The sequence below is a fragment of the Vipera berus genome (genome assembly GCF_964194415.1).
Source record: "Vipera berus genome assembly, chromosome: 2".
NCBI lineage: Eukaryota > Metazoa > Chordata > Lepidosauria > Squamata > Viperidae > Vipera > Vipera berus.
Window position 1 is genome coordinate 193326518 of NC_138203.1, and position 72089 is coordinate 193398606.

Consider the following 72089-nt stretch of genomic DNA (forward strand, 5'->3'; position numbering starts at 1 on the left):
CTTCATTCACGTCTCCTAGGCATTTAAGGATGAGCGAAATGATTTCCTGTGTCAAAATCAAAGGAATGTTGACCAAAGGAATGGCTTTTGTAGTTGTTGGTGGGGTGTCAAGCTCCTGAGGCCATATTGCATTGCAACATTTTTGATGATTTGCACTAAAAGGGGAAGGCAATAGATCAGTCTGAGGCAGATGTAAATCCAATCAATCAGGACATGAATTCTAGGGCCTGGGCTGGGCACTACTAGTGAAAATAGGTGAGCTTCTATGTTAATTATGACCACAACCTTTCCATTTGTTTCTAACATCTATTTCTTCTTAATTTCTTTCCATCTTCTGGAACAAAATTGAAGAATTTCCTCCTCTATACGAAAGTCCTTGAGATACTGTAGTGAAGCTAGCTATCCTTCCCAATGCCTTTAAATGCTCTTCATAAGTTTTTTCCTTCCAAGTCCCTTATCATCTGAGTTGTCCTGTTCCAGACATACTTTAATTTATTATTAATATTCCTAAAAAGTGACACCCAGTATGGGACATAAAATTCTAAGTGAAGTCTGACAAATGCAGAGAGAAGTGATGATTTATCTCAATTTTGATATTACATACCCGCTGTTGCAGTGCAGCACTACACAATTTTTTTTAGTTGCATCACCTGTTGCTTCATGTTTAGTTTGTGATCCATCAAGTTACCCTGATGTGCATATTACTCCTCCCATTCAATAGTCATGCCTTTGATTTTTTTCCACTAAAATGTAGGACTTTGCATTTATTCCTATTGACATTCATCTTGCTGGTTTTTTCACAGTGATCTAGCTTATAAAGAGCTTTCTGAAACTGTCCTTGTGAGTTTTTTTTTGCTGTCCCCTTATCATTGTGTCACCTGAAGATTTGATAATCATATTTTAACCCATCGCCCCAGTCTTTTATAAATAAGTTGTACAGTATGGAGCTAAGAATGGAGCACTCTAGTATCCTGTTCAATATTTTCCTCTGGCTTGATGTGTACCTGTTGGATGCATTTATTCTACCAGTTCTGTTCCCATCTACAGATAATATAGTCAGGCCCACATTTTGTCATCTTTTTAACTAAAATCTTCAAGGGAGATTTTGTTAAAACGCTTTGCTAAAATCAAGATACACATTGCCCACTACATTCCCATGGTTAAATAAACAGGTTTATTGGGCATGATTTATTTTTGATAAACCAATGCTGGCTCCTGTCAGGTACTGCATTATTTTCTAAATTTCCATAAGTGGGTTGCTCATTTTTTTAATATAGAATTTTGCCCAGTATCACACTCCAGCTGATTTTTACATAGTTGTATGGGTCCTCCCCTCTCCCCCTTTTGAAGATATGAACAACATTGTTCAGTCCTTGAACTATTACAATTAAAGATCATAGAAAGGCTCTGAGATGACATTTACATTTCTTGGTTGTAATTGGAGAGGTAGGGTGTTGTGTATTTACTAATTGTTATTACATTAAGTTAAACAATAGTTTACAGGGCTGAGGTAAAACCGCGGCAGCTTTTGACAGCTGTCAAAAGCTGCCGGACGAAACCGCGCAAGCGCCAACCACTGACAGTTCAACACGCGCTACAGATGACAGCTCCGAGCTGTCAAAACCGGACGAACCCGATTGGCGGCGACCACGGCGCGGGAGCAGACTCACCCCTGATTGGTCAATCCGCCGGCAGCTGTCAGTATAAATAGATGTCATGTTCCCTTGTTCTTTGCCTGGTTCAGAATAAAAAGTTAAACTGTTAACTTGCTGTCTCGCCTGCTTCTTAACTAAAGCACTGGCGACGAGGATGGGATGCTGCTTGCTTAGCTGAAGTCACTACCTAAGCATAGGGTGATCCTCTTGACCAGCTTGTTTCAGTGTGATTACAGGCCAATGACCATTTCTATAGATAGAGGGAAGATAGAACGGTTTTGAAGAGCAGGAGGAGGAGCTTACCAGCAAGACAACAAGATCAGATAAGAAGGAGCTGAGCCTTGGCCAAGGAAGTAAAGTAAACTGAAGAAATGTCTCAAATAAGCCCCTCAGATGAAGTTCATATATAGGGAGAAGCACATTCAGATTTGCAAGATTCTGTTACTATAGCAGTTACAATAAAAGTAGTACTGACCAACATGCCATTGGCTTTTTAGTCTAGTTTATCTTGTAAGGCTGACAGTTTCTTAAGGGCAAAAGTGCATCATATTATCCAGTCCATTCAGAAGGCAACCTTCACCCATCTTTTCTCTGTTTCCTGACTTGTGCTGGATCAAGTAATGCTATCTAATTTACTGTAACTGCTGAACTTCATTTAATCATAGGCAAATAACTCCATTCCAGATGACTTTGTGGGCAGTGGCCAGAACGTCTCCTCCCTTGTGGCCACTGATTAATAATGTTTTTCCTGCTGGCTCGTCATTCACTGAAGGAGAACAGCAGCAAACCCAGAAAAACAAAACAAAACCCTCACATGTAAGGAGTGGCACACTCACAAATTAGAAAGGACAGTGCCATTTGGTGGTATTGATTTAGATCACATGCAACAGAGGGAGGATAAGAATTGTCAATCCATACAGCAAATTTTATGCTGGTGTTGTTTTCTGTTGACTCAAGATAGGAAATAGTGTGTCTACTCAAAGATGGGAAAGGCCCTTAGTAAACTTTGTTCTGAAATTATTTTCAGGTTTAAAAGAAAGCCAAGTTGTAGTTGTATATGCATGTTTTGAAAGCTTGAGTCATACTGTCAAATATTTTACTTCTTCAAATAACACATGATTAAACTACATAAATCTTTATCAGAGGCTATAATGACAGATACCATGTTAGCTGACTTTCCAAGAGTGTTAGGGAAATTCATAGAGATAAGGTTAACAGAATGGCTATGAATCAGAATCAGTACACACTACTTGTAAGATTAGAGGCCCTAGGCTTTACATTCAGCTACTGGGGGGCTTACATAAAAGGGGACTTATTGTGTCCATATCCTGGTGCTAGATTCAGTATCAAGTGGGTCTTTGCCTGATCCAGGAAGAATTTTTGTTTTGTGGTTGGTTCTTAATTTTGAATCCCTTTTTCTGAATCTTCATAGCCTTGTATATAGATCTACGAGAGGCTGAGAAGAAAAGGTCAGCTTTATCTATGACATAAAGCAAAGTCCAGTACCTTCCCTTTGAAACCCTATGATAAATACTGTAATTGTTTAGGTGTAATATAAATAGGATTAAGTATCCTCCTTCCCTCCCTCTCCTTCCCTCTCTCTCTCTCCTCCCCCCAATATCTGCTTCTACAAGGATTATTTCAGATGGTTTGCTATTTTCATATCCTTTTCTTTCCATTTTGAAACTAATTATTAATAATTGTAATATTTGTAAATAATTATTTGCAATAAACAACCCTTGCTATGGAGAAAAAAAGCAGAAGGAATGATATTTAAAGTGATTTGGGATACTTTTTCCCCCCACTCTCCAGTTGGCTTATATTTGAAAAATTACCTCAGGCAGGAGTAATTTTCTGAATTTATATTAAGGCCTAGTCATTTGATAAAATATGAAAGATATGAAAGATTTGCCTAATATTTTTCATGTATATTTAGCACAGTAGGAAATTGCACTGAGGTATTTTAAAAACAGGTTATTTACCCATGTAATCAATGGCTTTTTATCTGAGAAGTGAATGCTTGGTGTTTCTACTTAGCCTGAAAAGAAAGAAGTAAGGATGGGAGGGAATGTACAGATTGTACCAGAGCTATTTTAAGGACAGCTTCTACAGACCCAAAACAAAGCAAAGATTATCTGTGTCCATAATAGCAACCTCTTTACTCCTGAACTTTTGTTCAGATGGCAAAAACAAAACAAAACATTTTTGCCTTCAAGTCAGAGAACAGATCATATGAGTATGTGCATTTTTAATGATAAAAATGATGGAAATAACTTCAGTGAGGATCTTTTGCATAACTTAGCTCTTGTTCTATTGAAATACCGTAATTTCTGGTCAGAGAACGGTGATATGCTGTCTTGCTTCTGGTTGCTGCCCTGTGAGTAGCAAAATTAATTATTTTAATTGTTGAGAGAAAATATTTTAAGAGTATTGAATAGCCAGTAAACAGTTAAGGGCAGATGTTGCCTGTCCATCTTCCGAAATGACAGGTATCTCCTGAGGTTCTTACCAAAGTTTGATCAAGGCTAGTCTGTTCACATAAACCACCTTTCCCCAAAGTAGAAATAATCTGCATTTTTAGGTTGGGGGACATTAGTGTCACGAGGTCAAGTGTTACCAGTGTGTTCTGGTGCCAGTTTAAATGGCAAGCAAGGAAAGGATCTTGGTTAGGTTCACAACGTTTAGAAAATAAATAGATTCTTCCTGGATGTTGAAGACTAACTGCTATTCTGCAACATGAAGTCAATTATTCCCTCCAAAAGTTCAACAGATGAATGATGAGCAAAGAAAAAAGTAGATATATTTACATATAGGTGGAAGTACCATGGAAGGAAAAAAACCCCAGTTTAACATTAAATTTGCATATTTGACATGCATAACTTTGTATGCCGGTGATTAATTTCCAGAAAAACTAGGTAGCAACTCACCACTGCTTAACTGACTAATGTTTTCACAGTAGATTAGGTGTAGTTAGTCTTTTAAACTTGTGGATCCTCAAACACAATTCTTTATAGGGGTTTATCCAGATCATCACTGGGCATCTGGAAAGTAAAAAAAAAATGCTTGATTTTTAAAAGGCAAACAGATTATCTTGATCTGAGCCATGCTCTTTAGTCTCACCAAGTGGTCTTTATCAACCTCATCTTATCTTGGGTTTCTTTTTTGGGGGGGAATAGGTGGGTGAACCCATTTCCAAATACAGAGATGCAACAATTATCATGTTCATTTACTAAATATAATCTCAGCATTCACCAAGTGAGTGGGAGTGGGAGACAGAGTTGTTGTAAACATCAGAGCCAAAAGTTTGATACTGCAGCATTACAGTTAACTGTTTATTGATTTATTTAAAGACCAAAGCATAATTTTAAAAAGTCAAATTCCTATGTGTTGATAACCATTATATTGCCGTTCCCTGATCCTGATCCTAGATTTGAAAATGTTAAATGGTTTTAATGTCTGCTGTACAGATTCAGAATATTGTTCCTAAGATATTTTTATTGGATCAGTTTGATATTATAAAAAGTTAGGCAAACTTCCCCAACCTAGGTTCTTTTCAGATATGTGGTTTTCAGTTTCCAGAATTCCCCAGCCAATGTGGTCATTTCTCAGAATTCTGGGAGTTGAAGTCAGGGCATCTGGAAGATGCTGTGTGCATGGGATTTTACAGGGGGCAAAAGATGAAATTGATGTCACAGTACAATCTCCCACATTGCACATTGTAATGCTTGTTTTATTATTCTGACATCAAGTTCTGCAGATGCCTTGGCTGTTTATCTATCATAAAATGACCTGAGGCTTTTAGTTAAGCAACGATATCTTAAGTTAATGTACAGTAAATAAAAGTATAAATTGCTTACTGCTTTTCTTAGAAGTCTGCATTCGACAGATAGTTCCTGCTACCGTCCTTCCTTGCCATTATAAGTTATAGGTACTTGCTCCAATTCAGAGATGAAAACCAAATTATTATATAACTCAGAGGTCCGAGTAAGTTATCAGTCATCTCAATACCATATCTAGACTCTCTAATGTTCAGATTTCTGAATCAGACTGTACAGTGAGTTTGAAGTTGACTGGAAGAACCCACATTTCATTCAGCCTATCAAGAAGAAATTGATCCTGAAGTCTCAAGGAATCACGTTTGTGCTGTACAAGGAGAGGCCCACAGTACCAGAACAGAAGAAAGAGTTGTTGTTAGTTGCGAAGTTGTGTCCGACCCATCGCGACCCTATGGACAACGTTCCTCCAGGTTTTCCTGTCCTCTACCATCTTCTGGAGTCCATTTAAGCTCACGCCTACTGCTTTCAGTAAGAAAGAGTTGAGGTTGCTACAAATGACAGAGTCGCTTGGATGATTTTTCTTACAGTGAGTGAGCGAGCCCACTTAAGGGTTTTAGCTGAAGCTTCATTTTAAAACCTGTCTCAGATCTACACTACATAAGAAAAGATCCACTGGCTTCAAATTGCATCAGAAAACTACACAACAAGCATCAGGAAGAAGATAGGAATTGAAATCCCTTTGAAAGGCAAAACAAATCCAAGAAAAAAGTGCTTTTGTTTAAAATTCATAGTCAGAAGTTACCATGCTGTGATACAGGCAGAACTGAAAGGGAAAGCAGATGTTGATTTCATAATAAATTACTTGCAGGATTGTAGTTTGTGTAAGGCTCAAGAACAAGATACCATTCTCATGAGCAGGGGGTTGACTTAGAATACCTCCAAGGTCCCTTTCAACTCTTTCTATTCTATTCTATTCTATTCTATTCTATTCTATTCTATTCTATTCTATTCTATTCTATTCTATTCTATTCTATTCTATTCTATTCTATTCTATTCTATTCTATTCTATTCTATTCTATTCTATTCTATTCCTATTCCTATTCCTATTCCTATTCCTATTCTATTCAGAATCTGCTTGTAAGGTGAGATGAAAATAAAGGAAATGCTTCATTGTAATGGTCTGGGTCATTTGCAACTCATTTTTTTTTAGGAGGGAGTCACGTTACACATGTTACTCTGCATTCCAAAGGTGATGACCACACATCTTGCCCAGTATAACACAGACCAAAAAGGAGTTAAAGTAATGAATGGGAGGATGTCGGTCACCAGATGTTATATGTTTTGATTCTGCCATAGCCTCTGACTTCATTAAAGAAAAAGAAATTCATTGAAATGGGTGAACATACTATAAATCGAATGTTTACTTGATGAATGGGCAAAACATCACCTCAGCTGGGTGAAGCTTTGTAAGATTCTATTATGTGGTAGGGAATGGAGAGGCGCTCAGTTTAATGATTAAAGATTCCTTCTTAATTCAGATTTGAAATAAGGTCTGCTGTTAGCAAATTATATCACAGAGAATGGATGGATCAGTATAAATAAAACCAGGGAAAACACATTGATAGGTGAATATATAAAATACAAATTTTGCAACTTGGTCATTGATGAATTAATGGACAAATTTACAGAATATGCAACATCAGTAAGCAAAAATTTGGAAGGAAACCTCAGGTATCATGTACATAGATCTGGGATGATTATATAGCAGGCAACATGTAAAGATTCCTGAAAGAGGATAAGATTGTGTGTGAAATCACAGTGATCTGTACCCCAGAACAGAATGGGATGGCAGAAAGGAACAATTGTTCCCTGAAGAAACATTGAAGTACATACTGCAAGATGCCACGTAAATATGGAGTGATGCAATTGACTACAGTGAACTATTTGCAGAACACGCTCTGCAGAAAATCCAAAAATGCTATTGCCCTATGAGCTTTGGCACAAAAGCAGTCCAGCCTATGGTACATAAAAGTATTTGCTTCTAAAGGGTACACATATGTGTCAAAAGTGAAAAACAAGGTGGCCTGCAGTTGTGAAGGATACTTATAATCTGCATGGGATATGGGATCCTAGATCCTGGGATATTAAAGTTTGCTATTTGTTTTATTTGATGAAAGTGGAAAAAAGAAGTTTCTTCAGGCAAACAATGAACAGAGAACCCAAGCTTTGAAAGAGGTCCTTATCACATACTAGGATCTTGATTGCCTGGTAGATCCAGATGGAAAAACAGGCATGGCAACCCAGATTTTTCAAGGTGTCCAATGAAGGCTGTCCTGCATTGCCAAGAAGGACATGGAAAAAATATTTACCACTAAAGGGGACAAATAGAGAAAGACTGCAGAAGTGGAGATTGAAGCAGATATGCAGCAAATATCACTGTGTGACACGCTGAAGAAGAGAGATTCAGTATCAGAAGAGATGCTGGCAGGTGAACGTTTATGATCTAAAATTCTTTTGAAGATTACACCCTGCTATAAATGTAAGACTCTGACAGCTATGATCACCATAGTCTTGCCCTTTTTCTGAATAATGATGCTTAAATGAAGCTTTTTTAGTACATTTTGTCATATCTCAGTAGAGTAACAGTTTTGTCATCTGTGTGTGTCTGTGTCTTCTTGCATTTTAAAGACAAAAGCATCAAGACAAATATTTTAATTATTGAGGACATTTCAATATATTTTTCAATTTGACTTTTGATCAGTTCCTAGCCTTAAAATATGAAGAACAGACAAGGATCCCCTTGAGCCAATTGACTGCCTTTTTAGCTGATAAAGATATCTTTAAATTTCCTGAGGGGACATTCTTCAACTATATGTGTTGTAGTTTGTTCTGGTGCACCACAGTCACATTGCTGACTCGGCCATTCTCCACTTAAAGAGCTTTGCCTTGGTTATGGCATGGCCTGTCGTGATTCTGTTTAGGTGGATCCATTTTTTTCAGGCAACTGCATTCCTGGAAATGGTTTTGTTGGATTTGTGTGATCTGTTTGATTATGGTTATTAAAAATCGCTCATCTGATTTTTAGGTGAAATGTGTATGTACAGTCACTGAAAATTTATGCTTAGTTGCTTTTCTTAGTAGAAGGCCTCCATCAGCGAGATCTTGCTCTTCTAAGTTCCTCCTTGTCTTGTAACATACTCAGTCCTCCTTATTCACTGTTAGGATTTTACTACGAATGCCAAGTTTGAGGGAGGCTCCTCTGGAGCTTTACCTTCCAGAAACCTGTTCTGATTACTTCACATGGCTGATGTTCTCTCTGTGGGGCCCATTACCCATGATATCCTCTTGATGAAGATTTTGTGTTTAGTAAATGGCATTTAAATTGTATCTTTCAGTTTCTGATGGATATATTAGAAAGGATTCAGGCAGAAAGAAATAGTCTTTGTGAGGCGATCTGAATGTGTGTATACTCAATGTACACCAGTAAGTTTCCCCCCCTCAGCTCTGCCCTTCCTGCCCTTAGATTGAGTTTCTCTTACATTTTACATTTCATTCAGAAATTTAAAAAATAAATAAATAAATCCCCAGTTGTTTCCTGCTATTAATTGCCCCAATTACTCAACACTAACTTCTCAGCATCTCTTGGAAAAGGAAGGAAAAGGTTACTGTTGCCTGACTGGGTAACTGAGAACTTCTGGAAAAAAACCCTGGATGTTACCCAAACAGGAAGCATTTCCTGTTCTCACACTACTGTCCAGGGTATTACCCATCTCTTCTGTGACAAGTTGTGCACTTTTCAGCAAATGACATGCCTCCTACATATTGCCATGAGAGCAATGTCAGTTGTGGGCTTTGACTAAAACCACTAAAACAGGTATAAATGCTCAAGGTTGACTCAGCCTTCCATCCTTCCGAGGTAGGTAAAATGAGGACCCAGATTGTTGGGGGCAATAAGCTGACTTTGTAATAATGCCGCTTGGGGGGGGGGAAAGCCCTAATAAGCAGGCATATACATAGAATGAAGGCTATTGCTAAGCACATTGATTTGTGCTTTAAATTGTAAGCTGCCCTGAGTCTTCGGAGAAGGGCGGGATATAAATGGGATTAAAATAAAATAAAATAAATGTTAAAATTTTTCCAGCAGCAATCTCTTTTAAATAGAGGTGGCTTTCTATACTTTTATGCTCTTTCACTGGTCCTTAGGATGACTAGATTGAGACAGCTAAACCCAGACAACTAGTAGATGGTTGTAAAGAGATTCAGGAAACCTGAAGTCTTTGTTGTCATTTAGGTGTTGTCTATTTTTTGTAGTATCGTTTCTTAAGCCCACCTTGTTACATGTTTTAACTTAAAACGTGTAAATCTGGCCTGCCTAAACACTTTTCTGCACCAAGTAATGATAATTCATTTAAAACTCCAAGACTTAAAATCTCTAGACAAAAATGTTAAATAAGTTGTGGCATGCCAATAGTTTATATGGAAACTAGAAGCAACTGTATTGTAGATAAGTGACTCCACTCATATTTGTTCTAGTTATCTAGAGAAGATTTTTACTTAGCATTGTTTCATAAATCTTTTTTTTTTTATTGAAAAGTTTTAAAATACAGTTTTCCTTTAAGAATCCCCCCTTCCCCCTCCCTCCTCCCCCATTGTTTCATAAATCTTAACAGTTTTGCAATGGTGCTTTGGTTGTGGATGATCAGGACAAGGATGTTTATAAGTTTTTTCTCTCCTGTTCTGAGAACACTTATAAGGCTGGTCATTTGAATCTAAAACACTTTTTTTTCTGACTCTAGAATAGATTACCTCAACTGTGAGGTAAGTGTCCACAGCATGATTTTCAAAAATATGTTTTGTGTTTCTCTGGCATTTTGAAGCATGAAACAAACAATAACACGGTACTGTAAGGCCAAAATCCTTACCATAGTTTAAAAGCAAAGGAATTTTCCTGCTCCCCCTAAAAAAAATAACAGAAAGAAAGGTTACTCCATCCATACCCATATTGAGATAATAATAATAATAATAATAATAATAATAATATAATAATAATAATAATAATAATAATAATAATAATAATAATAATAATAATAATAATAATGCTTAATACTGGATACTCAAGAACAAGCTCTACAAACTAATGCCATGAAAGCGAAGATACAAAAATCCACTGACAATCCAAATTGTCAACTTTGCAGTGACAAAGTTGAAACTGTTCCACATCTAATATGTAAGTGCAGCAAAATCGCGCAAACATTACAAAGCTAGATATGACCGAGTTGGTAAATTAATACACTGGGCATTGTGTAAAAAATACGACTTGCCTGTGTCTGAAAAGTTGTGGGAACATAGGGTGGAAAAAGTTGTTGAGAATGAGAGGGTGAAGATCTTGTGGGACTTGAATACAGACAGATTGCCATTTGGAACACAACACACCAGATATCGCAGATATTGTAGAGAACCGATTGATATCGCTGTACCAGGAGATGCCAGAGTCGAAGAAAAAGAATAAATAAATAAATAAACCTTTATTGTCAAAGTACAACGTGTAGAGATTAACTGAGCCTCCCCCCGTGCTCTCTCCCCCCAACACACAGTGACAACAAACCCTCCATCCTACCACACCATGTGAACCAACTACACCACACACCGGTCTCCCAAGTCAATTCTGCATAAGATTATGTCCCATTTAAAAGCCTAACAGCCCACGGATAAAAGCTATTTTTCAGCCTGTTGGTACGGCTGGCTATATTCCTGTATCTCCTACCGGATGGTAGTAGAGCAAAGAGATACCGTCCAGGGTGTGAGGCATCCCTGAGAATCTTCCTCACTCTTCCAAGGCAACGAGCCCTGGCGATGTCATCCAGTGGTGTCAGGGAACAGCCCACAATGTCTTGTGCTGTGCTCACTACCCTCTGTAATACTTTCCTGTCCGTGGCTGTCAGACCAGCATACCAAACCACAATACCATACGAGAGGACGCTCTCTATGGTAGACCGGTAAAAGAGGGTCATTAGCTGTTGTTCTACCCTGTTCTTCTGCAAGATCCTAAGAAAGTGAAGCCTCTGTTGGGCCTTTCTAGCCACCTGGGTTGTGTTAACTTAAAATTATGAAATATCACAACCTGGCCATCGAAACTGCGTGACTATGGATGAAACGTGTAACAGTGATACCCATTGTCATTGGGGCACTGGGAACTACCTCGAAAAACTGCAAAACACATCAAGAAACTGCAGCTTCCTGCAATAACTCCAGCAATGCTACAAAAAACTGTGCTACTTGGAACATCTTACATTTTAAGGAGGTACCTTGTTGATACCTAGGATGCTGGCAGCAACCCGTGTCAACCATCAGCGCCAGTCAAGTTGAATGTTCAGTTGACTGAGGTATAATAATAATAATAATAATAATAATAATAATAATAATAATAATAATAATAATAATAATAATAATAATAGATAATTGATAATTATTGATAATTATTGATAATAATAATAATAAGTTGGAAGGGAGCTTGGAGGTCATCTAGTCCAACTCCCTGCTTAGGCAGGAAACCCTATACCATTTCAGATAAATGGCTGTCCAGTCTCTTAAAAACTTCCAGCATTGGAGCATTCACAACTTCTGGAGGCAGGTTGTTCTACTGATTAATTGTTCTAACTGTCAGGAAATTTCTCCTTAGTTCTAGGTTGCTTCTCTCTTTGGTTAGTTTCCATCCGTTGCTTCTTGTCCTGCCCTCAGGTACTTTGGAGAATAGTTTGACTGCCTTTTCTTTGTGGCACCCCCTGAGATATTGGAACACTGCTATCGTGTCCCTCCTCGTCCTTCTCTTCATTAGACTAGACATACCCAATTCCAGAAACCATTCCTTATATGTTTTAGCCTCCGGTCCCCTGATCATCTTTGTTTCTTTTCTCTGTACTCTAGAGTCTCAACATCTTTTTTACATCCTGGTGACCAAAACTGGATGCAGTATTCCAAGTGTGGCCTTACCAAGGCATTGTAAAGTGGTATTAACACTTCATGTGATCTTGATTCTATCCCTTTCTTAATGCAGCCTAGCACTGTGTTGGCTTTTTTTGGGCAGTTGCAATACACTGCTGGCTCAGATATAGGACTTTTCCCCACTATTGTGCCAAATACTTTTCTGAATTGGTACTATTATAAAAGAATGCCTGCATAAAATTTATTAATAACTATCCTGCCTCTGTTGCATCTATCCTGAGTCCCTGCCAAATGCTCTCAGGATTTGTCACGGCTCCTGTCATTAAAGGCAAGGTGATCAACTTTCTCCTCTGGCTTTGCTGCTGTCTCTTTCAACCCCTCAGAGAAAACATTGATCACTGAGTCACCTAGGTAGGAATGATTGTCTTCTTTTTAGGACTCTTCCTGTTTTGTTCAGGATTTTCCTTTTACATCCCATTTGTGCATCTTCCAATTGTAAAACAGCCTGGAATTAAGAAACATAGATGCTACTACAAAATAAATGTAGAGGGAAGAAAGACATCTCCTGCCATGGTTGTACAATTGGAGTTTTTTTTTTTAAAGTCAAAAATTACCTTTATGCTTCTAATCTAATGCCTCTTCTCAATTCAGACCATCAGCAAGTGCCATCAATACCCTAGAATAACTACTAGTCAGTAGTTTTTTTTTTCTTGACCATGTTTCTATCAATCTGAAGTTATAATTCAACAGAAGAGAATATATGTAGCTCAATGTTGAACTGCGTAGTCCTTGGTGCTCTGAACTTGCTTGTTTGCTTGCAGATATTTCATTACCTGAATAGATAACAACATCAGTGCCATCTAAGTAATTAGGTAGCATCATCAGAAGCTGTAATCCTGCTTACTTATTTTACCGAGCTTGTCGATCAGATGGTTGGCAGTTTGGTGGGTCGAATCCCGAGTGCCGCATAACAGAGTGAGCGCCTGTTACTCATCCCAGCTTCTGCCAACCTAGCAGTTCGAAAGCACGTAAAAATGCAAGTAGAAAAATAGGGACCACTATGGTGGGAAGGTAACAGCATTCTGTGCGCCTTTGGCATCTAGTCATGCCGGCCACATGACCACGGAGACGTCCTCGGACAAGCGCTGGCTCTTCGGCTTTGAAACAGAGATGAGCACCAGCCCCTAGAGTCGGAAACAACTAGCACGCATGTGCGGGGGAACCTTTACCTTTAAATACAAAAACAGTTTTTAAATCTTTTTAAGTTAAATTAAAATTAAATTTATCAAAAACCAATTTTTGATCAAATCAATATAAAAAACAAAATCTTGCTGCAAAATGTGTCTTCCAGCTCATTCTACTGAATTTCCCTAATTTTTCTTTTGCCACCTGTAAGTATTTTACCATCCCCATTGGACAGAAACTGTCACACAAATGACTGCCTGCTTTACCTCACAGCACTGTTTCAAAAATGCTAAGTATAAATCTCACCCAGCAAAAGATTTCCCATTCCAGTCAACATCTATGGAGTTTTAGAAAAGATAAACATGTTCCTTTATTCTTTACTTCAAATATATTGTAGAAGAATTAGTTGATGAAATTTTCTTACATTCAAAATCAAAAATATTAATATTGGAGATTAAAAAGACTAGAGATTATAAAGACTAGAGTGAATTGCTAATCAGGAAAACCTGATGGGGAATGAAGGTATATTTTTCTATTCAAACTAGCTGATTGATGCAGTATGCTTTTGTAGCATGTGGATTAATATTTTTGGAGTCTTCTAAGACTATTCTTTGCTTGTGGCCTATTGTAGTGATGTTTCATAATTCACTGGAAGTGCTTCTGTGAGTCAGTATAGATGTTACTGAATGAAGTGGCTGAATATAAGTTTGCTTTTTACAATCAGGAAGCATGTAAGTAGATGGCTACTTAGTGGATATGTACAAATGGCTATACAATGAGTAGCGTTTGGTTTTATTCATAATAATGCTAGGTTTTTTGTATACCTACAAATTTCTTACAGTAACATACATTTTTTGTACTTTGCTATGAACATCTCAAGGGCCTTGTAAGCTTGTGGGTTTCATATTGTCTTTACATGGAAACTGGATGAGGACATGTGTTTCTTAATACATTTTTGGTTCAAGTAAAAAAAAATAAAAATAGAAACATAGCATTGGTTCCAGCAATTTACTACAGAATATCTAAACCAGATGCTGTTAAACCATAATTCCAAGTAATTTGCCAAAATTATGCATCTCCTTTAATGTTTTGAGTCAAAGTTGGGCTATGCATGGTTTGTATTACTTGTAGATATAAACAAAAAATGTGATGCGATTACAACTAATATGAGGTAGATAATGATAAACAGGCATGATTTCACTAACTGTTGCCCTAACTGGAGGAAAATTGCTGCTCTCTCTGCTGAGGACAGGCTGTCATAAGAGCCTTTAAATTTGGCTACATAGATGAAGATGTTTTCAACCAGCTTATTATTCATTGCTGTGTAAAAAGCATGTTGAGATTCAGTAGATTTATATCTTCATCAGGCATCACAAAGGTTTGCTATGGGAGGACAATTATGTGTAGATCTAAAGAAACAGGGAAATGTGTAATGGATTCTTAAAATAATGCCAAATTTAGGCAAGATCATAGAATAAAGGGAATTTCTATGACACGTTCAGAATAAGTACAGCTATGATTTTTATATTGGCAATGTGTGGCTGTGAAAAGTAAACCAAGAAACAGTGGGAGACAGAAGATGAAAGTCTTTGAATTATGGAATTGGTGATGATTACTAAGGGTACCATCAGTTGCACACAGACACACACAGACACACACACACACACACACACACACACACAAAGCCCCAACCCTACAGTCAATAGGTCCTGAATAAAATAAAAACTGATTGTTCTCTTGAGCTATGATTAGCAAGCAGAAACTCTGTATGTAATGCAGGCAGATGGTAGATTAGTAAAATTACTGTGCTTGGCAAAATTGAGGAAAGTTGAAGGGAAGGCAGATGGATAGGATCAAAAGCTCTCATTTAAATGTCTAGATTCTAGAAGGGCAGGTTGTGATTGTGAGCATCTGTCGATGTAGTCACCAGGAATTCAGATGGACTCAATGGCACCTAACTAATATGGTAGTTCCTTAAGTAGTTCCTTCCTTTGAAGAATTTCTAGTGTGACTCTTTTCATACAATGCCTATTGTCTGCCTCAAACACTGTCTTCACAGTTGTATGGATTTGCAAATGATTGCAGATGTTTGTCACCTTAAATTGTAAAAAAAAGGATATAAATATATCAAAGATGATAAAACCGAGCTTCTGACCCATAGATAATGAGTTCTGAACATATCCAGTATTCAGTACATTCTGAAGTAATAAACTTTGGCAATAGTTTACTTTTTTCTCTTAAAAGTAATTATTACATCTAAGGTGTAAGAACTAGATAATATTATTGGAACACAACCTTGATTCAACTGAACACTCTGGATTGCCACTACATAAACTGGAATTTCTGTTTTTTCTTTTAGAGTACTTCCATAGTCATTCATGTTCCATTGCAAAGCCTTGAAAGATCCAAGTTCCTCATTAAAATGATGGAAGAGCCTATTTTCAGTTCCATTGGTCATCTTTCAGAGATAGTTCCTTACCTAAACAGAATAACCACAAATAATAGGTATTGTTTCAATTTTAAAATGGAAGAAAACATCATTTTGTTAAAAAGGAAAGATGCATAGCAAAACAAATATAGATGCTTTTTGTTTAACAAAGGACCCTTTTGATAACATTTGTGGTTGATCTGCCATTCTTTAAGAATACTCTAATGTTTTTACTTCTTTTTCATCAGCTTAAAGCAATGTATAGCTCACCCTGCTATACATTCAGATAAATACTATACTTCAGATATAGATAAATGCTATACTTCAGATAAATCAGCACAATCTCCATGGTTTGTCCTTGCACTTTAAGTATATTGAGAGCAAAACATGACTGTATTGGGAGTTGTGTATTGAGATATTTTCACCTCCTGATAAATTGAGCAATATTCTTGGAATCATAATGATGTAATTTTTCATGCACCAATGTTTATCTTTGTTAGATGAGATTCTTGTGGAATTCTTCCATGATCATCCATGTTCCATTGCAAAGCCTTGGAAGATCCAAGTTCCTCATTAAAATGATGAGAGAACCTAACTTCAATTCCAGTTTATGCGGTAGCAATCTAGAATGTTCAATTGAATTAAGTATTTGTTGGAAAATGAGTAGAGCTAGCTTCTTCAGTGACAGCAATGAAAGAACAATATACTTTCATCATTCCGGGGAAGCATCTAATACAGGGGTGTCAAACTGTCGGCCCACGGCCCAGATGCGTGCCCACCCCATTGCCGGCAATGGAAAAAAAGTCGCGATACGTCGCCACGCGTCACGTGACATTGCGAGTTTGACACCCCTGATCTAATACAATGTGGCATTGATTCTTCAATTAATTCCTTCATAGGAATCAAGAGAGTTCTTTGAGAGCAGTTCTACAGAGTTATCAAATGCTGGGTACATGAAATCAATACATTCTTTCATAGTATATTCAGGTAATTATATAGTTTATAATTTGCTACCATTTTGATTAATTATATCATATATTGGTTTTGGCAAGTAATGGTCAAGTGTTTTTTCTGAATTTCTCAAGTATTTCTTGGAAATACAGAAGAGCTTGTTCATTATGTTTGTTATTGATCATGATATTAGGATCACTGACAGTTCTCTCAAGAAATTGTTTTCTCAAGAAATTACATTTTTGAACTGGTTTTACAATTGTGAATTGTTGATTTTAGTATTTGTTAGCAGGATGACAAACAAATCTCTCATTGCTTTTGGGATTCTTATTCTTTTGGTGTCTTTCATAGTTTTTTGCCAATTTATTATTAGATTTTTATCTTCCCTTTATTACTTTATAAGTAACTCAAGATGGAAAATATACATAATATTCCTTCCTTCTTCTCTCCCCCCCCCAACAACAATCCTGTGGGTTGGACTGAGACAATGACTGGATCAAAACCACCTTGCTGACTCTTCCTCTGGAGTCTTTGAATGAAGGAAAGATATTTCCCTCATGAACAGAGCATAGTGACAAGGGATGTTGCTGAGGGCTGATTAACATAATGGTAAAATAGTGTACATAGACATAAATTACTTAACAATGAACTGGATTCATCTCCCTCCTTATTGCCTTCAGAACACAACAGGAAATAATCTGCAGTCATAGTTGGTGATTACATACAAAAAACAAAAAGAAAGGAAGAAGACAGAAATCCTAAATAAAACACTCGCCCCCCCAAGAACTGCTGCCTTCAATTCAGCATCATTTCACAATACTTATCTTTCTTTCCCCCTCACATTTAATTCAATGTGTTATGACAGGATGAGGTCAAGGAGGAGAGGCAGACAAAGCAGCCTAGAAATTCCTTTCCAGAATCCTGTTTTTAGACACATCCTGTTCCTGCTGCAGAGCCATGATTGGTGGATATTATCCCTGCTGGCTAACAGTGAACTGATGGGAGAGCAGCAAAGTGAAGGAATCAGTGAATTGCTTTGCCTATCATACATTATGCATATATAATCGGGGCTACACCACTTTGCAGTGATTTAAAATGAGGACAGTTCATTTCCTGTTGGTATAATTTTTTCCAAATAACACATGGATGGGGAAGGCCATGAGAGGTTAAAGCAGCAATGATTAGTAGCTATCATATATATGTGTGGTGTGTTTTGGTATATATTTTATTTTGGTTGCTACTGCTGGAGCTGATACTTAGCCAATAGTCAGATAATCTGCTTTATTTTTCACAATTTGTTTCAAGTTTACTTATCAATTATTCATTTAATAAAGGAAGAAAAAAATTGCTAATTCAGGCTGTATAACCCAGTGCTTCTCCAGCTTGGCCACTTTAAGACATCTGGACTTCAGCTCTCAGAATTCCTCAGCCAGCATGCTATAGTCATATTTCCGGCATTAGTTAGGTCATAAGTCAAGAACTGGCCGTTCAATTAATTTAATTAATAAATAAAGCAGTTGATGATAAAGCAGTTGTAGGCCAAATCTGTTTTGGGTTGGGTTTTTTTTAACACACGTACACAGATACTTTTTTCTAAATATGATTGGCATGGGGAACAAGGAAACAATTGGGGGGAAGAGTTATTTTTTCTTTTCCAGAAGGAATTGCCTGGGAAATCTACATGCCTGTTGCACTTAGGAAGTGGCTTCCCATTGGTGACAATCTTTCCTTAAATTTGATTGCCAAATTTAGGGCAAGGTAGGGATGTTTAAGGAGTCACAATGTGAGGGGCCCAGGGGAGGGTAGAAATAATTACGCTCTTCTTTCCCAGCTGTGATGGCTCCACATTATGTGCACCTGATATTTAGGTTAAGAAGAAAAGTTTCCATTAACATCAATATGAGTCTTTTTTCTTCATATCTAATTGTTTTTCAAGGGCATATTGCAGAGCTGTTGGCTTTTGTGAAGTTTTGTATAACTTTGTGAAATTTGACAAGTCAGATGTCACTTGGGGAAGTCCATGTGAGGCCTGTCCCCAAAGGTCCTGGTTCCTTTGTGCAATCGTAGAATTTCTACTGAAGCAGCAGCTACTGCTGGAGAAGTCTAAACAACCATCATCAAATGACAAATTGGTGTGGAATTTTGTACCAGAGTGGCAAAAAGGGAAATGAGAGTGCAGGCACGTGTGGGGCCTTGAAAAGTAGCACTAGAGCTCAAGCCTTTCACCTAAGCCCTAGCAAAGGGGTCTTCAAAGTTGGCCCTTTTATGACTTGTGAACTTCAACCCCCACAATTCCTCAGCCATTATGTCTGGCTGATAAATTCTGGGAGTTGAAGTCCACAAGTCATAAAAGGGCCAAGTTTGAAGACCCCTAGCAACACTAGTAGGCAATGATGATGCTTAAATAAAATAACAGCTAGCATAACTCAGTATGTATACAATAACTCTAAGTTTAGGATGCTGATAGAAACAAAAACTAGGTCTCCTTAATACCTCCTGACTTATTTAATTAGGAAACCTGGAGGAGTTACCTACTTTTGTCATCATTGAGACTGTTTAGGTCAGGGGTTTTCAAATTTGGCCTTTTTATGACTTGTGGACTTCAACTCCCAGTATTCCTCAGCCAGGCATGCTGGCTGAGGAATTCTGGGAGTTGAAGTCCACAAGTCATAAAAGGGCCAAGTTTGAAGACCCCTGGTTTAGGTCATTTTCAAGAGGTAATTGGACATTATGGCTATCAACTGAGTCAACTCAGTTAGTACTTCAGGGCAACTAGGGATAGAAATCTAATAGAAAAGTAGTGACAGCTGACACTTTTTTCATTTTTATGTCAGAAGAACTTGCCAGAAGAAAGCAGCCTTTAAGTTTTAATACCTCTGAACATTCATTGCCTTGAGTGTCTTTGGATGGTCTTGAATTTTATAAGAACCAAAAGATCATTTGAATTAGTTTGGCTTGTCTTGGGATTCTAGAAACATACTTGCTTCAAGACTGATAAAAATAAGCTATAATCCTTTTTTGGATCAGCACTAGACTAATAAAACCAAATGCTGGAAGTACTGCAGACTCTGGCAATAGGAACATTTAGAAAAGGGGTCTTCAAACTTGGCCCTTTTATGACTTGTGGACTTCAACTCCCAGAATTCCTCAGCCAGCATGCCTGCCTGAGGAATTCTGGGAGTTGAAGTCCACAAGTCATAAAGGCCAAGTTTGAAGACCCCTGATTTAGAACAATTACTATTCCAAGACTTTATTTTGTAACCGAAATAAGAAAAAAAAACTTGGAATTGTCTTCATACACTTAGCAAGAAAAATTATATCCCCCCCCAAAAAAATACCCATTAAAACATGACATGCAAGTGTGGATGTGTATTCATTTAAAGCCAGTGGACAGTGGCATAGAAGAAAAAATGGAAACAGAAGTAGATCGTTGATTACAAGGACCTTCAATTCAACCACTTGTATTAATTCAACTTTTAAACTTTAATCCAGAATCCTGATCTAGTGAATTTTTAAAGTAATTTTTAAACAGATGTATTTATACTTTTTTTAAAAAATGGCAACATTTCTAAACCTTTATTCTATGAAAATATATAAATGTAGCATTCTCTAATTATATAAATGTAGCATTCTCTCTGATGTTTCTTTCTGAGCATGCCCAAGATGGCGGACGTGCAGGGCTGAGCTCCGTTAGGAGCTTCGGCAATTTTAGCAATGTGGCGACCCTGGGGAGCTTCACAGTGATATTTGGGTCCTGTGAAGGTTTCGGGTGAGGAGGAGGAGGACGAGGACGAGGGAGCTGAGCTTTGGTGCCTGCCTTAAGAACGCCTGCCTTAAGAACGCCTACATGGTTTGCCTGGCTCTGGGAGCCTGGACTCACCGAGGGCTCCGAGGGCTCCGAGGACTCTCTGAAGACTTTCTGAGGATTGCCAGCTGAGCCCGGAGGAGCCTGGAGGAGCCCGGGGGAGTTTCGGGAGTTTCTGGACGGCTTGGTGGACGTGGAGGAGCTGAACAGAGCCCCGTGTTGCGTGGCGCCGATCAGCTGTTTATCGGTGCAGCAGGGACCCGGCGAACTCCGATGGGGGCTGTTGGAGGCGGAGGAGCTGGGCGGAGCCCCGAGGGAGACTGCGGAGGCTGCTGAGGCGCCTGGAAAGACCTTGATTTTTTTTTTTTGCTGAAGCTCCGCTCAGTGTGGCTCCGACCGGCTGACCGTTTGTGCATCGGAGGTCCCGAGACCCCTTCCACGGAGCCTGGTGGTGTTCCTGAGATCTGTGACGCCCGGATTAATTGTTTACAGCTCGGTGATGCCCCGGAACGCCTTCCCGCTGCTTGGGGAGCTGCGTGTTGTTAGATTGACTATGAATCGCGGCTTGGAGCGGCGGGGGCGCGAAAATGCTGGAGTGGTGGAGACGTTGTTTAGCTGGTTTCCGAGATGGCTGACGGTGAAGGGAGTGGGCCTCTCTGATATGGTGACCTGGCCTGGTGGTGGAACGCGGACGCTGTTGCCTCGGACATCTGTGAGGCAAAACTTTATCTCTGCGCCGCCAGAAAATCATTGGACCATGTTGTGGTTTCCCTTCCTGACTGACTATCATCCAGTCTTTTTTTTGCAACATGGAAGTGACTTATGTAACCAGAATCTCTCCTACCATTTTGTGACCATGCCGGCTTATTAATCCTGATGTATTTCATAGATTCTTTGCTCTAACTCCCTCCCCTTCTCCCCCCTCCCCTATAATAGAAGGCCCGGGTTGTAACCACTGTGGGAGAGTGGTTAGGTTTTTACATCTGCTGCCTCCCAGAGGTGAGAGCTCTGGGGGGTATTGCTCCCCCGGTTTGTATGTATCAGGTTGCCCCCCGGCTTTGACCGCCGTGAGAGGGCGGGATTCGATCTATCCCGGGATTTCCCAGCTCCAGTGGCAGTGGAGCTGGGCTGGCTCCCTGGACACTTGCCTTCGATTTATTTATTTTGAGATCCTCCCATGTTGAGTTTGATCTGGTCTGCCTTGCTGTTTTTTTTGTCGGACTTGTTAAGATCATGCGTCTGACTTATTCGAGCACGACTTTATTCGCTCTCAGGGGGGCCCCCCCATCCTGGGAGCGACCCGCCTTACTTGTTACACCTCCTCTTGATGAAGGGCCCGAGTGTTGGGACCCTGAGAGATGGCTGGGCATGGGTAGGGGCCTCCGATATAAGCCAAATAGGAGGCCCCTGGTTAGTTTTTTGGTTAAATTTTTTAGGAGGTTAGGGAGGGGGGTGGGAACTTCTTTTGGTTGTTCGGATATGGGGGGCAGTCCAGCAACCATTGTTCAGGTCAGGGCCGGGATTGATCGCGGAGGGGAGGAGCGGAGGTCGGTCGCCCCCGGGGCTCCAGGGCAAGTCGTGGGAATGCCTATTCCCACGACGTTAGGGAATGGCAGCAGGTGCAGGAACAGAGGGCCGTATCGACTCCAGGGAAGGCCTCTCCGCTACTTGCAAGCGGTGAGGCGTTCCGACCCTCTTGTTCTACCCCGAGGTCCCGGGAGTGAGGATGTGCAGCCTCCTGAGCTCCGGCTGGTGTACCTGAATGCCAGGTCTGTCGTTAATAAAGCTCCTCTCGTCCGTGACTTGGTCGAGGGTGAGCAGGCGGACCTGGCTTGCATCACGGAGACTTGGTTGGGCCCAGAGGGCGGTATTCCTCTGGCTGATCTCTGCCCACCAGGTTTCCGGGTGCTACACCGGCCTCGGGCTCAGGGTAGGGGTGGGGGAGTGGCTGTTGTTATGAGGGAGACCTTAGCTCCGCGGGAGGCCACCGTTCCGCAGATAGTCGGTTGTGAGTCTCTCTTCTTGAGATGCGGCCCTGGTGCGCAGTTGGGCTTGCTGCTGGTGTACCTTTCACCTAGTCACGCAGCAGCAGCCCTGCCTGAGCTTCTCGATGTCCTCTCTGGGTTGGTGGTTGAGTTCCCGAAACTTATAGTTTTGGGGGACTTCAATCTACCATCTCTGGGAGGATCATCTGAGTTGGCTCGGGAGTTCATGGCTTCCATGACGGCCATGGACCTGACGCAAGTAATTTCAGGACCGACTCATGAGGGAGGCCACACCCTTGACCTAGTTTTCTTATCTGGGCGGTGGTTAGATGATCTTGGTGGGGGCTCCCCAATTATTATGCCCCTGTCATGGACCGATCATCATCTCCTGCGGCTGGTCTTCCGTTTTGCCACCCCCCGCCGTGGGTGTGTGGAACCAGTTAGATGGTACCGCCCCAGACGCTTAATGGACCCCGCGAGATTCCAGGCAGCGCTGGGGTCCCCACCTGCCTCCCCCACTCACAGCTCGGCAGATGCCTTAGTGGAAGCTTGGGAAAGGGCAGCCACTGAGGCTCTTGACCGAGTTGTACCCTTGCGGCCCCTGACCCGATGCAGATCCCGTCGAGCTCCATGGTTCTCCGCGGAGCTCCGGGAGATGAAGCGCCGGAGACGGGGCCTAGAGAGCGGTTGGAGGTCCAGCCGATCCGAATCCGACCGATTGCGACTAAGAACCCATATTAGGTCTTATCTCGCTGCGATAAGGGTGGCGAGGTCTAATCACTTCGCTACCCTTATCGCGTCCGCAGATAATCGCCCGGCCGCTCTGTTTAGGGTGACTCGCTCCCTCCTTAATCAGGAGGCGAGGGAGGAACCCTTGCAGGGTCGTGCCGAGGAGTTTAACAATTATCTGTCGGACAAAATCACTCGGATTCGGACCGGTCTGGACTCCGACTGGGCAGAGTCTGGCGATCAGGACGCGGGTGGTCTTGTCGATATCACTTGGGAGGAGTTTGATTCTGTGACTCCGGAGGAAGTGGACAGGATTATGGGGAGACTGAGCTCCACCACATGTTTATTGGACCCGTGCCCTTCCTGGCTGACTTATGCAGCCCGGGAGAGGACACGCAGCTGGTTCCAGGCAGTTATATCAGCTTCTTTGAGTGAGGGTAGCTTCCCTGCCGTCTTGAAAGAGGCGGTGGTGAGGCCCCTCCTCAAGAAGCCTGCCTTGGACCCAGCTGTATTGAACAACTTTCGTCCGGTCTCCAACCTTCGCTTTCTTGCGAAGGTTGTTGAGAGTGTGGTGGCGCACCAGCTCCCTTTGGTCCTGGATGAAGCGGATTATCTAGACCCGTACCAATCGGGTTTCAGGCCCGGGCACAGCACGGAGACGGCATTGGTCGCGCTGGTGAATGATCTCTGGAGGGCTCGGGACAGGGGTCATTCCTCTGTTCTAGTCCTATTGGACCTCTCAGCGGCTTTCGATACCATCGACCATGGTATCCTGCTGCGGCGTCTCAGGGGATTGGGAGTGGGAGGCACGGTTTTACAGTGGTTCTCCTCCTATCTCCAGGGACGCTCGCAGTCGGTGTTGACAGGAGGGCAGAGGTCGACCGCGAGGTCTCTCGTTTGTGGAGTTCCTCAGGGGTCGGTCCTCTCGCCTCTCCTGTTCAACATCTATATGAAACCGCTGGGTGAGATCATTCGTGGCTTTGGAGTTGGGTATCATCAGTACGCTGATGATACCCAGCTTTTTCTTTCTACCCCAAACCACCCCAGTGATGCCCTCAACGTGATGTCCCGTTGCCTGGAGGCGGTTCGGGTCTGGATGGGGAGGAACAGACTTCAACTCAACCCCGACAAGACCGAGTGGCTTTGCATACCTTCATCCCGGGTCTATTCGGATATTCCATCTCTTTCTATGGGGGGTGAATTATTACCCCCCGTAGATAGGGCTCGCAACTTGGGAGTCCTCCTAGATTCGCGGCTTACCTTGGAAGATCACATGGTGGCCGTGACTAGGGGGGCTTTCGCCCAGGTTCGCCTGGTGCGCCAGTTGCGGCCCTATCTAAGCCGGGATGATTTATGCACGGTCACTCACGCGCTCGTGACCTCTCGTCTAGACTACTGCAACGCCCTCTACATGGGGCTTCCCTTGAGGACCACCCGGAGGCTCCAGCTGGTACAGAATGCAGCCGCGAGAGTTGTGTTGGGAGTTTCCCGATACTCCCACGTGACACCTCTGCTCCGTGAGCTGCATTGGTTGCCAGTTGTCTTCCGGGTGAGATTCAAGGTGCTAGTAATGGCGTTCAAAGCCCTCCATGGCATGGGGCCGGAGTACCTCAGGGAACATCTGCTGCCGGCATCAAGCTCCCTGCGCCCTGTGCGTTCCCACAGAGAGGGCCTCCTCAGGGTGCCACCGGTCAGAGAATGCCGTCTGGTGGCCCCCAGGGGGAGATCCTTCTCTGTGGGCGCCCCGGAGCTATGGAACCAGTTACCGGTTGAGCTCCGGACGGCGCCCGATCTGCGCTCCTTTCGCCGCGATCTGAAAACATACTTGTTCGAGCAAGCCGGCCTGGCCTGAGGGGGGATTGGTGGGGTTTTTATCATTTTTATTGGGGTTTTTATTATGTATCAATTGTATTTTAATCGGGCATGCATTTAATTATTTTTTAATTTTTGTAAATTTCTGTGTTTTATTCTTGCCCTGTACACCGCCCTGAGTCCTTCGGGAGAAGGGCGGTATAGAAATGATAATAAATTAAATTAAAATTAAATTAATTGGATCTTAGTGATAGCCATGAGAATATTAGAAAGCATAAGAAATTACAACCTTTAAATATAAATGAGCTTGCTTAAACTTTACATCTTGTGGTGATTTCAAGACACACAGGTATTTTACAGATTAAGGGCACTGCTATGTAGCATAGTTTTAAATGTTTCCATCCCTGTTCTGCCTAAACCAGCCTGATACTGACCTCCAATTGTCTTAAAGTTTTATTGGCCCCAATATAGAGAAACAGCAGAACTGAGACAATCCATTTTTCTCCAGCTAGTCAACAGAAGTTTTGCAAGAGGAAGCTCAGGGACTGTTACCCTAAGCCAAGCTTGGGAAAAAAGTCAACTTATATATTTTTTTTAAAATGGGGCCAAATGAATCTCCCGGGGTGTGTGTGTGTTGTTCCAGAGGCCAGGTACTGTGACAGTGAAGGCATGCTGCCTATTTCTTATATAAAATGAAAGAAATAAGATTAAAGCCTTTGAATCTGATAAATGTTAGAGGGAATATTAAATATAGTATATTTAACTTCTTCCAGTGAAATCGGTGGAAGAAATTCCTTGTGTGTCAATCACACTTGGCCAATAAAGAACTATTCTATTCTATTCTATTCTATTCTATTCTATTCTATTCTATTCTATTCTATTCTATTCTATTCTATTCTATTCTATTCTATTCTATTCTATTCTATTCTATTGTTTACCTTTGGTTGGATTGTGCCTTGAGCAGTTGGTATTTACACAATTGTTGTATAGAATTATTTCCTTATTTTATACTATTTAATTATTAAATTGCAATATATGTATCCATTACAGAATGCTAATATATTATTACTAGAAATTTTGCACTCTTTAAAAGAGTAGGCCTGAACATTGTTAGTTTTTTCCAGGTGAACCGGAGCCCAAATGTCATTGCTAAAGGGCAACATATACTGAGAAGGCAGTAATACATGTGCAGGCACAGTTATCCAACATTCAAACTCAGTGTCTTGTTTCTGGGAAGAGATGAAACTCCTTTTGTCCCAGGTATTTTATCAGTAGTGACAGGAAGTATTGTGCAGAATGTAATTGTGGGTGTGGTGTGGTGGCATCTGCGAGGTAATTTCTTTTATTAGATTTTTACGTGCACCCGTCCCACTTTAAATATGTTTTAGACACACATGCTCTTCTTCTGTGGGCATCCAGTTCTAAAGTGATCACAACAGTAAATTTAAATTGTTCCCAGCCATTATTGTGGGAAGAAGTGAAAGATAAGGAGATAGCAAGAAATTTGGGCACGATTGGAAATGTCTGATTGTGCCAAGTGATCTAGGAAAATATGTAGTGATGGAATCTGCCTCCCTAGTGCAAAATAAGGGTACTTTTTATTGATTGATTAGTTGATTGATCATTCAGTATTTATCAGAAAGGAAGGAGAACTACTGCTATGTGTCTGAGTGATTTATAATAGTTCAGTCAAGGATTTTTTTTTACTTTCAGATGTCTCAGAATAAAATAAAAAGCAACGATTCCTTGACTGCTATTGATTATGAAAATGTCCATTTGGTTTTCTCTGACAAGATAACTGAAGTGGTTGGTCATTTCCTTCTGCTTTTGAGTGCCCCAATCTAGACTATAACTCCGGGTTTCATGGTGGTACCGCATCCAAATGTTCATATGATCTAGCTGTGCTTAGCTGTTTCAAGGTCTGCCAAGGCCAGCTTAGTACTGCCATCTGCTGTGGCCCTTTTAATTACAGCAGTGTAATTATAACCCACAGGGGGGCGTTTAAAATAAAACACCTGCAATTCGGGGTCAGCGTAGCCCCCGGCATTTTTCAAGGCATTATGGAGCGGATGCTCAAGGGCATTCCGGGGGTTTGCCCCTATTTTGATGATGTGCTCATCGCCAGTGAGTCCACTGAGGTGCTAGCAAGGAGGCTCAGAGCCGTCCTTCAAGGGCTGCGCGATGCAGGCCTCAAGCTTAAAAAGAATAAGTGTAGTATTTGGAGTCCCTTCAACTGAGTTCTTGGGTTTCTGTATAGATGCTGACGGCATCCACCCCGCTGAGTCTAAAGTAAAAGCCATTCAGATGGCACCCAGCCCCAAAATGAGCTTCAGGCATTCCTAGGCCTCCTAAATTTTTACCATGCATTCCTTCCTAACAAGGCCACAGTGGCAGAGCCGTCAGGTACACGGGTGTTACATGTGTCAGCAGTCAAGGCCTGAAATGCCACATGCTCCCATCCACAGGTGGGAGGAGATACTCCCCCCTGGTCGAGGATTCATATAGACTTCGCTGGGCCCTTTCAGGGACAGCTCTTTCTTATAGTGGTCGACAGCCACTCTAAATGGCTGTAAGTTATACCAATCACAAATATGACTACTGCTAGGACCATCCAGGTGCTTAGGAAACTCTTTGCAACGCATGGGCTACCGGACGTCGTAGTGTCCGATAATGGGACCCAATTTACTGCAGCAGAATTTCAGGCTTTCCTGAGGGCAAACCTCATTAGGCATGCAACATTGGCTCCATTTCACCCATCCAGTAATGGTCAAGCCGAATGAATGGTGCGCACCACAAAAGAATCATTGAAGCGTATAGTGACCGGAGACTGGCACCACAAACTGGCCGACTTTTTGTTCTGCCAACATTCCACACCATGCACGGGAACGGGTAAAAGCCCAGCAGAGCTGCGCTGGGGAAGGCGACTAATCACGAAGCTGGACAGGTTGTACCCAGATTGGGTGGCAGCAGAGGCCTCTCGCCCAAGACCCCCGAGGGGGTTGCAAGTGGGCGACGGGGTGTGGGGCTGGAACTATGGGCATGGGAACTTGTGGGTGCCAGGGAAAATCACCAAAACATTACCCCCCCTCTCATATGAAGTGGGCCTAGAGGGTGGGCAAGTTGTTCATTGCTACATAGATCAGCTTAGAAAGCATTTTCCAGAACGGCCACAAAGTGAGGACTTCGTCCCAGGTCCCATCCATGGACTGCAAACCGGCAGCCAGGCCGATCAATCCATATGTTCTGAGGTCCCAAGCACTCAGAGCAACGGGGAGGTGGTCGTAGGGGAACAAAGCCCAGGAGTGCAACATGGGACCCCTGACAGAGAAAGCCAACCAGAACACTACAGCTGCTGTGCTAACTCTGCGGAACGATTGGACTCTGGGGTGGGCCGACCTGAAATGGCCAGCCAGAGAATTCCAAATCAGCCAGACTCTCTTGAACTTATGGACCCTGGTCTACCCAGCCCAGCAGATAAGCTGGTAGGCCAGGGAGTGCCTGGCTCTCCTAGGCGTTCCACGAAGGTTCACAAACCTCCTGCATATTTACAAGATTTTGTTCCAAAATAACTGAGCTATAATGTTGTATGTGACATTGATTGATGCTAGCCAGGAGAGCCTCTGTATTAGCAAGTATGGGAAAAAGTGTACGCTTGCATACTATTGTATCTCTGTAAAATTTGTAATTGCTGTAATCATTCCTTTGTTGTTAGTACATTCTAGTGGGGAGGGGTGTAATGTATTGGGCTTAGTCTTACTTAAGTATATCACTTGGGGTTAATTGCTGGAAGCTTGCTTAAGGAGGGAAGCTGGCTCGGCTCCCAGCTCCTCAGACAACCCGTCTCCAGCGCTGCCATTGGCTGCTTCTAGGGTGGCAATAGATTGCTTTAAACCTATTAGCCGCCGCCACCTAGAGGCCAGCGTATAAATTGCTGCATTCGCAGCCCTGTTTCTCAGTTCAGTTCCTGCACCCAAATAAAGAATGATTCTTGCTGAATTCACTCGCCTTGTCTCGTCAATCAAGCAATGAACCAGTATCTAACACAGATAATTGACACAAAATCTCTTAATTATGTTTTTAGTGTCTGGGATCACAGGAAACATTTCAGAGTGGTTCCGTTTAGAGATGAACTGCATGTATGTTTCAGAGTAATGAGATGAAATCAAGGCAAACAGAACCACCAGCTTTTTATATATTCCTCAACTATGATTTTTGTTTGCATCTTCGAAAGTGTCTGCATCCTCCTCACATTTGTATCTGGATCTTAGATAGAAAGCCTTTCCTCATGGCTTAGGTCAGGGGTAGGCAACCCTGGCTCTTTTATGACTCATGGACTTCAACTCCCAGAATTCCTGAGCCAGCATGGCTCAGCTTGGAAACCTCTCCCTTTCCCCTCAGCATGGTTGGCTCAGGAATTCTGGGAGTTGAAGTCCACGAGTCAGAAAAGAGCCAAGGTTGCCTACGCCTGGCTTAGGTAAAGTCCTCTCTACCATGCTTTTGTTGAAAGAAAATTAAACTAGCATTCAATTTTCTATATCCAGTGCTGATCACCATTTGACCTGATGGTTCTATTTTGGTTGGCTGCTGAATGGCTATGAGCTGATTTAGGGTATGCAAAGCCCTTAACTCTCTCACTGGATAATGGGAAACCACCTACCCAACAAAGCAATGCTGATTGGTAGATAGTTTCCACAGCAAGCTAGACCTACTGGTATGAAGGGGTTGGGGTCCATGCATAAAAACAGCCTGCTTTGCTAGATAGTCCTCCAGCACTTCAGAATTCAGGCAATGGTTTTATAGCTGATCTGCAGCCTCTCCCTGGATTAGGAACTGAAGTTGCAGCTGATCAAAAGATTGGAATAGGTTGATGCCATGGTTTGAAGAGGGTAGGAAAAAGGCCTTAGACAGGTCAATTTGCTCAGTTATGTCACTTCCACACTTCTGCAATAGGGCATCTTTGTTTGAATTCTAAATTGATAAGCCCAGACAAATTTAAATTCTTTACAGCTAGGAATTCTGGAAATAGTATGCGCCAAATAAACTGTAAATGCATTACTGCTTGAAGACTATACAATGTCTATTCTTGAAATCGCCATTGTGATCCTTGCAATAGAAATCAATAAACATTTCCATTGGCTGTATCAGTGTATTTTTCAAACATTCTCATTGTTACATATAGACATGAGAACATAAGCTGTCTCTCTGAGATGCTTGTACTCCACTCAACTGCACGGCTAATAAAGTTCTTATCCCACAGATGGTGGTTATTTTTATCAATCAATCATCATATACTAAAACAGAGTGCCAATCAGTACAGTATGGCAAGCCCCATCTTGAAATAGGTTCAAATGAAGGGGGCCCCCCTCCCTTTTGACATTGAACATATTAATATTTTTGACAGTGTGAAGAAAAAAGCATGTTCATCTATGCATTAGTAATACACAATTACATATTTTATAGGAAGTACAGTAACTCTTCATTTGATAGTCCCAGTTTAAAATGTGGATAAAAATCCCTTTTTGCATATAAAATTACATCCAAAAAAACGACTTTATGTCTCAGAACCAACAGACGTGCAGATAACAAATGCTACTCATTAAAGCACACTTCTGCTCTTTTCAATGTGAACAGATAACACTGGTAATGATTTTTAGTACTAACTTGAGGGCAGAGGTTGGAATACTGTAATTAATGTGTAGAGCAAATGCCTGAAGCGTGTACGTATGTTTAGTGTTTCTTAGAATACCACCACTCAGGTCGTTGCTATTGTTTTTCATGGTACCCAACTGATGATAGATCCCGAAGGAAAGCAATAAGGAAAAAAAAGATTCACTTTCCATTTTGCCCCTTTGACTTAAGATTCCCATCGAGGCTTCAGCAACGCAATCATTGCACATCCCCTTCGGTCTCGCCCTCTCAGGCCACAGTCAAACCTTTTCCTTTTCCCTTGCATGCTCAAGCAACCGCCCTACAGTCCCTTCCTCTTTTTTTTTAATTTACCCAACGGGTGCCGGGCAACGGCTCCTCCCGGGCTATGGGGGGGGGAATCGTCTGCAACTCGGAGTCACCCCCTTCCCCCACCGGCTCAAATGAAAGCCGATCGGCTTGGCAGAGCACGTACCGCACGTGCGGCTGCTAAGAAAGAAGAGCGGGGGGGGGGGAGGAGGATGAGCAGGAACCGGCTGGGTACCCTTGTCAAAGGCAGGGCGCACAATGGCTTTTAAAAGCACGTGGGCGCGCGCGATAGGCTCCCCTTCCCCTTTTGCAACTCCGGCCCCGCCCTTCATGGCGACACACCCCTTGGGCTCAGCCAATCGGGAGGCGGAGACGTGCCGCTGCCCAGCGCTTGAGCCGCCCCGTGGCACCACATTCTTTCGTGCCTCAGCGCTTCTCCGGGCAGCTGTTGAAGCCGTGCGCCCAAAGGACGGAGTGGGCTGTGCTGGCTGCGCGCCGTGTGTGTGTGTGTGTGTGTGTGTGTGGACGGCTGCAAACGAGGGGGCGATTGGAGGTTGCCTTGTTCCGGGGAAAACAAGTCTTCCAGGTCCTTTTCCAGAAAAGCATTCCCCGAAAGGCCAGAGAAGTACATTTCCTGTAGCCACGATAGCTTATCCAGCCCAGCGAATTGTGGGCGCACCCCACGGAGTGTGAGCCGTGTCTCCTCCCGCCTCTTAGAAAGTAATTATTTTGATAAATGCTACTCCCCTTAGCTCTTCTGCACAGCCGCCTTGCTCCTGTTCCAAGATGCTCTTCTCGCATTTTATAGAGAGCGTGTATTTCCTCATAGGGAAGCTTCATCTTGGAGTTAGACCCCTGTTCGTGCTAGAATATAGATCAAGGTGATCGGGCAGGAAACGGATGTTTTCCTTAGAAAAATGGAAGAAAACTTCCCTTCCCAGACATTCTCAGCAAGAAAGAGTCTAGAAAGCGGTGATAGCCTGGGCTCCAGTAAGCTTGCTGTAGGCCTTCCTTCTTACTGTATGAAGGATTTAGCTCAATTTTCCAAGAAAAAAGACTCCAATTTCCTGATGAATCACCTTGATTTGATTTCAAGCCTGCCTTTTTTTTTATTGAAAAGTTTTATCATACATTTTATCTTTAACAATCCCCCCTAGCCCTCCCCTATCCCTCCCTCCCTACCCCTCCCCCCCTCCCCCCCCCACTTCCCAGAGCTAAGTACAAGGTATAAAAAACCAAAAAAAAAACCAATCGTAGACATTCATATGCTAACAACCATAAACTCTGAAATCCATCTCTCTCTAGCTCATATAGGGTAATTACAAACACTATTAATATAAGATATATAAAAAAAGGAAAAGAGAAAAAAAGAGGAGAAAAAAAAAGGAAGACTTATTCAAATGCTACATGAAACTTCTTAGTCCCATATTTGTTCTGGATATACTCAATCCATTTTCTCCACTCCATAACATAACGTTCTTGCGAGTGATCTTTCAAATAAGCCGAGATCTTTGCCATCTCTGCCAGGTCAGAAACCTTTAAAGTCCATTCTTCTACAGTCGGCAGTTCCTCCTTCTTCCAATATTGGCCTATTAAGAGTCTTGCTGCCGTAATTAAATTCAACATCAGCTTAGTGTCCACAACCGTAGCATCTGTAATTATACCCAACAAAAAAAGTTGCGGACAAAACTTTATCCTTTGCTTGAAAATCTTCTGCATGTTCCACCAAATTTTTATCCAAAAGGCCTTAACCTTTTTACAAGTCCACCATATATGAAAATATGTTGCATCTTCTTCACCACACCTCCAGCATTTAGGCTGATAGTTCGGATACATACTTGCCAGTTTTTTAGGATCTAAATGCCATCTGTAAAACATTTTATAAAAATTTTCTCTTAAATTTTGAGCTTGTGAGAATTTTACGTTCCTCACCCAAACCCTTTCCCATGTGTCCATTGTAATAACTTCTTGGATATTTTGGGCCCATTTAATCATACAGTCCTTAACGAGTCAAGCCTGCCTTATTAACCTGATGGTAGCTCCATTGTGAGGAGAGGTTTTCCAAAAATATGAAAGGAGCAACTTTGCAGCCTAGGGCTATAGTCTTAATTGCACAGCCAGGGTGGAATGGGTAGAAAATCTTATCTCTTCTTAGCATTTGTTCTAAAATTGTGATTGTGCTATTAAATGTGTTGGGGCTGCAGATTTGTCTTAGCAAATGAAGAGGCAACAGCCTTTACCCCTTGCTTTGAACTTCAGTACAAACCTCTTTTTTTGCTTGGTCATCATGTTCTCTTATTTCTCACCCTTGGTGGGTCTCCAGACTGTTCTACCAAGCCAGTAGTCTGTGAAAAGTGTCAAATGTTAAAAATGTCTGTTTCTGTCAGTTTGTGGGAAAAATAATATTTTAAAATGGACCAGTGGAGGGTACAGTAACTTAAATGTCTTGTTTATTGTTGAGGACTAGAAAAAGATAGTAATATCAGGAGATAGCAAAATAAAGAGATTGACAAGGCATGTTAGCACTGAAGTTAAATATGAGCGAGTAGCATCAATTTTGATACTTTTGATTTCCTTTACTGTTTGGGGATACAATTGTACCTTATTAATATAAGGAGTAAGGTATGCATGTAAGTAAGCTATGCATGAAAATAACACTGAAGCTGCTAAAGAAAGTTTCATGGTGCACTTGGCTTCATGGACATAGCCATACAAATATTTTTAAAGCAAAAATATAGAAGTAGTTTATGGTTGCCTTCTGTTTTCCCATTCAAATTCTGTTCCAGTGCAACCCTGTCTAGCTTTTCAGAAACTCAAGATCAGCAAGATATTTCCATTTTGCTGGATCAAACCACACTTTCAAAATAATGAGAGCATAAAACAGAAAACTAAAACAATAGCATTAAATGTTTCATAATAATGTGGGGACACAATTCAAATTCAGCAACATTTTATTCCACAATATGAAACATTAGGTGCTCACATTAGTACTTTGAGCTTAAGCCATACAAGGCGTAATACGCCATCATGAGTTCCTTCAACTGACATAAAAGAGCGACCAGCACAGTTGTTTAACATGGAAATAATACAGGACTATTGAACAGCTACTGGCTTGGTACGGCTGTCACATTTTGGGACAACTACAATTTCTGACGGTTTTCAAGCCTTGCCCTCCCCCTACCCAATAGTGCATTGCAAGTATTAAGTTTGAAATTATTAGCACATGAGTCATGAATTAGGTTGGTCTCCTCCAGGTAGGAACTCTAATAAAGCTGAATATTCACTGCCATATAAGTCATGAGGCTGTACAATATCAGTACTGTTTCCTGACTGCAAATCTGCTTCTTAAGAGGCAATACAACCTCATCTAAAACAAGTACGTCTCCATTTCTGGAAGTCCAGCTTCCCAGGATCAAAAACAATGTCATTTTGTTAGAGTAAGGTACAATTTTAGCTTATTGTCCCATATTCAGTACTTTAGAGCAGAAAGAGAGAGAGAGAGAGAGAGAGAGAAAAGAAAGCTCTGAAAATGTCCAGCCTTAAACTTCTGGGAACATAAAGAAAAGTAGAATAAGAAGGACAAGAGTTAAAAGAGCGACCTTTTAAGCTTTACCTTTGGAAAAAAGGAATATAAATATTATGCAGTGCGAGAGAAGAAAAGAAAATGGCAAGTAATACCTTGTGGATCAGCTGAATTTAAGATTAAGAGGTGATATGCAGTCAAAGGTAGTAACTGCAGAAATAGAAGTACAGTATTAGAAAAGGTAAAAATAAGATGCATGATTCAAGCAAGTGATAAAAACCTATTTTCCAAGTTTAGTGGGGGAGGGGGAGGGGAGAGGAATGCTACACTGTAGGTTTCAGAGCAGTCCCTCTGAACTTTGAAATGGTCCTCCATCCATCCTCTTTTCTACAGGGCCCACCTTCTCTTCTCTGCTTCATTTTTTCCACGGCATTTCCTTGTTCTCTGGCAACAGCTTTAGATTCCATCAGATAATCACCATGTCTAGACAAAGTGATAGAACTTGGGCATATGTTCCCTATTTCTTCATCTTGTGTGATGCAACATGGTAAATAAATTAAAACTCTAGCAGAACACAAGTTCTCTCGTATTGGGTTGTACGATAGTCGACTTTTAAAGTAAATGTGCAATGTCAAGTCTAAAGCAAGGTAAATATGACACAGCGTCACACCAGTGCACCGAAGAGTAGAAGCTCATTTCCAGGAGTTGGTTAGTAAATGGACACAACGTTGGAGGTTAGTGCAGGCGAAGGCCCTTGGAGACTTGGTTTTGCCAGCAGGCCTGGGGACCCCAGAGTGGGATGGAGCCCATTAAATGGCATTTTTGACGGGGTGGGGGGTTATTGGTTTTTTATTATTGTTATTGTTATTGTTATTGTTATTGTTATTGTTATTGTTATTGTTATTGTTGTTGTTGTTGTTATTGTTGTTATTGTTATTGTTATTGTTATTTTCTATACTGTGTTTTTATTGCTTGTAAGCCACCTAGAGTCGCTTTGAGCTAGTAGGTAGCTCTCTACATTTCTTAAATAAATAAACAAATAAAACATTCTGCGTTCCATCATCCCATCTTAGATCATTCTCAGGACTTTTCTTGTATAGTACAAAATATTGGCCGAGAAATGCATGCATAGCCAGGAGAAATAAATTCCTTAGATATGGGAGACAAATGCTTTTTTTGCAACTATTTTACATTTCAAAAATGTTCAATATTTTTATTTTCTTCAAAATATATAAAGCATTGATTTTGCCATAAAACAGGAAAAAATGGGATTTAGTCAGACCTTGCCTCTGAGTAGCTTTTGGCTATCATTGGAGGAAAAAAAGCCAAGTGATTGGTGGATTCTTAGAGAGTGTATTTAAGGGAGGAAAGAGAGAGTGTCTGTGAACCTTGGAATACTGCCAAAATCTTGAGTTGACAGAAGCATGGATTTTGCAAGGCAGAACAATGCATTGATTGGCTGACATTTTCTGAAAGCCCATTCATACATTCATGTGGAAGGTGGAATGTTCATAGGCAAACACTGGGTAAGGTTTGCCTGTGCAAGCTTCCCTGTGTATATCTTCTAGTTATAGCATTAAATAAAACCTTACTGTAGTAATTTAGTTACGGTAATTAGAATATTTTCAAGTAGGGCCTGCTTTAAAAATAAACTGCCTTGTATAAAAGTATGGGGTGGTGCACTTCGAGGTAAGTCTTTATTGTATACCACTCATGTATTTCATTCCAGTAGAACATCTAAGAACTTTTCCACTTCAAAATGTAAATTACCATTTAACCCTTTATGTTAGCTTTGATAGGGAAATCATACATTGGCCTTGTTCTTGAATGTAGTCCTCAACTTATGACCACAACTGAGGCTCAAAATTCCATTGCTAAGCAAGTCAGTTGTTCAGTGAGTTTTGCCCCATTTTACAATCTTTCCTGCCATGGTTGTTAAGTGAATCACTGTACTGTAGTTGTTAAGATAGTGACATGTTGTTAAGTGAATCCGGTATCCTGATTGACCTTGCTTGTCGGAAGGCCACAAAAGGTGGCCACATGACCCTGGGACATTGCAGCCATTATAAATAGGTGCTAGTTGCCAAATGTCAGACATTTGATCATGGAGATGCTGCAGTGGTCACGAATCATCATTTTCAGTGTCATAACCATTAAACAAATGGTTGTATATCGAGGACTACTTGCACTGTAATTGCCCGTGGAGCTTAGGACTGCCCCCGACCTTCGCACATTTTGCCAGGACCTGAAGACCTGGCTCTTTGAGCTCTCTGGCCCAGGCTGAGAATTTTTAACTGGGGTTTTTAATTTTAGGGATGATTTAATCTTTTTTAAAATTTGTTTTTAACTTTTGTACTGGTTGTTTTAAATGCCCTGTAAACCGCCCTGAGTCCTTCGGGAAAGGGCGGTATATAAATTTAATAAAATAAAATAAATAAAATAAATTGAAACATGGTTTTTATGTATAGTGCACAAATTACCAATAGAACTGGTGGAAGAAAAAAATATCACAATCCTTATCTTTTCAGTATTAAAACGTGTACAGCTTACATTATAAATGTCAGACTTTAAATGTTACTTTAAAGGTGTTTTTGGATTTGAAATGTAACTTTAAAAAAATGAATAAAAGTAGCATTCCTTAGTGACATGGATGGGTAGTGGAGGGTTTTTGTTTTCCCAAGCCAGATCAGCTTCAGAAATAAGATTTTTGACCACGAAAAAAAAACACCTAACTTGTCCCTTTGGGTTTACTTTGATACTATTAATGATTGATTAGCCAGTGAGTCTGATGAGATTTCTGTTTTTAGAACCTTACACAGATTATATTAAAAGAGAATTAAGATCATGAATATTGCATATTCCCACAAACTAAAGGCCTGCCAAATGGTCAGCCAAATGATCAATGGTCTGCTGAATGATCAACCAAAAAGGCACCAGGAAAGTTTGATTTTTACAAGTGGAAGGAGCAGTTGGGACAGGAGATGCAGTGATTAAAAGAAAAATCTACCGGCAGAGGAATGCTGGCCATATGGAACTGACTAGATGTTGGCAAAAATGCGAGTGCAACAGAATCTCTTCCTGAAAGAGGACAATGGAAAATACTTAAACGTGAGAAATTTAGGGAATCGGAACACAGCTTGAGACCCAGTTTGACCCAGCTTATTATTTTCATGATGCAGCAATGCAAAAGAGTGGGATTGTTATGACTATGATCATGGTGCTACTTTGGAGCTGAACCAAGATGGGACCTTTCCTTCCCTGAACAAGAACTTCTGAAGGTCTAGATCAGGGGTCTTCAAACTTGGCCCTTTTATGACTTGTGGACTTCAACTCCCAGAATTCCTCAACCAGCATGCCTGGCTGAGGAATTCTGGGAGTAGAAGTCCACAAGTCATAAAAGGGCCATGTTTGAATACCCCTGGTCTAGATAGTTTTGCTCTCCTCTCCTCCTCCAGGTTGGCAGAAAGACTACATTGCAATGCAATGGAAGGAAAGCACTACAGTATAGATTTTAAGCTGGGATGGACAAGGCCATGTTAATGGATATCAATTATTTTTATATTGATACACAGAATAATAATTAAAAACTGTTTAAAGTCTGGATTGGTGGTGAGATGTTGTGTTGTATGCCAGAGTGGGAATGCTGGGGTGGTTCTCATGATAGTGTTTTAAATTTCAAGTGGCCCAAAGGACTCAGAGTATTATTTAGTTAAACATATGACTTTCAGGTCCATTTTTAATATCTATGTTTTCTTGGGACTCCAAAGGAAAAGATTTTGTCTGTTGAAATCTCAGAAGAGTACCGCTTTATAAAACCACACCTGGAATACTGCCATCAATTTTGGTCACCCTACTACAAAAAAGATGTTGAGACTCTGGAAAAAGTTCAGAGAAGAGCAACTAAAATGATCAAAGGCCTGGAGACTAAACATATGAAGAATGGCTGCAGGACTTGGGTTTGGCTAGTCTAAAGAAAAGAATAAATAGGGGTGACATGATAGCAGTATTCCAGTATCTGAGGGGCTGCCACAAAGGAGGGCATCAGGCTATTCTCCAAAGCACCAGAGGGCAGGACAAGAAAAAATGGTTGGAAACTGACCAAAGAGAGAACCAGAGGAACAGCTTGCCTTCAGAAATCGTGGGCACTCCAGCTCTGGAGGTTTATAAGAAGAGACTAGACAGTCACTTCTCTGAAATGGTATAGGTCAGGGGTAGGCAACCTCGGCTCTTTTATGACTCATGGACTTCAACTCCCAGAATTCCTGAGACAGCTATGCTATGCTATGCTGACTCAGGAATTCTGGGAGTTGAAGTCCATGAGTCATAAAAGAGCCGAGGTTGCCTACCCCTGGTATAGGTTCTCCTGCTTGAGCAAGGGGCTGGACTAGAAGACCTCCAAGGTACCTTCCAGCTCTATTCTATTCTAAGATTCTAACAGCCTTGTGGCTTTGAGCTATGTTGATTAGATATGCTTGAAGGAGGCGGTGGTGAGACCCCTCCTCAAGAAGCCTGCCTTGGACCCAGCAATTTTAAACAACTATCGTCCGGTCTCCAACCTTCGCTTTTTGGCGAAGGTTGTTGAGAGCGTGGTGGCGCATCAGCTCCCTTTGTTCTTGGAGGAAGCTGACTACCTAGACCCGTACCAATCGGGTTTCAGGCCCGGGTACAGCACGGAGACGGCATTGGTCACGCTGGTGAATGATCTCTGGCGGGCTCGGGACAGGGGTTGTTCCTCTGTCCTAGTCCTTTTAGACCTCTCAGCGGCTTTTGATACCATCGACCATGGTATCCTGCTGCGACGTCTCAGGGGGTTAGGAGTGGGAGGCACAGTTCTCCAGTGGTTCTCCTCTTACCTCCTGGGACGTTTGCAGTCGGTGTTAGCAGGGGGGCAGAGATCGACCCTGAGACCTCTCATTTGTGGAGTTCCTCAGGGATCGGTTCTCTCGCCTCTCCTGTTCAACATCTATATGAAGCCGCTGGGTGAGATCATTCGTGGTTTTGGAGTTGGGTATCACCAATATGCTGATGATACCCAGCTTTTTATTTCGACCCCAAACCACCCCAGTGATGCCCTCGACGTGATGTCCCGTTGCCTGGAGGCGGTCTAGGTCTGGATGGGGAGGAACAGGCTTCGACTCATCCCTGACAAGACTGAGTGGCTGTTCGTGCCGGCATCCCGGGAAATTCCGATTATTCCATCATTGGCCATGGGGGGTGAACTATTACCCCCCGTAGATAGGGCCTGCAACTTGGGGGTCCTTCTAGACTCACAGCTCTCTTTGGAAGAGCATATTGGAGCTGTGACTAGGGGGGCCTTTGCCCAGGTTCACCTGGTGCGCCAGTTGCGGCCCTATCTAGACCGGGATGCCTTGCGCACAGTCACTCATGCGCTCGTGACCTCTCGTCTAGACTACTGTAATGCTCTCTACATGGGGCTGCCCTTGAGGTCCACCCGGAGACTCCAGCTGGTGCAGAATGCAGCCGCGCGAGTCGTCTTGGGAGTTTCCCGATACTCCCATGTTACACCTTTGCTCCGCGAGCTGCATTGGCTACCGGTTGCTCTCCGGGTGAGGTTCAAGGTGTTAGTTATGACTTACAAAGCCCTTCATGGCATGGGTCCGGATTACCTACGGCAACACCTGCGACCGGCGTCAACTTCCCTCCGTCCAGTGCGCTCCCACAGAGAGGGCCTCCTCAGGGTGCCTCCGATCAAAGAATGCCGATTGGTGACCCCCAGGGGGAGAGCGTTCTCTGTGGGCGCGCCAGACCTCTGGAACCGCTTACTGGTTGAGCTCCGGACGGCCCCCGACCTTCGCTCCTTCCGGCGCGATCTTAAAACATTCTTTTTCTTATTAAATTAAATTAAATTGTTCTTTGGGGTAGGGTCAGTAGATCTTCTCCTGGAATGAGCTGTAGGTGAGAGAGACTTAATGGCTGCCTTCATCTTGCTTTGAGGAACTGTAGCACAATAAAGGTTTACAGTTACTTCTTTCTTAGTAAGCCTGGGATTTAAAAAAAAGCCATAAGCAAGAAAGACAGGAAATGAGTGGTTTTTATGGGACAGTGTTGTAATTGATATTTAATGGGTTTTACTGGAGGATATGTTTGACCATATTTTTTTTTCCCCTCCTTCGTCATCGTCTCAGTTCCCATTTTTATAAGCATTCTAATGTGCAGAAACGTCAATTCTGGGCATATATTCATGTCCCTGGAGCCTTGTTCAGACATTTAGTGGAACATTTTCTAATTCAAAAGATAAACACTTCTGTTGGCCTTGTGGGGCGGAAATTGTTTTTGTCACAGCAGGTGTTGCCCATTAGTTCTACTTGAAGAGAACATCTGAAACCAGGCTGAATGGGATGCATAACTGAACCAAATCCTCACCCGAGCCTCCTCCTTGCTGAGACCGAGTTTTCTCCAGGAAACATTTGGCTGTGCAGTTCTTCATCTTCTTCGTCTGCCATGCAGAATTGGGATTTCAGCACCTACCAGGCACATCATTTCTCCTTTTCACAAAGGACCAAAGGGTTATGGGAAGGCTGATAAACTGAAAAAAAAACCACGTTTTGAGCTTTCTGCCCAACCTAGGTACACTGCATTCCCATGATGGTATCAGAACTCCAGAAACATGTGGATGACACAATCATATTGATAAATTTTGAGTACATAGCCATTGACCCTGCTTGGATGCAGGGTTTATCATTCTAGATTGGGCTCAGCCATATAGGCCACATGATCGGGAAGGTTTTAATGTGTTTGAGCAACGTGGTGGAACTAAGGTAACATACAACCGACAATCTTTGCTGGCATGGCAAGTTTCTAGCTGTTTTGGAACTGTTGGCGAGACCGTTAAAAGTCATTGGCGCTGTTTGAAATTGTTCTTCCGGCAGCAAGATCTGACTGTTGGCCCAGCGTTGGAGTCTGTTGCAAATCAGGGCTGTTTCCAGAGGAGGCAGAGGAGGAGAGGTCCTGGGGCTTATGGAGTGAAGGAACAGTATGAGGCTGTCGGCAGGCCCAGATGATGGGAGAGAGTCTTGTGGAGGAGTTTGTGGTGGCGGCAGCGTGCTCCAGGGGCAAAAAGAAGCAAGGCCTCTTTAAGGAAAAGGTGGAAGAGACAGGATCAGAAAAAGGAAAGGAGGCAAGGTTGTCGTGCAGGAATACAAGCTAATTTGAGGGCTAATCCACATGGAGCTCCATTTCCATCTGTCCGGTTTGCCATCGTTTGCTCCCTAAAGACTAAAATGGACGATCTGAAACTTCAGCTGGCCACGAACAAGGAGTATATATCGGAGGTGGTGGCCCTTTGAGATCTGTATGCAATGAAATTTCATTTTCATGTATGCTGATTAATGTACATTCAAAGTGACAATAAAGTTGTTGTTGTTGGTTTAGAGGTTGGAATATTCTGATCTGGAAAACCTTATGCATGCTCTATCATGCATGAGCTGGTTCTTTAATCTAGTCGAGATGGTGACACACAAATTAGATATAGAGATAGATAGATAGATAGATAGATAGATCATCTAATTTTCACTGAATTGAGATAAAGTGTCTCCTCATAATTGCTATTATGATACAACAATGGCCACATGACTTCAGAAGGTGCTATTAAAAAATCTTATCACAAATATGACTAATCAATGACTTGCTGTGTTCTTTGAATCCAGCAGTGTAAATTGTGATGTATAGTTTAATGTGATATGTCACACTATAATTGAAACAATAAATTATGTCTAAATAAATTATCAATGTGATATTAATAGTGTTATGTGATACAAAACTTCTCTACCCCAATGCATTCTGTTTAGACAATACAGTATGGAGTTATCAATGATAACTCCATACTGTATTGACTATAGGCTGTTGAAGCACACTAAGAAGTTTCCATGGATGCAAAATACAACAAGAGGCTGATTGGTCCATATTATCAGTATCATCCCAAACAAATGCTGGAAGATCCACACATTTGTTAAATTATTTTTATGCTTTATTTAAGTTGTTGGATTTAACTTCTAAAGTCTGAAATAATGTAAGTTTGGTAATTTAAGGGAGTGCTTGTCTGATATAACATCTGTCTGGTTATTAAATCAAGAGAAAGATTTCTTGGACTCTAAAGAATACTGGTGCTGCTAGAGAACCATAACTGGGCACAGGGGTATTGTTTCCAAATTATGGGCCACTTTTTCTCCAAAACTGGGATTCATCTTCATCTTCTTGGACTTCAGAAAGCATTGAGACCTCATGCTAATTGTGACTTTACAATAACTTAAAATAGTGGGGTTTTTTTTCTTATTGCAATGTTTAACTTTGGTTGTATTACATTGCAGTTCTGTAAACAGAAAGACAGGTGATAGAAGGAGTAAACAAGTGATACAAGCTACTATTGGCAGGGCTTTTTTTCTCATAGAATGCTCAGAATGGAGTTCCGGCACCTTTTTTGGATGGAACCTTGTAGGGTAGGCAAGGTGACATGTGTGAGTTTCGGCACCTTTTTCTTTTACAAAAAAAGCACTGACTATTGGTGAATAAATATGTACATATGAAAACAGGTATAGATCACATAATGTAATTGTTCTAGATAGAGAATGGAGCTGTTTTGGAATAAAATGAAAAGCAACAGAGGAAATGAGCAGATATTGTGAAAGGAGCAGTTGGAGTTTCCTGTAAATGCTAAATTTTCCTTATAAAGAGAGAAATATTCATGAACATTTATACTGTCAATGCCTCCACCAGGAGGGAATTGATTATCTCTTGTAGGTGTAGTAGCACATATATTTTAACTGGGATTTGATTTATCTAAATAAATGAAAATGTTAAAAATCATTCCCCGTCAGGATCTTTAGGAAATTGCTTGACTCTTAGCTCTTAATTGATGTTCAGATATAGTTGCCAATGCCATTTAAAGTGCTATGTCTGTTCAGGTTACTGAGAACCTATTTTTTTGTTATAATTAGCAAATTGCAGTGTAATACATTGCTTTAGAAAATTGTTCATGTTGTATTTCACTAGTTTTATTGTGCTTAATTAAAGGCACATTAAAAAAATAAAGCCACTACTATATTATTCCCATATGCTATGAGTGAGGATCTACCTGCCCTTGAAGAGCATTATTTCTGAATTAAAAAAAGGGGGGGGGGGCTTCAAAGGTTTAAAAACTTTTAGCAAAAAGATTAACAAGGGTTGGATGTCAGAACATTTAAAACAGATAAAGGGGACAGTAATTTTACAAAGAACATAAAAGTTAACACAAGCTAATAATGAAACAAGAATAAGAGAAAAGAAGAAAAAGACAAAAGTGCAAGAACACAACCAATGAAAAGAAAATGCAAAAGTGCAGAAAGAAGAAAAAGAAATAGAAGAAAAATTACAAACCATAACTACATTTTTTCCATTTTATACAAAAAAGCCTCTAAAGGGTTTCCAGTCAACCATAAATGTAAATATTGTTTTCTCTCTAAACACAGAAATTAATTTAGCCATCTCTGCAAGTTACAAATTTTGTTAAAAGCAAATTTGAAGAAATTGGAATTAAAAGAGACCAAAGGACCAGAGTCCAAACCTTTGTGGGAATGTTATTTGTTTACTATTAAAGAGTACAGACAATTGGTGGATGTTGTAGGCACAAAGATGGAAAGATTTGGTAATATCTACCATGGAGGAATGGTTGGTGAAGATGACACAATTCGCTTAGATGGCCAAATAGACTTGTGTTTATTCCTTATGGAATTTTTATGTAAAATAGAAAAAATGAACTTAAGATTTATAGTTTTTATGATTACACAGGATAAATTATAGAAAGGAGTCACAATATAATTTAGAAAAAGAGGCAAATTTATAATTGTACTTATAAATGCTGTAAAGAAGATAAAAAAACCACTTTGTTATGTTTTTTTCCTTTCTTGCACTTTTAATTTTCTCTTTGATTTCTTTCTTTTTTTCTTTCCTTCCTTACTCTGTACTTGTATTAGTATTTACCTTAATTTTAAAACTTTTAACTGTTTATGTATATGTATATATACACAAGGGACGCGGTGGCTCAGTGGGTTAGGACGCTGAACTTGTCGATCGGAAGGTCGGCAGTTTGGCGGGTCGAATCCCGAGTGCTGCGTAACAGAGTGAGCGCCTGTTACTCGTCCCAGCTTCTGCCAACCTAGCAGTTCAAAAGCACGTAAAAATGCAAGTAGAAAAATAGGGACCACTACGGTGGGAAGGTAACAGTGTTCTGTGTGCCTTTGGCATCTAGTCATGCGGGCCACATGACTACGGAGACGTCCTCGGACAAGCGCTGGCTCTTCGGCTTTGAAACGGAGATGAGCACCGCCCCCTAGAGTCGGAAATGACTAGCACGCATGTGCGGGGGAACCTTTACCTTTACCTTTACCTATATATACACAAGGGACACGGTGGCTCAGTGGGTTAGGACGCTGAGCCTGTCGATCATGTTATATATTACACACACACACAACCCCCTCACAACTATAAGGAATCCCCGGCAGCCGTTGACAGCCGTCAAAAGGCTGCCGCGGCATTCCCCCCCACACACACACGCGGCAAGCGGCCGATTCTGACAGCTGTCAAACTGCCGCGCATGCGCAGTACACTGACAGTTGTCAAACTCCAGAGAACCGCGCAAGTGCAGTTCAGCCGGAGCATTCCAAGCTGCCAGCTGGCCCCGGCAACAGCCGCTGACAGCCGTGCCTACCTTTAGCCGGTCTCCTTCTTATTGGGCATCCTTGTTAGGCGGGAGAACCCCGCCTGTTTATTGGTTCTTGATGTTGTTGTTGTTGTCCCTGTCCACTATAAATACGGGGGATTCCCGGCGGTGTTTCGCCTGGGACCTCTGCCCAATAAACGAATTGTTTGGACCGTGCCTACTGTCACACAACGCCCTCACAACTATAAGGAATCCCCGGCAGCCGTTGACAGCCATCAAAAGGCTGCCGCGGCATTCCCCCCCCACACACACGCGGCAAGCGGCCGATTCTGACAGCTGTCAAACTGCCGCGCATGCGCAGTACACTGACAGCTGTCAAACCGGCCGATTCTGACAGCTGTCAAACTGCCGCGCATGCGCAGTACACTGACAGCTGTCAAACTCCAGAGAACCGCGCAAGTGCAGTTCAGCCGGAGCTGTCAAAGCTGCCAGCTGGCCCCGGCAACAGCCGCTGACAGCCGTGCCTACCTTTAGCCGGTCTCCTTCTTATTGGGCGTCCTTGTTAGGCGGGAGAACCCCGCCTGTTTATTGGTTCTTGATGTTGTTGTTGTTGTCCCTGTCCACTATAAATACGGGGGATTCCCGGCGGTGTTTTGCCTGGGACCTCTGCCCAATAAACAAATTGTTTGGACCGTGCCTACTGTCTCCTGTCGTCCCTCAAGACACTCCAGATCAGAAGGTCAGCAGTTTGGCGGGTTGAATCCCGAGTGCCACGTAACAGAGTGAGCGCCTGTTACTCGTCCCAGCTTCTGCCAACCTAGCAGTTCGAAAGCACGTAAAAATGCAAGTAGAAAAATAGGGACCACTACGGTGGGAAGGTAACAGTGTTCTGTGTGCCTTTGGCATCTAGTCATGCGGGCCACATGACTACGGAGACGTCCTCGGACAAGCGCTGGCTCTTCGGCTTTGAAACGGAGATGAGCACCGGCCCCTAGAGTCGGAAACGACTAGCACGCATATGCGGGGGAACCTTTACCTTTACCTTTTATATATACACAAACTATGTAGTTTGTGTGTGTGTGTGTGTGTGTGTGTGTGTGTGTGTGTACTTTAGGTCACAGACTTACAGAATCAATCATTCTCCTTTTTACTCTCTTTATTTCCCATAATTCAATATAATTTCTTTCTGAGGCAAAAATCAAAATACTGGAAATAAATCTAGAAATCTGAGGATTTTGTGTTGAAATTTTCTGAGTCTATGCCTTTCATTGCATGAATCAGCAGAAGAAACACTTGGACCATTTTAAAAGTAGGGAAAAGGGAAATAAACAAAATAAGGGAAATAAGGATCGGAATGGTGTGTTGCTAGTTCCTGATGGGCACAATAAGTTGGCTCCCTTTTGGGAAAGAAAAAGGGTGAGTGTTTCCAGATGGAAGGTTCCAAGAATAACACATCAAAGGCATTGTTCAAAAATATTTCATCTTTCTCTCCTTAGAAACAGGAGAGAAATGAAGATGGGGAAATGTGATGGGAAAATATGGGAAACTTTAAACTGAAAGAGGATATTGTCTGGACTCCTTGTAAAATTCTCTGCATAGAGTTGGATGATGACAAGATGTAAATCAAATATTTAGAGATAAATCCTCTTATTAAATAAAATCTCTAGATATAAAAATTTATGGAAAAAGAGGCATAATAGGTTAAAAAAAGGGATGGTAGCAGAACTATAAATTCAAACAAGTGTCAACTTAGCTATGATATTCAGCATTTCCCTCCTTGCATACTCTGTTGAGTTGCAGCACGTGTCATTTGGAAAGAGAAAATGGAAGTCCACTGATTAAACTTTCTTCTTATTCATGTGTTTTTTTCCCTTTCTTCTGAGCATTATTTTCAGTTTGATAGATCATGGTAAACAATTGTAAGTCTTTTTGGAGACATTGACTGTTGCTTTGTCTGATCAAGGAAAATACTACATCACTGATGTGTCCAGCCAGCCAATCAGAAGTTATTTAAGGACTAATCCTATCTTCTTAAATATCTTGAGTGGAGTGATAAAACAACAATCTAATTTTCACCCAGTTGTAATATTATATGAATGGGGTTACTTAGGAGAGGCATTTCTTGGGGAGACAAGAGCTGAATTCTGTTTATTTAGGCTTTTAGTCTGAATTTACCAGATGCTTTAGGGGGCACTGTAATCCCACATCAAAACTAAGACTTTGTCACAAGGTGTCAATAGCCAATTGATAGCATCCAGCTTCACATTTCTTATGATCTTTCCCAGTGATTTCACATATATATATATATATATATATATATATATATATATATATATATATATATATATATATATATATATATATATATATATATATATGTTTTCGTAGATTCTCGCGGGTGTCTGTATGTGTAGGTCTAGAGTCTCGGGTTTCTTCCCGCGTTCCTTTCATCTTCAGAAAGTTGTGGCGACGTTTCGACGAAATCCCATCCGTCATCATCAGGCCGGAGTATTCCTCCTGCTGCTTTCAGGAGCAATGCGTGGTCTGTCTGTTCCTTTCCTTCCAACTGCCGGTGGGGCTGTGTTCCGACTGGGTGGAGGCGTGGCTGCTTTCTGATTGGGTGGGGGTGTCTTCCGACTGGGTGGAGGCGTGGTTGTCTTCTGATTGAGTGGAGGCGTGGCTGTCTTCTGATTGGGTGGATGTGTGGTTGTCTTCCGATTGGTTGGAGGCGTGGCTGTCTTCTGATTGGGTGGGGTGTGTTCTGAATGGGTGGGGTTTTTTGTTGTGTCGTAATATCCTGAGTGTTGTGATTTGGTGTCTTGAGGAGTGAGCTGTGTAGTGGCCTCCAGAGCTTTGGCTTGGCTCCGAGTTCGAGGACCCGCCATGCATCTCTGGTATGGGTCAGTCAGGTTCGTGTGTGCGTTCTTCTGCTTGGGTGATAGCACTTTTGCTTGACTTGTTCTATCTTCTGTGTGGGAGAGTTTTTGTTCTGGGTGTGGATGAGTCTTGCTGGGGCTGGTGGCATTTGGGGTTGTTTGTTGGTTTTTTAAATCCTTGTTTGCTGAAATTCGTTTGTCTATCAATGCTGGTTTCCAAATGGCATGTAGGCGGGAGGTGTCGTCTCGCTTGTTCATACTGTCTGGGTGTTTTTCTATTTCAATGGCTTCTCTGATTATTCTGCTATTGAGATGTTCTATTTTGGCAATTGTTTTTGTACCTTCAAAATTGATGTTGTGTCCCGTAGTGTTTATGTGTTGTACTAGTGAAGATGTGCGATCTTTCTTCTGTACTGAGTTCTTATGTTCTTCTACACGTACCTCTATTCTTCTGTTAGTCTGTCCGATGTATGTTGCTGGACAGGAGGCGCATGGGATTTGGTATATGCCCTGGTTTTCCAGTTCTATTTTGTCTTTGGGATTTCTCAGGATGGTTGATATCTTTCTGTCAGTGTTAAATGCGGTTTTGATGTTATGTTTGCGTAGTACTTTACTGATTTTGTCGGTTGTTCCTTTTATGTAGGGCAAGATGGCTCGTCCGTTGTTCTGTTCTTCTTCTTGGATGTTTTTCTGTTTCGGAGTCCGCTGCTGAATTATATTGGTGATTTTGTTTTTTTGGAACTTGTTTGCTGTCAATATGTCTGTCAGGGTGTGTAGTTCTGTTTGTATATGTGTTTCATCTGCAAGGCGTCTGGTTCTTGTTATTAGTGTTTTGGCTACTGAATTTATTTGTGCTGGGTGATGATGTGATTGCGCATTGAGGTAACGGTTGGTGTGTGTTTTCTTTCGGTAGACTGTGTGTCCTAGGGTTCCGTTTTGTTTTTTGTATATAAGTACATCCAGGAAAGGTAACTGGTTGTTAGTTTCAATCTCCATGGTGAATTTTATTTTGGGATGTAGGCTATTCAGGTGTGTTAGGAAGTTTTCTAGCTCCTTTCTTCCGTGGGGCCAGATCACGAAGGTGTCATCCACATATCTGAGCCACAGTTTTGGTTTGTTTGTAGTCTTTTCTAGAGCGTTAGTTTCAAATTCTTCCATGAAAAGGTTGGCGATAACTGGTGATAGAGGGGATCCCATTGGTGCGCCTTCTATTTGTTTGTATCTCTGGCCTCTGTGTATGAAGTATGTGTTTGATAAGCAGTGTTCTGCTAGTTCTATAATATGGTTTGGTGGTTGGTGATGATCATTCCTAGGGAGAAGTCATCCAGATGCCCAAAACTATATGGCCTCCCCAAAATACACAAAGATGGAATCCCACTAAGACCCATAGTAAGTTCTATAGGCTCACCACTACAAAACTTAGCTAAATACCTAGCAAAACAATTACAACCTCTAGCAGAAATGGCAGCTTCATATGTCCAAAACTCATACCACTTTATAGAATTAGTGAAAAATCTACAGATAGACCAAAAAGACTTGCTAGTCAGCTTCGATGTGGTATCACTATTCACCCAGGTGCCAGTCCAAGAAGCTCTATCAACAATAAGAAGCAAATACCAACCACCAAACCATATTATAGAACTAGCAGAACACTGCTTAGCAAACAAGGATTTAAAAAACCAACAAACAACCCCAAATGCCACCAGCCCCAGCAAGACTCATCCACACCCAGAACAAAAACTCTCCCACACAGAAGATAGAACAAGTCAAGCAAAAGTGCTATCACCCAAGCAGAAGAACGCACACACGAACCTGACTGACCCATACCAGAGATGCATGGCGGGTCCTCGAACTCGGAGCCAAGCCAAAGCTCTGGAGGCCACTACACAGCTCACTCCTCAAGACACCAAATCACAACACTCAGGATATTACGACACAACAAAAAACCCCACCCATTCAGAACACACCCCACCCAATCAGAAGACAGCCACGCCTCCAACCAATCGGAAGACAACCACACATCCACCCAATCAGAAGACAGCCACGCCTCCACTCAATCAGAAGACAACCACGCCTCCACCCAGTCGGAAGACACCCCCACCCAATCAGAAAGCAGCCACGCCTCCACCCAGTCGGAACACAGCCCCACCGGCAGTTGGAAGGAAAGGAACAGACAGACCACGCATTGCTCCTGAAAGCAGCAGGAGGAATACTCCGGCCTGATGATGACGGATGGGATTTCGTCGAACCTGACTGACCCATACCAGAGATGCATGGCGGGTCCTCGAACTCGGAGCCAAGCCAAAGCTCTGGAGGCCACTACACAGCTCACTCCTCAAGACACCAAATCACAACACTCAGGATATTACGACACAACAAAAAACCCCACCCATTCAGAACACACCCCACCCAATCAGAAGACAGCCACGCCTCCAACCAATCGGAAGACAGCCACGCCTCCAACCAATCGGAAGACAACCACACATCCACCCAATCAGAAGACAGCCACGCCTCCACTCAATCAGAAGACAACCACGCCTCCACCCAGTCGGAAGACACCCCCACCCAATCAGAAAGCAGCCACGCCTCCACCCAGTCGGAACACAGCCCCACCGGCAGTTGGAAGGAAAGGAACAGACAGACCACGCATTGCTCCTGAAAGCAGCAGGAGGAATACTCCGGCCTGATGATGACGGATGGGATTTCGTCGAAACGTCGCCACAACTTTCTGAAGATGAAAGGAACGCGGGAAGAAACCCGAGACTCTAGACCTACATATATATATATAAAGGTAAAGGTTCCCCCGCACATGCGTGCTAGTCGTTTCCGACTCTAGGGGCCGGTGCTCATCTCCGTTTCAAAGCCGAAGAGCCAGCGCTTGTCTGAGGACGTCTCCGTGGTCATGTGGCTGGCATGACTAGACGCCAAAGGCGCACGGAACGCTGTTACCTTCCCACCGCAGTGGTTCCTATTTTTCTACTTGCATTTTTACGTGCTTTCGAACTGCTAGGTTGGCAGAAGCTGGGACGAGTAACAGGCGCTCACTCTGCTACGTGGCACTCGGGATTCGACCCGCCAAACTGCCGACCTTCTGATCAACAAGCTCAGCGTCCTAACCCACTGAGCCACCGCGTATTCAATATATATATATATATTGAAAAGAAAAATAGAGAAATAGGAATGGAACAATTACAAAAGGAATGTCTCCTAATCCCTGATCACTTCAGTGAGTCAGAAGGATACCATGGTTGATTGTATCAAATGTTGTTCAGAAATCAAGAAGAACTATTAGAATTACAGTTCCTCTGTTGATCTCCAAAGAAATATCCATCAGGCGACTAAGGTAATCTCACTCTTATAGTTCACTTTAAGGCCAATTTGAAATGGGTCGTGGCAATCCACTTCCTCTTTCATCTGAGAAACTATAATTCTTTTGATCAACTTACCCAACCATATAATGTTAAAGATTAGACTATAAGTGTACATCTTCAAGAGATGCAATACAGTATTCTTTTTGAAGTGGTTTAACAATTGCTCCCTTAGCCAAGCCAAGCTGGGCAAGGATCCAGAGGACAAATGGTGGAGCATACCTTTCTAAATAATCCAACCACACCCCTGGGTGTCACAAATTGTGGTGAGAGGAATTAGTAGGCATAACTTTGCATTTGTGATGGCATCCAAACTAACTTAAATACAAGAGACTTTTTCCAGCAGTGGAAAAAAATCATAACCTGCCTCTGGGGATTTTGTAGTCAAATTCAAGAAGATGGTAACAAGGTTATGAGTCAACCACTCACAACCCAAACGAATACAGAAGGCTGTATGTTTGCAGATGCCATATATCTATAAACTGCCTCCCTGTCTCCCTGTAACAGTTTTTGCAGTAAAATAAGCTGGCTAATAAACTTTACCTGTTCTCTGTTTCCTTGCTGCTTCAGCTTCTGTATTTGCACACACAAAAATATCTCTCAGGCAGGTTGGAAAGGTCACCTAGCACTAGTAGCTTTAATGATGACAAAGCAACTACAAAAGGATTTCAGTCATTGTCCAACAACCCATCTACTAGACAGAATGAATGCTAGTTCTTGTTTTACTACTGTTAAACCAGAAACTATGTAAGCACATCTACAACACTGGAGAATGGGTGCTGCCTGAACATGCCTATGAGCAATTGTAACTGGCTTGGCAGGAGCCATTGCAGGCTCATGAGACCTAACAGGGCCGGGTTGAATGCCAAAAGCAGCAGGTGATCCATAAGAAAACAGACTATTTTGAACTGCACTACAGTATAAAATCAAAATGCTTTAGGGTAAGAACCCATCAGTAGCTCACATGTTAAAGAGATTTAACTATAATTCTTTTTTTTGTATACGATTGCACAATTTTATATGAATGTGGTATGGCATTGCTCAATTGGCCAGGTGCGAGGTTCTGAAGATTGCTCAAGTCTTTCCAGATGTATCAGGATTGAAATAAATACCTTGCTTTAATACATCCTTTATCAGGTCCTGATAGAGACAGAATAGGAGAGCGAAATGGATCTGCTTACTTGGCTATTTATTTGACTGGTTTCAGAATGTCATAAACGAAGACAATGTGAGTTAAAGATACCAGCAAATTGTGGCAAGCCACAGGAATACTTAGTTTATTGTCCAAATAGATGACCTGCAAAAAAGACAAGATAGAAAAAGCCAGGTTCAAAATATTTTTACGATGTATTGGTGTCACTGATATTCATAATAGTCTGTTAAGGCTAATGAATGCAACACTTTCTTGTTTCTTCTGCTGCTGCTATTCAGAAATATAAATCTTGTAGGGGTGTTCAAAGTCTCCTAAAGCATTGGGATTACAACTTCCACCATCCCTATTTAAGAAAACTGAAGTACATTATAAGGTAATAGCATAATAAGGAAATTCTCTCAACATTTGTGGCATTATAGCCCCAATATAGTGACAGGACAATATTATGGGAAATAATGCCTTTTTAGTGGGTGAGAAGTAAACACCAGCCTAGAAGCTTTATATGCAACTGCTGAGCTGAATCCAAGTCCTGATCACTAGCCTGAGAAATGAATGATAGTTTCATAGAGTTGTTTCCAACAGCCATTGGCTTCTGGGGTATAGAAAGAGAACTTTTGAACAGTTTGATGTATTTAGTTTGTTTAGTGTATATTTTAATTCTTATTTTCCTTTTCATTTCCTATCACAATGTTATCTTCACATAGACAGCACAAAGTAAATAAATTTGGTAAATACTAAATTTTTAATGTAAAGAAAAGGCATCCAAGACCTATTGAGAAAGATGAGTACCAGCCAAGCAACAACATCTCCTTTTAACAAAAAGAAAAAAATGAACTGCAGACACATTTGACTCCTCCTCCTTTGAAAGTTAGTAAAAATGAGGTAATTCTATTACCAAACATTCTGGGCAAGTATAAGGCTTACAGTCTCAAGTCCTTTCCTGCATCAATGCACAGCAGAAAACCTCTGGAAATCAGGAGGGTAGCTGCTCGCCTGTTTATTTTTCCTTGAAGAAAACAATTGACTCTTCAGAACTCATTCTCCAAATGACTGGAAACAGATGGCTTGGGAGATGCTTCCCAGTCTCAAATCCTCAAGATAGTTATGAATTCCTGGGGGCTTATGTTATTGCTTGCTTGCCTAGAGCATTAACGTAGGAGAAAACTTGAAAATAATAATAATAAAAAACCCCTCTAATGGGCATTCTCTCTTCTCGGCAAAAAGCCACTAGAGCATCCTCACTGTTCAAACTGCACTGAAAGCCAACAAGAAAAATCTGTCTCAAAATTTGTGGATGATGCTTTTCTCCCCAGCCTGATGCCTAGTGAATTATATCTCCCATCACTCTCAGCCAAGTTAGAGGAGGCTGGTCACCATAGTCATCTCTCTCTCTCTCTCTCTCTCTCTCTCTCTCTCTCTCTCTCTCTCTCTCTCTCTCTCTCTCTCTCTCTCTCTCTCTCTCTCTCTCTCTCTCTCTGTCTGTCTCTCTCTCTGTCTCTGGTACGTCTGGAGGGCAAGGATCACGCGGAGACAGCAGGCTCTGCTACTTAGATTTATTGAGGTACACACTAGGCAAAACAGTAGGGGTTTGACTCCCTTATATAGCCAGCTGAATGTTGGCTCCACCAATCCGGAACCTGTTGTCTCCCGCTTGTCAGTTTGGGCCAATCGGCTGCGTCGGATTTTGACAGCCTGAGTCCGCGTATGGAGCTGTCAAACGTTGCGCCTGCGTGGTAGCTCTCGGCAATTTGACAGCTGTCAAATTGCCGCGTGTTTTCCTGTCAGCGGCGATTACCTCACGTAGCGTTTAACAATTGATTCACAACTAGTTTAACATAACTATTAATAACGTAACAGTTGATAACATAACATTAACAGTTGAATACATATCACCCCTTACCCCTCCCCCAAATTGGTGTTGTTCTTCTCTCCTCGTTGTTGCCTGTTACCCCGCCATTCGTAGTCTTGTAAATACGTTGGTGGTTGTCTTCTCCGGCTGGAGCGTCGCGGGGTTCCGACGTCCTCTTGTACCCCTTCCCCCAGTCTTGGTTGGTTTATAGCGGGGAGTTGACGGGTCTCGGGCTCATTTTGCGGGTCTGCGGAATTGGCTGGGGCTGATGGAGGGATGTTTTGGGGTTGTCGATTTCTTAATTGGTCTATGTGTCTGCGGATATGTCCATTGTGTTGTGTGTGTATTAAGTATGAGAGTGGCCCCGTTTGGTCGATGACGATACCCTGAAGCCACTTTGGTCCGTCTGTGTAGTTACGGGCCCATACGTTTTGACCAATGGAAAATGTTCTTGGGGGCAGGGGTTGTTCCGTTTCAGTGTTGCATCTGTCAGGGTGCATTTTATCCAGGCGAGTGATGAGCCGCCGTCCCCATCGTAGTTCTGCTGGAGGTTTTCCCGTGGTGGTGCATGGAGTGGTGTGCTGGGCGAGAAGGTATTGGGAAAGTCGACGATGCCAGTTGCCTTTTACTATTTTTCTGAGGCCGTCCTTGGTGGATCTCACCATGACTTCAGCCATCCCGTTGGAGGAGGGGTGGAAGGAAGCCAATGTAATGTGTTTAATAGAGTTGCCCCTCGTGAATATCTGAAATTCGCGAGAGGTAAATTGGGGTCCATTGTCGGTAACAAGGATGTCAGGGAGGCCGTGTGTAGCGAAAAGCCCCCGCGGAACCTGTACTGTGGTAGCAGTGGTGATGCTATGGACTGGGACTACCTCTAGCCATTTTGAAAAACTATCTACTGCGATTAGGAATGTTTGTCCCTGGAATGGTCCGGCGAAGTCCAAATGGACCCTGGACCAAGGGTTTTTGGTCGACTCCCATCTGTGTGGTGGGTTCTGAGGTGGAGCTGATCGTGTTAATTGGCACGGATAACAGCCGGCAACGTGATTTTCTATGTTGCTGTCTATGTCGGGCCACCACACATAACTTCTTGCTAGGGCTTTCATTTTAACAATCCCTGGGTGTCCCTCGTGTAGTGTCAATAATGTTTTTTCCCTGTGTTTGTGAGGCACTACCACCCTGTTTCCCCATAGGAGGCAACCTAAATGAGCTGACAGCTCGTGTCGTCTTGTGAAGAATGCTTTAAAATCCTCCCCTGGGCATGTGGCTGGCCATCCAGCGGAGACCCACTGTAATACTCGGCTGCAAATTTTGTCTGTGGCTGTAGCAGAGGAGATGTCCTTTGCTGTTAAGGGGCTTTCAGGTAGCTCCGTGATCGCCAAGATGGGCCCTGCTGGGGCTGGGTCTGGGTCAGAATCGGGTAGGGGTAGTCTGCTGAGGCCGTCTGCGTGTCCTAGTTCCTTCCCTGGCTTGTGGATTAGTTGGAACGAATAGGCCGACAAGAAGGTCGACCATTGAAGTATTCTAGGTGAGAGTATTTGCGGGGTTAGTTTATTCCAGATGAATATGCTCAGAAGGGGCTTGTGATCGGTGTAAATAGTAAAATTCCTACCATATAGGTAATCGTGAAATTTTTTGACTCCGGCAACGATGGCCAGGGCTTCTCTATCAATTTGGGCATAATTTCTCTCTGCTTTCGTGAGAGTCCTTGAATAGAAAGCTATAGGTTTTTGTTCTCCTGAGTGCAGGAGATGACTGAGTACCGCCCCTAGCCTGTACGGGGATGCATCGCAGGCGATGCACAGGGGAAGGTCTTCTCTAAATAAGGTGACAGTGGAACTGTGGCATAGGGCATTTTTGAGTTTGTTAAAACTGGTATCGTGTTCCGATGTCCAGAGCCAAGGGCGTCCCTTGTCTAAAAGTCGGTGTAATGGTTCTGCCAGGGTGGCTTTATGTGGCAAGAATGCATGATAAAAGTTCAAGAGTCCTAAGAACGCTTGTAACTCTTGTTTATTTTTTGGTGTGGGGGCAGCTTTGATAGCTTTGATCTTGGCGTCTGTTGGGTGCACCCCGTGGGCATCTATTTTGTAGCCTAAGAACTCAGTTGAGGGAACACCTATTTGGCATTTTTGTTTGTGTAATTTTAGACCTGCTGTTCTGAATCTGGTCAGAACAGCTGACAGGCGTTCCGCTAAATTTTCCTTATTTTCTCCGGCGATGAGGACATCGTCGAAATAAGGGCATACCCCAGGAATCCCTTTTAATGTTTTTTCCATTACTTCTTGGAAAATTCCTGGGGCTGCCGAAATGCCAAACTGGAGGCGTTTGACTTTAAAAGCCCCGCGGTGAGTTACGATAGTTTGCGCATCTGCGGTTTCAGGAGTTACTGGGAGCTGTAAATACGCCTGCACCAAGTCAAGCTTGGCAAAGATGGCGCCGGACCGGACAGAGGAGAGGACGTCTTTCACCGCGGGGACCGGGTAAGCATGTGCGTTGAGTGCCCGGTTTAGAGTAGCTTTATAATCGGCACATAATCTAATTTGGCCGTTAGGTTTTATAGGTGTCACTATAGGGCTTTCCCAGGTCCCTCCGTCGGTGGGCTCTAGGACTCCTATTTTGACAAGGCGGTCCAGTTCGTCCTCAATCTTCTGTTTGAGGGCGAACGGGACCCTTCGTGCCCTTATTCTTATGGGTGGCACCTCTGGCTTTAGTTTGAGGGTGATTGGGGGCCCTGTGTATGTTCCTAGGGAGCCATCGAAGACGTCTGCAAATTGTTTGCAGACGTCTTCCAGGCTTGCGGCCTGTATTTTGTGGATGCCTGTTAGTTTTATGCCTAGTGCTTCAAACCAGTCCAAGCGGATTAGGTTGGACCTGTTCTCTTGGGTAACTAGGACGTTAAGGGGTCCCCAGAATTTTTTGAATTCCACGAAGATTTTAGCTCGGCCCTTCAGGGGTATTGGGGACTTCTGGTAGTCCGCTGTGATCACCTGGGGTGGTTTTAAGGGAATCTGTTTGCGGCATTTTTGGCAAATTTCTCTGAATGTTTGCCCGGATATTAGGGTGACTGCAGAGCTGGAGTCTACCTCCAGTTCGCAAGGTAGCCCTTGTAATTTGGCTTTGATTTTGACCTTAGGGGTTAGACTGGGGGTCTTCCCCCCTCCTTCTTTCTTATCAATGACCTGTACTAGGTATCTGGGGGGCTTGGCCTTTGGGGTTGGCTGGGATGTCATACCTGGGGACGTTGCCTCGACCTCGTGAAGCTCTCCACGGTTGCGGCTTCTGCATGCTGTTTTGATGTGGCCCGATTTGCCACAGTTGTGGCACCTGGCGTTCCTGAACCTGCAGGAGGATCTGATGTGGTTTCCTCCACAGCTTGCGCAGGCGGTTCGGGGTTCTCGGTTGTTGTTTTTGGGTCTTCCCCCTTCTCCGCGTTCGGCTTTCCATGTTTGGAGCCTTTCGAACCGACGGTGGATGGCATCCACGTCGGTGAGGTCTTCCAGCTCTCCCTTGTCCCTGGGGACTATTTCCCCCTGGTTCACGGCTCCGGTTTGACCGTTTTCGACCTTGGCGACATCTTCTGAGTGGGTGTTTTCGTATGCCTGAATCTCTCTAGTGACTTCAGCTAGATTCAGGGTTGGTTTCGCCATTATTTTTCTCTGGAGGTGCTCGTCTCTAAGACCGATGACCAGCTGGTCCCTTATCCGGTCCTCCAGGGCCGGAAAGTGACACCATCTGGTGGCTTGCCTTACTCCCGCTACGAAGTCGGCTGCCGTTTCCCCGGGTCGTTGACGTCGCTTCGCGAACTGGACTCTCCAGTAGATCTCGGAATGCGTCGGCATGTAGTGTTTGCTGAGCTTCTCGGTGAGCTCAGCATAGGTTACTTGCGCGACCGGTTCCAGGCTGCATAGACCGACGGCTACGTCGTACACCGCGGTCCCGCTCAGATACAAGAGAGCTGCTGCCTTAGCCCGGTCATCGGTTATTTTGCTAACCAGCAGGAACCCTTCAACTTGGCCTAGGTGTGATTCCCAGCGCTCGGGAAATCGGGTGTCGAATTCACGTATCTGACCAAAGGCTGCCATGCTGTCTCGGTTCTCCCTTCGGCTTGCTTTGAGATGGAAGTTACAACTTCCAAGTGACTAGCTCTGAGCCTGCAGAAGGATGCCTTCCTAAGCTCAGTGACTTCAGCTTAGCAAGCCGATCCCATCCTCGTCGCCAGTGGTACGTCTGGAGGGCAAGGATCACACGGAGACAGCAGGCTCTGCTACTTAGATTTATTGAGGTACACACTAGGCAAAACAGTAGGGGTTTGACTCCCTTATATAGCCAGCTGAATGTTGGCTCCACCAATCCAGAACCTGTTGTCTCCCGCTTGTCAGTTTGGGCCAATCGGCTGTGTCGGATTTTGACAGCCTGAGTCCGCGTGTGGAGCTGTCAAACGTTGCGCCTGCGCGGTAGCTCTCGGCAATTTGACAGCTGTCAAATTGCCGCGTGTTTTCCTGTCAGCGGCGATTACCTCACGTAGCGTTTAACAATTGATTCACAACTAGTTTAACATAACTATTAATAACGTAACAGTTGATAACATAACATTAACAGTTGAATACATATCAGTCTCTCTCTGTCTCTGTCTCTGTCTCTGTCTCTGTCTCTCTCTGTCTCTGTCTCTGTCTCTGTCTCTCTCTCTCTCTCTCTCTGTCTCTCTCTCTCTCTCTCTCTCTCTCTGTCTCTCTGTCTCTCTCTGTCTCTCTGTCTCTCTGTCTCTCTGTCTCTGTCTCTCTCTCTCTCTCTCTCTCTCTCTCTCTCTCTCTCTCTCTCTCTGTGTGTGTGTGTGTGTGTCTTTGAGTCAGTTGTGATTCCTGGTGACTGCCTGGACCAATTCCTCCAGTTTTCTTTGCAAGGTTTTTCACAAGTGGTCTGTCATGGCCTCCTTCTCTAGGGTTTAGAGAGAGTGACTAGTCAAAGGTCACCCAGCTAGCTGTGTGCCTCAGGTAGAACCAGAACTCTTAGTCTCCTGTTTCTAGCCTGGTAACCATTACATGAAATTGACATAGGTAGGTAGATTATTTGAGGCCAGGGCCCTTCTTTTCAACACATAGAGAGGGAGAACTGCAAGAAATTACATATCATTGAATTCATACTGTACATTGTGTTTCTTAGATCCTTTAATGTAGCTCATTTTCAATTCCTTTTTCCTCTAGTCATTATGCATAAAGGAGTTATTTTGGATGACTATAAAGGGAAGCTATTATTAATTGTTAAAGTCTTCTCTGGAATATTAACTGTTATGTACTGGGCTTTTTGAGGGAATACTAATACAGCTAACGGCTCTCCAGCAACCCAGACTACAAGTCTCCTGTGCTGCAATTGGCTATCTCCAGGCAGCATTGGTTGATTCAAACCTATTGGCTGCCACCTAGGGGCTAGACTATATATTGCGGCTAGTTGCAGCCATTCCCTCAGTACAGTTCCAGCATGAAATAAACAATGAGTTACCTTGTACTCAGCTTCGTGTCTTCATTCCTGTACCAAAGAACCCGCTATTTAACAGTGGCGACGAAGGTGGGATTCTGCTTCACCGAATAAAGAGCTGAAGTCTACGAGGGAAGGCAGCACATGCCGGAGGGAAGAGGCATTTCCCCCCCCCTCTCAAGGTCGGCTAGCAAGCTACGCTAGCGACCTCGTGCTCAGTGGACTCATTCCCTGAGCCTGAAGCAGGATCCAGAAGAACGCAGGAACCAGCAAGAAAGAATGCCGAAGGTTGGCAAACTGCAAGAAACACCCAGAGGAATGGCCATCATATTTATCGCAAGTAGAAAACTACCTCAGAGTCAATCAGATTGCGGAAGAAGGACTGAAGGCTGCAACGCTACTCTGCATGTGCAGCCCAGCAACCCTTGATTTAGCCGAGAACCTTTTTGCGCTGACACCAATCGAAGCAATCTCCTATGCAGATCTCAAAAAGAAGCTAACCGGGCACTTCCAGCCCAAGATGTCTGAAATGGCTTGGCGGTTCAAGTTCAACCAAAGAGTGCAGCTTCCCGGGGAGTCAGCTTCAGAGTTCATAGCAGGCCTAAGGCAGGCTGCACGCCTATGCAAATTTTCAAATTTAGAAGAGCGACTACAAGACCGGCTCATCTGCGGCCTATGGGACAGAACGCTTCAGCAGAGACTATTTGCTAGGCCAAATTTAATGTTTTCCAAAGCACAAGATGAGGTGATGGCTGACGAAGCTGCCAGGGGCACTGTTCAAACAGTACAGCCCACCAAATCGACAAAGTTCAAAGAAACGGTCCACCTTGAGGACGCCAAACGCACCGGAGAATCTTCCAAGGAAGAAGAACCTGAAATCAACAGACTCCAAAAGCAACCCAACGCGCAACACCGCAACAGCCAGCAGCGAGATGACAGTTACAAGGCAGCTCTCTTACTGAGATGTAAGGGGTGCGGCGGCAATCATTTTCGCGCCAATTGCAGATTTCGTTCAGCCACGTGTAGAGCTCGTGGAAGGACTGGCCACATTGTGGTGGTTTGCAGACCCCACCAGAGAGACCGGCCACCCAAACACCAGTCAGAAGATCCAACTAGGAGAGATACTAGGGCCCAGGGTCCAGTTAGTGTGGGATTTTTCAGAAGCCGTAGAAGCATATGCCACACCAGGGCTCGACGGCCCCTCAAACCCAAACTTAAGCTCATGGTAGAGCTACAAGGAGTTCCATGTAATGTGGAATTGGATTCTGGCTCTGCAGTCTCAATCATTTCTCAAGACACTTTTAACTTCGTGTGTAGGCGCAGTAACAATTGGGCCAAACTAAGACCCTCAGATATAATCCTAATGGATTTTCAAAATGCTCACGTTAAAGTTAAGGGAGAAGCCACTTTGTTGGTAAAGTTTAAAGGGTTTTGGGGGCACCTGGATATAATAGTAGTAGGGGGCCAGAGAACGAGTCTCATTGGACTCTATTGGTTTGATGCCTTAGGTATTCAGATTACTGGCATAAACCGGACACAAACTGTAGATCTCGCATCAGTGTGCGAAGAATATGTGGATGTTTTTGATTCAACCCTTGGAACATACACAGGCCCGCCTATCTCTTTTAAGCTAGATCCCAACGTAGTTCCAATCAGGGTTAAGCCTCATAGAGTTCCCTTTGCCTTAAAACATAATATTGATTCCGAAATTGATAAGCTTGTAGAACAGGGCTTGTTACAGCCTGTTGATGGTGGGGAGTGGGAAACTCCTATAGTCACTCCACTTAAAGCCAATGGGGAAATTTGCATTTGTGCTGACTATAAATGCACTCTAAATAAAGCCCTCAAGCAACACGCTTACCCGGTTCCAGTGGTCAACCATATTTTAGCCTCCTTGCAAGGGGGTACTATTTTTGCTAAACTTGATTTAGCACAGGCCTATCAGCAATTGCTGGTTGATGAGGCCACAGCCATGGCTCAAATGATCGTGACTCACAGGGGGGCTTTCAAAGTAAAACGCTTACAGTTTGGAGTCAGTGTTGCACCGGGTATTTTTCAGGGAATCATGGAGCGTACACTTAAGGGTATTCAGGGTGTCTGCCCTTATTTTGATGATGTTCTTATTGCAGGGGAATCCCCAGAAGTGTTGGCCAGTAGGCTCAGGGCTGTTTTGCAGAGGCTTTGTGAAGCAGGCCTCAAATTAAAAAAGAACAAGTGTAGTATTGGGGTTTCTTCAACAGAATTCCTGGGTTTCTGAATTGATGCTAACGGCATTCACCCCGCTGATTCTAAAGTGAAGGCCATTAAAATGGCTCCTAGGCCCAAATCAAAAGGAGAGCTACAAGCATTCTTGGGTCTCCTAAACTTCTATCACACATTTCTACCTCATAAGGCTACAATAGCAGAGCCCCTCTACAGGCTTCTTGATAAGAAAGCTCCATGGAAATGGACTAACTTACATGAAAAAAGTTTCCAGGAATTAAAAGCACTATTGTCAGAAAAGTCCACTGTAACTCACTACAAAGAGTCTAAACCTGTATGTCTTGCATGTGATGCATTTCCCTATGGGGTGGGGGCAGTTTTAAGTCACATAGAAAAAAATGGGAAACAGGTTCCTATAGCATTCTACTCAAGGACTAAACTGGACAGGTTGCATCCAAATAGAGTGGCAGCAGAAGCCTCTCGACCAAAACCCCAAGGGGGATGCACATGGGCGATTGGGTTTGGGCCAGGAACTATGGTCATGGGAATCTGTGGGTTCCTGGTCAAATTACCAAGGCATCTGGACCCCTATCTTATGAAGTGGGGTTGGAGGGAGGGCGAGTTGTCAGACGACACATTGATCAGCTCAGGAAATGGTTTCCAGAATGGCCACTAAGCGAGGACTGTGTCATAAGTCCCTCCCAAGGTCCTCAAACCTGCGGCCAAGCCAGCAATGATGGCTAGGGCCTCTTTGTCAATCTGAGCATAGTTGCGCTCAGCAGAAGACAATGTCCTTGAGTAGAATGCTATAGGAACCTGTTTCCCATTTTTTTCTACACTTGTTCTTTTTTAATTTGAGGCCTGCTTCGTGAAGCCTCTGCAAAACAGCCCTGAGCCTACTGGCCAACACTTCTGGGGATTCCCCTACAATAAGAACATCATCAAAATAAGGGCAGACACCCTGAATACCCTTAAGTGTACGCTCCATGATTCCCTGAAAAATACCCGATGCAACACTGACTCCAAACTGTAAGTGTTTTACTTTGAAAGCCGCCCCTGTGAGTCACGATCGTTCAAGCCATGGCTGTGGCCTCATCAACCGGCAATTGCTGATAGGCCTGTGCTAAATCAAGTTTAGCAAAAATAGCACCCCCTTGCAAGGAGGCTAAAATATGGTTGACCACTGGAACCGGGTAAGCGTGTTGCTTGAGGGCTTTATTTAGAGTGCATTTATTTATTTTATTTATTTATTTTATCACATTTGTATACCGCCCTTTCCCTGAGGACTCAGGGCGGTTTACAGGGAATTAAAAATCAAAACATACAAAAGTTAAAAACCAGTTAAAAAAAATTAAATTCACCCTGTACACTTAAAAACCCCAGTTAAAATTTTCTCCTCAGCCTGGGCCCGGGAGCTCAAAGAGCCAGGTCTTCAGGCCCCGGCGGAATGATCGGAGGTCGGGGGCAGTCCTCAGCTCCACCGGCAGCTGGTTCCAGAGGGCAGGCGCTCCCACTGAGAAGGCCCTATCCCTGGGTGTCACCCGCCGGCAATCTCTCACCGGCGGAACCCTGAGCAGACCCTCCCTCTGGGAGCGCACTGGGCGAAGGGCGTTTGATGCCGGCAGCAGGTGTTCCCTCAAATAACCCGGACCCAGGCCATGTAGGGCTTTATAGGTGATAACCAGCACCTTGAATTTCACCCGGAGGGCAACCGGAAGCCAATGCAGCTCGCGGAGTAGAGGTGTTACATGGGAGTATCGGGAAACCCCCATTACAACTCGCGCGGCCGCATTCTGCACCAGTTGAAGCCTCCGAGTGGTCTTCAAGGGCAGCCCCATGTAGAGAGCGTTACAGTAGTCCAAACGGGAGGTCACAAGCACATGAGTGACTGTGCGTAGGGCGTCTCGGTCCAGATAGGGACGCAACTGGCGCACCAGGCGAACCTGTGCAAAAGCCCCCCTGGTCACGGCTCCTATGTGATCTTCAAAATTGAGCCGTGAATCCAGGAGGACGCCCAAGTTGCGAGCCCTATCAACGGGGGGTAACACCTCACCCCCCCATCGTTAGAGGTGGAATAACTTGGTTAACCCGAGACGCCGATATGCACAGCCACTCAGTCTTGGCGGGATTGAGACGAAGCCTGTTTCTCCCCATCCAGACCTGAACCGCCTCCAGGCACCGGGACATCACGGAGAGGGCATCACTGGGTTGGTTCGGGGTGGAAAGAAAAAGTTGGGTATCATCAGCGTACTGGTGATACCCCACCCCAAAACCATGAATGATCTCGCCCAGCGGCTTCATGTAGATGTTGAACAGGAGAGGCGAGAGAACTGACCCCTGAGGAACTCCACAAATGAGAGACCTCGGGGCGGATCTCTGCCCTCCTGTCAACACCGACTGCGAGCGGCCCTGGAGGTAGGAGGAGAACCACCGTAGAACGGTGCCTCCCACTCCCAACCCCCTGAGACGCCGCAGCAGGATACCATGGTCGATGGTATCGAAAGCCGCTGAGAGATCTAATAGGACCAGGACAGAGGAGCAACCCCTGTCCCTAGCCCTCCAGAGATCATTCACCAGCGCGACCAATGCTGTCTCCGTGCTGTGTCCGGGCCTGAAGCCCGATTGGTACGGGTCCAGATAATCAGTTTCCTCCAGGAACAGAGGGAGCTGGTGCGCCACCACACTCTCAACAACCTTCGCCAGAAAGCGAAGGTTGGAGACTGGACGGTAGTTGTCTAAAGCAGCCGGGTCCAAAGCAGGCTTCTTGAGAAGGGGTCTCACCACCGCCTTCAGCACAAATGTGAATTTCCCCATTGGCTTTAAGTGGAGTGACATAAGTCCCTCCCAAGGTCCTCAAACTTGCGGCCAAGCCAGCCCTCACATGGACTACCAGGACTTTTCCTTCTTAACTGAGGTGGAACCAGAGGGAGAACTGGGGAGCTCTGGAGTGCAACATGGACCCCCTGAAGGAGCAAGCCAACCAAACTTCAGCAACCGCTGTGCCTACTCTGCTGAACAGTCTCACTCTGGGGTGGGCCAACCTGGAGAGGCCAGCCAGAGTGCATCAAATCCCCTTGACTCAGGAGCACAAAGGGACACAAGTCTACCCAGCCCACTGGGCAAGCTGGTAGTCCACAAAGTGATGGGAACTCTGAGACGTTCCTCTAGGGCACACAATCCTCCTTCATATCTTGCAGATTAAAATAAAGAGCTATATATTGTTGTAAATTCTGTTGCCACTATACTACAGAAACTAGTGCTATAATGTAACTTTCTAAAAGTGCCATTTTGGTAGCCTATTCATTCAGATGTTGTTTAATAACATTGTAGTCCACATTGTGTTTTTATTATTATTATTATTATTATTATTATTATTATTATTATTATTATTATTATTATTATTATTATTATTATTATTATTATTATTATCACTTTTACTTTAGTGTGTTTGGATATTGAGTCTTGACAATTGTTGAAACTAATTGATGTTATTATGGTCTGTTCTAAGAGGGGAGGGGTGTTATGTACTGGGCTTTTTGAGGGAATACCACGTGGGTTGCTGGAGCAGCTAACGGCTGTCCAGCAACCCAGACTACAAGTCTCCTGTGCTGCAATTGGCTATCTCCAGGCGGCATTGGTTGATTCAAACCTATTGGCTGCTGCCTAGGGGCTAGACTATATATTGCGGCTAGTTGCAGCCAATCCCTCAGTACAGTTCCAGCATGAAATAAACAATGAGTTACCCTGTACTCAGCTTCACATCTTCATTCCTGCGCCAAAGAACCTGCTATTTAACGTTAACCATTTTTGCTCCCCAGAACTTTGAAGATGACTCGATCATACTTACTTTTGCTTCAATCCACCTGCTAACGCTGAGAAAAGGAACTAAAATTCCTGCAGTTGACCCCTCCTAAAAACTGCCTCTTGTCTATCAGCAACCAAAATTTCTCACTCCCTTTCCATGCTAGAAAGAACTGAAATAAATGTTCATTCCTCCTCCTTTTTGCATGTTCCATTTCTTTGGTGACCAGAGGTTTTCTTAAAGAGAAGGAGCTGTCAAGCTACCTTTCATATTTTAGTTTGGCTGCAGCCAATCCCTGGGGGGGGGGGTAAGGGGGAGCCATCCACAGTCCTGCAGTGTTGTAAAAAAATAAACCAATGTTTTAGCAACTGCAAATCCCCTGGAGCTGAGACAGAAATAAAATTGCTTAGCTGCTGAAAAAAAGAGAAAATCATGGTGTTGCAGAGGTGCAGAGTTGATTCAAGAATGGTGTAATGTTCTAACAATTAGATTTTTCTTCTGTCCCATCTATCTTCTGCCTCATGATAGAGGTTACTACTTTTTTAATGGTAGTGGTCAGGTAGTGTTCATAATTCCTCTAAGTATTTAGGTACAAGTGGGGGAAAAAACCCTTTGTATTAAATTAGATTCACTGAAACTGGTTGAGTTATACCTCATTCTCTAAAACATGGCTTCCTTAAGTCCCTGAATGAAACAATATCAAACCTGAAGGATGGGAAAACACTTTGTGGCACAGTTCAGCCCCGTTTGGCAGAGGTAACCGAACGAAGCAGGATAGAAATCGGCAACAGGAGTCACCGGTTTGTAGATTAGACTTTCTCTATAATTTCCCCTCCCCAATTATAGCCCTGTGAGATTGGGTGGGCTGGGTTAGTGAGAAGGATTGGCTCCCAATTACTCAGTCAGCTTCTTTGGCTGATGGTCCTAATCCACTCCAACACGCAAGCAGCCTCAGAGCCCACTTAACGATAAGATTTATGTTCGTTAATCTAGCACAGCTTTGAAAGTGTAGACAAGGTTGGAGATTTATAACCTGGATATGTTTATCTTCTTTTGTAAGATGGTGAGTCTTTCCAACCCTATATCTAATATTTCATTTAATAATAGCCTTGAGACTTCTTAAGAAGCACATTTCCAGGAAAATGTTACCCTTCATAGGAGCTGAATACCATTCCATCTTTACCATCCTCACCTTTGACCTTATTTTCCCCTGTTGAACATACCAGAAGGTTACATGTAAGCACACTCTTTGGCATGGTCTCCATTGCACGTATATCTTTTAGCAAGGAGGTGTATCCATCTTATAAAGTAGCACCAAAATACAGTAAGCATTGTTGGTTTGAAATTTAATTTAATTTAATTTAATTCCTCAGGAGGCTGCAGTGTTTCAAAGTCTAGCTCAAAGAAGAGGTTTTTTTTAAAAAGAAAAAAGAAAAAAAGAAAGTGATACTGTTGAGGAGAATACTTATTCATTAGTTTATTTATTTGACAATTTCTATACTTCCCTCTCAAAATGACTTTGTGCAGTGCAGAAATATTTACACAAGGTGACATCAAACATGATTTCTCTGAACACTTGTTTTACTGCATGATGTGAATCTGGATCAGCAAATTCTTGTTGTGATATGTTAACAAAAATCCCTTTGAATTTGGGTCTTGATTTTTGCTCACATACCAAAATGAAGTTGAAATTATTTGTCAATGACAAAGGGATTTTAGTTATCTTCTTATATGCCCAGGGGGTCCTTTAAAACTACTTTCCAATATCACAATCTTACTTAGGAATAACCGTAATAATTTTCATATATTTCTTGAAAATTAGCTAAAGATCATGGGGTATATTTGTTCTAGTTTGTGGATTAAATGCCCAACTTACGTCACGGGGGAACAGGAAGAATACTTGGCGTACGTTGTGCATCTAATCCACAAACTAGAACAAATATAGTAAAGTGATTTCAGAGTAGGAAGTTCTTCTGTCTTCATGTTCATAAACAGGATTCACACTTTATTTTGACAAATTCATGCTTGTTATGGACTCCGCCTTAGGTCTGAGTTGAATCAGCACACACTGGCCTTCATTGCCCCTTGATGACTCTCCCCTTTTCTTTTTTCTTTTTTAAAAATGAGGTCATATTGGCTATTTTTCAGTCCTTGGGAGCAAATGACAATTTTAGGAAAAGTTACATATTTTGGAGAAAGGATTAACACTTTTGTGTTTAAGTTTTTAAGAACTCTTTAAGAATTTAATTAAACTCTTTTGACCAAAGAATTACTTTAGTTTTAGCATGTCAGTTTGCCTTATAACTTAATTTCTTATCAGTTCTATTTGTTTCTGTTCATCTGCTCTTCCTCTGGAAAATGCCAGCTTGGACATAGGCATCTGTCATATGTTGTTTTGTTTTTTTAATTCCATTTATATCCCGCCCTTCTCCGAAGACTCAGGGCGGCTTACAAGCTTAGCAGTAGCCTTCATTCTATATATATATGCCTGCTTATTAGGGCTTTCACACACACCCCAGCGGCATTATTACAAAGTCAGCTTAATTGCCCCCAACAATCTGGGTCCTCATTTTACCTACCTCGGAAGGATGGAAGGCTGAGTCAACCTTGAGCCTGGTGGGACTCGAACCTGCACTAATTGCAGGCAGCTGGTGTTACTTAAGGAGGCATTAGCCCACTGCACCACCAAGGCTCTTTAACAGTAAAAACAGTAAAAACAAAAGCAAAGAATTTATTCTGTTTGTCTGCTCTTTGCCTATCCTCCATTAGCATACCTGTAATGCTTCCTGGCTGGTTTCCTATTCCAAATATATTTGAAGATTTTTTGCTTTTGTTTGTCTTAGTGTGCTTTGTCCCTAGCTATCCTTGGGTGGGGGCAGGCAAGGGAGGAGTGACAAACTATGTTTTGAGACGTAATGAGAGAAAACCTCTGCCTTATCTACTTGGGTCCAATATTGGGACTTGAGTACCACAGAGTAGGATTTGTGTTGTGACTTCACCATGCATATTGCCACTTGTTTGTCCCTGAGGCTAGCTCTGGATCTGATGCCTTTGCCCTGGGCAAAGTCCCTTTGATCAACTTTTATTGACTCCTTACAGTTTGTACTATACACCTGCAAAGGTATGTTTCTGATCTATGCAATAACTGATAACCTCACAATTTTATGAATGGCCAGAATGGAATTAAACTAAGAAGATCTATATTGATATGGTTCTCTTTAAGACAAAATTATGCTACCTATTGATATGACTCCACATCAACAATATATGCAGCGTATTTGTGTGTGTGTGTGTGTGTGTGTGCATACACACACACAAAAACACATACAAATATTTTTAAGAGGCTCTAGTCTCAAATTCCTTAGAAATTTAAAGCAAAGTATTTTGCTTTAACTGGATATTGTCTTCTTATTGTTGAACCAGAACTGGGGGAAAAAGAATAATGCAGCAAAAATGCTTTGCACTGAATACCTGGGTAAAGCCTTGGTAACTTTGTAGGGTTAAGAGGATGGAGGAAATAGAAAGACAAAAAATGTCATAGAAATGAACCAGGACAAATAGTTGCATAGGAAATGAAAGAGTTATCCCTCACAAAAAAAGAGCTTGTTTTAGTATTAATATCTATCTGCCAGAGAATTAAACATTTTCCTGATGTGAAATCAGGCTAAAGTTAAACAGTTAACTATCTCTGATGCTTGGTGTTGTATACTGTGCTCCAACAATCTCAGTATGATTGGGTTGTTATATTTTATTTCCCCAGCTTGCAATCTTCCCTTTTTTGAGGTCATTTCATGGTTTATGGCCTGATATAAATTGATAGCATTATCTGACAGTCTTGAAAATGACCCCAAGTACCTTTTTGTTTTCTTTTAAACCTCATGTCTTCTTGAATTATTGAGACTAACATGATGTCCTTGATGTAAACATGGACTTTTGAGCTGACTGTATACAGAAATTCATTATGTTTGTATTGCTAAGCAGGGACGGTGGTGAGAAAAATAAAAGGCTGGCTGGGACCCAAAGAATTGGAAAAGCAACATGTGTCAGATGTACCTGTTGATAAACACTGCTTTGAATACCAGCTTTGAATACCATGGGTGCTCTTTGAAATAAGGCAAGAGCCAGCACATTCAGATATGCTTGGTGTAGCTTCCATTCCTATTTGCCAAATATGCTTCAACGAAATCTTTTTCAAAGCCGTGACTAATAGTTTAATGAGCCACATGATTCATAGTTCAAAATATTCAGAGCAGGGTAACCATACACCTTCTCTGGCTTTAATAGGTGACACTCCACCAACAGCCTATGCATGCATGTTGTATTTGCCCAGGCATTGGAAGAGGATTTAAAACTTTTCTGCATACTGTCTGCTGAGGATGAAAATATGCACAATCTGATCAGACTGGTTTTACAGAAGCCTCTTCTGCATATATGGATCAAGGCCCCGTATAAACATTGATGCACTAATGCAGGGGTCTTCAAATGTGGCCCTTTTATGCCTTGTGGACGTCAGCTCTCAGAATTCCTCAGCCAGGCACGCTGGCTGAGAAATTCTGGGAGTTGAAATCCACAAGTTTTTTATTTATTTATTTTTATTTTAATTCCATTTATATCCCGCCCTTCTCCGAAGACTCAGGGCGGCTTTACAAACTTAGCAGTAGCCTTCATTCTATGTATATGCCTGCTTATTAGGGCTTTCACACACCCCAAGCGGCATTATTACAAAGTCAGCTTATTGCCCCCAACAATCTGGGTCCTCATAAAAGGGCCACATTTGAAGACCCCTGCACTAATGGTTCTAAGCCATCTCTGTCATATTATACTCATTTGAGGATTGTGGATGTTTTTTTGATGCAGGTCAGTTACTCTATTGTATTTAATATCTACAGCTGAAAACAGCTGAATTTCTTCTCCTTGCTTTATGTGATGATCATCAACATTACCAAGGCATCTACCAGAGCTGAAACACAAAGCTATCAGCAGATGTTCTTTACACTTAAGTTTAATAAGGGAAAGAATATTAGGGGGGAAAGAAAACCACAAAAGATCTATTAATACAAACCATGCTTTTCTTACAGAGGGTCCCAGAATCAGCTCTTAGTTTTTACAAATAGAAAGACATTTTCTGAAATTCTTCAAAGATCTACTGACAGTGTAACAATGTGCTTGATGGACAATAAGCTTTCACAGTTTAGAAGATACCTTACCAATTGTCTGTAATTGACAGCTAGAGGTGCTTATACTTTAACTCCCAAGAGTAATTTTAAATGTAGCAGAAGGGGGAAATAATTAAATATGCAGAGATTATTTACAGTACTTGTATTTACATTTAATGAGAAATAGCTGTTTCTTGGGCTGCATATTTGTTTGCTCTAGCTCCATGTTTTGAAGTATAGTGCTTACCCCAAATTTTCTTAAGATAAAGATCGGAGAGCAAGCAACCCTACACGATCCTGTTTGTGTCCCCACAGCTGTTTGTAATGTAAAGGCCAACAGTTCTAGAAGTGTGTGTGTGTGTGTGTGTGTGTGTGTGTTTGTGCACATTTGTGCACATTTGTGCATGTTGCAGTTATTGGATTAGGCACAATGGTAAACACTGGGCAACCCAATCCATTTCCCCACCATCCTGTTTTGTGCATTTTAAAAGGCATATAGGCAGTGGTGGGATTCAAATATGTGAACAACTGGTTCTCTGTGTGGATGCCACTTCTGGAAGTGCATTCTGGGCTCGGGCAACAAAAAAAATGGCTATTGGTTCTGCCGAAGTGGTGTGAACCGGCTGAATCCCACCATTGCCTAAAACATTTGGGAATATAAGAGGAGGGTCTTACCCCTCAAAATATTACTCAGCTTGTTTTTATTAAATTCTTCAACTCTAGTTATGCCCTTTCTTAAACCATGGTGACACCAACAACACACACAGACACTCCCTGCTAGCCTGGTTATGATGGTGACCAATTTTTGCCT